The sequence below is a fragment of the Labrus bergylta genome, chromosome 5, assembly GCF_963930695.1.
Source record: "Labrus bergylta chromosome 5, fLabBer1.1, whole genome shotgun sequence".
Lineage (NCBI taxonomy): Eukaryota > Metazoa > Chordata > Actinopteri > Labriformes > Labridae > Labrus > Labrus bergylta.
Genome location: NC_089199.1, coordinates 33,001,052 through 33,063,697, shown reverse-complemented (window position 1 = coordinate 33,063,697; position 62,646 = coordinate 33,001,052). Strand labels below are relative to the sequence as shown.

At 41.0% G+C, this 62,646-nt stretch overlaps 4 protein-coding genes across 4 annotated transcripts; all 4 read right to left on the bottom strand.

Annotated features, from left to right (window-relative positions):
* Positions 1-3,363: 3,363 nt before the first annotated feature.
* Positions 3,364-6,390, bottom strand: LOC136179287 (odorant receptor 131-2-like). Its single transcript, XM_065955378.1, has 2 exons — positions 6,241-6,390; positions 3,364-4,155 (listed from the first exon to the last, which is right to left on the bottom strand). Exons 1-2 carry the CDS (start codon positions 6,388-6,390, stop codon positions 3,364-3,366), a joined length of 942 nt encoding a protein of 313 aa, XP_065811450.1.
* Positions 6,391-11,013: 4,623 nt separating this feature from the next.
* LOC110002355 (odorant receptor 131-2-like) lies at positions 11,014-12,410 on the bottom strand. Its single transcript, XM_020657958.2, has 2 exons — positions 12,261-12,410; positions 11,014-11,781 (listed from the first exon to the last, which is right to left on the bottom strand). The coding sequence occupies exons 1-2, from the start codon at positions 12,408-12,410 to the stop codon at positions 11,014-11,016; spliced, it is 918 nt and encodes a 305-aa protein (XP_020513614.1).
* Positions 12,411-16,008: 3,598 nt separating this feature from the next.
* LOC136179286 (odorant receptor 131-2-like) lies at positions 16,009-18,180 on the bottom strand. The gene is made up of 2 exons (XM_065955377.1): positions 18,028-18,180; positions 16,009-16,776 (listed from the first exon to the last, which is right to left on the bottom strand). Exons 1-2 carry the CDS (start codon positions 18,178-18,180, stop codon positions 16,009-16,011), a joined length of 921 nt encoding a protein of 306 aa, XP_065811449.1.
* A 17,132-nt stretch (positions 18,181-35,312) lies between these two features.
* On the bottom strand, positions 35,313-36,242 carry LOC136179362 (odorant receptor 131-2-like). The gene has a single exon (XM_065955536.1). The coding sequence runs from the start codon at positions 36,231-36,233 to the stop codon at positions 35,430-35,432; it is 804 nt and encodes a 267-aa protein (XP_065811608.1). The 5' UTR covers positions 36,234-36,242; the 3' UTR covers positions 35,313-35,429.
* Positions 36,243-62,646: the final 26,404 nt, after the last annotated feature.

Sequence of the window (62,646 nt, the reverse complement as noted above, 5' to 3'; positions counted from 1 at the left end):
GTCCTGGGAACAGCATTCCTATGATGTCCAAGCTGTCCTGGACAAACTCCGGAACGCGGGCCTCTCTGTGAACATGAAGAAAAGCAAACTGTTCAGAACCTCTTTGAAATTCCTGGGTCATCTTGTCTCTGCTACAGGAGTCCATGTTGACCCAGACAAGGTTGAGGATGTTCAGAACTTCCCTGCACCCACCAACCTGAAAGCCCTACAAAGGTTCTTGGGCATGGCTAGGTGGTATCACAGATTCGTCCCCAACTTTTCTCAGATTGCTGAACCACTCAATGCCTTAAAGAAAAAAGGAGCAAAATTCAGCTGGTCACCTGCATGTCAAACAGCGTTTAATACCCTGAAACATCACCTGGTAAAACCACCTGTCCTTGGCCATCCAAACTTCAGTGCTCCCTTTATGGTGTACACCGATGCCAGTGAGATTGGACTTGGGGCTGTGCTTGTTCAGAAATCCAACTATGGAACCGAGGAAGTCCTTGCCTTTGCCAGCCGCAGTCTAAACCCTGCAGAGAAAAAACTATGCTGCCACCGAGCTGGAATGTTTGGCAGTGGTGTGGGCAGTTGAGAAGTGGAGAACTTACCTTGAAGGCAGACTGTTTACCGTTGTGACTGATCATGCCTCTCTTCTGTGGGTGTTCAAAACCACCAAAACCAGCACACGACTCATCAGGTGGGCACTCCGGCTTCAAAAATTCGCTTTCACTGTAGAATACAGAAAAGGAAGATACAACACTGTACCAGATGCCCTCTCCCGAGCCCCTTCAGAATCCATCCATACTTCCCTACCTGGAGGCACTGTGGCTGTTTTTCATTGGAGCGTGAGATGAATGTGGGTGGATGACGGAGGAAGCAATGAATGGAGGTGTGTAGAAAGAGGATTCTGACTCTGCAGGCGCTACACTCCTCCCCCCTTAGCAGAAGCCGACCAAAGGTAAGGCGCAGTAGTTGTCCTACACAGAATCACAGTCCAGGTGGTTGATTAATGTGAGTTTGAATTGTGACCGTAGTCATTGTCAGAGTCATAAGTATTGTCAGAATTGTAATTTTTCTACAGGTCTTTTCCTCCATCCTTTATTAGAAGTTGGACAGGAGGTGTCCGCGAACCCAAGGAAGTCCTCTTCATCCGACTCCTCATTCAAGATTTCAAGAATGCGTTTTTTCTCCTGCTCCTCTAGACCCTGAGCAGTCGGATAACAAGGTTTAAGACGGGCAATGTGGACAACTTTTAAGTCCTTGCCTGTCTCTTCGAGAACAACTTTATAATTCACAGGCCCAACTTGTTCCACTACCCGATATGGTCCTTGCCATTTTGGGGCTAATTTGGCGGAAACGATTTCTCTGCCTTGGAGAGAGGATGGGCTCTCAACCAGACTCTGTCCTTTTCCTGAAACTCAAGGTCACGTCTGTGTTTGTTGTAGTTTCTTTTCTGCCGTTGACGAGCAGAGTCCAGATTTTTAGAAACAAACGAACAAAGATCTTTTAGCCGTGTAATTTTTGTGTAGCAAGGGGTGTCTGGAGCAGTTTCATGAGGTTCAAACATTGCATCCAGAGGTCCTCTAAGGGAGCAACCAAGATTAAGCTCTGCAGGAGTAACGCCTGTTGACTCCTGGACTGCAGAGTTAATCGCAAACCGAAACTCAGACAGATGCTTGTCCCAGTGTTTGTGATTGTCCCCTACATAGGATGCTATCATTGATTTAAGAACACGGTTCAGTCTCTCTATAAGGTTGGTTTGGGGGTGGTAGGCTGAGGTTAACACATTCCAGGTTCTGCATACAGTTTGGAAAACTGATGAAACAAACTGTGTTCCAAGGTCAGACAGGATGTAGTCAGGAATGCCCCACCTGGTCAAGATGTCTTTGACCATGACTTGAGAGATGGTTTCAGCCGTGGCATTTATGATTGGGAACAGTTCAACCCCACGGGAGAAATAATCAACGAAAACCAGGAGATAAACATTTTATTGAGAGCTTTTGGGGAAGGGACCCATTAAATCCATTCCAAGCATTTCCTGTGGGCGGTGAGTTTGAGTTTGTTGGAGTTTTCCTGCAAGTTTTCTGTTTTCTGGTTTGTAGAGTTGACACGTTTGACCATTTTTTACATGTTCTCTGGCATCCAAGCTCAGCTTTGGCCAATAGACAAGATGTTGAAGTCTTCGGTAGGTTTTGTGCCTGCCAAGATGTCCAGAGAGAGGATCTTGGTGGAAGTAGTCCAGTAACTGTGTACGGAAGCTAGGAGGTATGTAGAGTTGGTAGATGGTTTTGTATGGGAGGGTGACGAGACGGTAGAGGAGATCATCCATGATAGTGTATGAAGGGTTTGAATTATTGACTTGTCCAGTTTCTACCACTTTTTGATAAAGAACCTGACATTCTGGGTCTTCCTGTTGTGCCTTCCACAAGGGTCTCAATTGAGATGGGAAGCACTTTTGATGGTTTTGGAGAGGCAGATGTGATGGTTGCACACACAGGAAGGGCATTTGTATAGGTGCAAGTCACCGGTGATCGAGGCAGAGAGTCATTGAAAGAAAGTCAGTGAAGGAGAAGTGTTACCTCGGCATAGAGCGTGTTTGAAAGTCCGTGTTATATCCATTTTGTGTGACATCTTCGTCGCTGGAGGTCCGTTGCTGTCAGGCCGATTACCTGTTGGATTTGTTTATTTCCCTGTTTCTGGCGGATCAGCTGTTCCCTGGAGTCAGGAGATGCCGGTCGCAATGGATCAAAGCCAACTGACTTAACCTACTGACTGACTTAAAAAACTTTGGTACCGTGAGTACCTGGTGTGTCTTTTGTTTCTTTGTGTTTTGATTGTCGCACCGCAAAGAGAGACGCTGGTTTTCTTTTGAGTTTGTTTCCTTATTTGTTTTCGAGGCCCGTGGTAAACCCGGAGCAGAGTTTTTGTTTTGTAATTGAACATTGAACTGAAATGGACTGAACTGTGGGTTGTGGGTATACCGGAGCGGACTTTTTTCGGAACGGGAGTGAACTTTGCTTTACAAACACAGACTGTGAAACACGCACACACAGTGCACACATCATTTTGTTTGCAGTGTGGATGATGTCCTATTTTGTGCAGGTTGACTATTTCTTGTTTGCATTTAATTTTTATTTGTCAAACTTGACTCTGACTGGCACCCCAAAATTAAAACCTTGTCAAACCCGCTACAGGGTTTTTTCTCTAGGCGGCCGGCTGCTGCAAACACTCTCTCCTCATGGAAAACAATTTAAAAAAGACTATGGTGCTCAGAAAAACACACTATGTGGACACGGGGCTTTAGTTCACCTCTGTATTTGAAAGTGTGTCGACCTTTAATATGAATAGCTGTCATTGTAAGAATGTTTTTGTGACCCCGCTCTAATGGAGGTTACGGATGGTTGAGGACCGCACTGTGACTTTACAACACAGATACCTTTTCAGGTACCTCCTGAAGGTGTTGTCTCGTACGCCATAGATGAACGGAATAATGGATCTGGGCAGGATTTGTATAGTGATAAAATAAGCGAACAGATGGTCTGTGTAGTCTCGAGGCAACCATTGCTTTATGATGGTTAATAATGGAGGGCCGACATACGTGGACATACACAGCAGCAGCTGGAACCCGTGCAGCAGGATGGTGTTTCTGGCTTTCTTAGCATCTTTGCTCGCTGCTTTAGCCGTGAACAGGATCTTAAAGTAAGTGAAGAAGATAGTGATCCAGATTACGACTAAAAACACTGAATACAGGGCGTTCCTCCTTTTTGTGTTAACTGGATTTGGAAAGACCGTTTGTCTGAGGCAGAAGACCCGGGAGCCGAAGAAGTCCAGCGGCTCGGTGGCCAAGGTCACAAAGAGATCAGGAAGAACCGACAACATGCTCGTAATCCAGATCAAACCGATCAGAATCAACGTTCTCCTGACGGTGCAGATCTGCACGTGGCGCAGCGGCATGCAGATAGCAATGTAGCACTCCACTGCCATGCAGGCCAGATTGAGAGGCGTGTTCTCGGTGGCAAAGAGAGCCGTTAGCATCAAGAAAGAACAGACGGAGACGTTTATTCTGTGGATGGTGTAGCTGATGATGAACATGATAATAGTCAGCGTCACCTGGATCATGTCGTTGACCACCAGGTGAATGAAGAGGATGTACCGAGGGTTTCTGTAGAAGATCTGAGGGAGGGAAGCAAAATATATCTGTGAAGGTTTTCAGTCATTTAGGCCCTGACACACCAAGCCGACGGCAAAGAACTAGTGGTAAATGAAGGCTGCCTGTTGCGTTGCTTCACGTCGTATTATAGGTAGCCTACTAATCCAGAATAATGTCTGATAAAAAGTTGAAAATGGCGCTGGCGTTGTCAGCCCTTGGTCTTTGAGTGGAAAATTAAAAGAAGAGGCGGAGGCGACAAATAAGGAGAAACCGCACTAATGGGTGAAAGCATGGATACTACAGCGGCATGCTCAAGGGGCTTTCCTGAATGGTAAATGGACCTTAGCTTATATAGCGCTTTTCTAGTCTTCTGACTACTCATAGCACTTTTTTTCACTCCTGCTGCTTCTGTGGTGGTGTATGAATGTATTAGTTACTTCTGATGGATGATACTACTACCATAAGTGTGTGAATGGGTGTGACATGGAGCAACTGGGGGTTAAGTGTCTTGCCCAAGGACACAGCCGGCATGTTGCCCAGCTGGGGATCGAACCCTTAACCTTCCAGTTGAGAGGTGATGACTCTACCAACTGAGCCACAGCTGCCCCTGAACCTGTGTTGAGAGCTGGAGAGAAATGAAACCTTCAAAACAGCAAATCAGAGAGATTCCTTTCACCGACCGTTGACGCCGATTCAACATTTCGAAATTGGCCAAAAAAAGGCAGACGGGTAGAGTTGGACACACCGCAAAAACTAGGGCGAGAACCGCTCACCAACTGTCCAAAGAGGGAAAATTCCTCTCATTTGAAACAGGCAATGGACACAGACGACTGTCGTTGTCTTTAGAAATGACTGTTTTGAGGAGACGGATAACCCCTGGAGTTGTTGTGGTACAAATCTAAACAGATCTGACATTAAAGGAAAATGAACACTGTGTCCAGAAGTGACCAGCCTGCTGTACAATGGCTGGACATTTTAGTTACAGTAAAAATCAAACAGATATTTCTCTAAATGGAGGTTCTTCATCTGTTGTTCATTAGAGGTGGGAAAGAAATCGATTCAGCATGGTATCGCAATATGTTGTGTGGCAATATTATATCGTCTCATGGCCAAGTATCGATATTTTTTTATCTTAATAGGAAATATGCTTTTTTTAAATTTTATTTGCTGAAGGGGTTGCACAATTCAATTGTAACGAGTTGCATTGTTAAGAGTTCATCTTAAAATTCCATGAGACTGAAGTACCAACAGTTCAGATTATGAGGTCCATGCAGCCTCACAGGGTTTAACTTTGATCATGTTGGTCAGTCTGAGGGCTCGACTCCCTCTGTGTAGAAATAAAAAGACTGAAGTGAACGGACTGAGAATTGTTTCTTATTTGACAAAACAGTTCAAAACAATACATTATAATATGCAGTTAAAAAAGCTTACTTGCAATATATAGAATTGTGACTCAAGTATGGAGATAATATCGTTTCACACCACTATTGTTCATGTTCAGCTCCAAAACCACATTTTGTTCCGTTTATTTCTTCATGTGCCGTCGTCTGTTTGGTAGATTTCTCTCTTCCTGCCTGAAGTTGAAGCACTATTCTCTTTTTTTCTCCACACTAAACAGACTGACATCCAGTGAACTGGGCTTCTTTCTGCAGGTCAATATGATAACAGATATTCCTCTGGAGTCTGTGAATACAGTCGCCTCCATTAATGAGATTCTTTTTTCAAATGATACCTGCTCAGTTTTCACAATGAAAACGTTTCATCTGACTGGATGAATGAATGGAATCGCCCAAATATAATGAGTAAAAATACATCAAGAGACAGCTGCCTGGATGATGATGATGATATTGATTTCATGTTACAAATCTAAAGTCAGAATCAGAATCAGAATTGGGGTTTATTGCCAAGTACAAACACAAACAAGGAATTTGACTTGGTGTATTGGTGCTAAACAATTAACAAGGAAATGAAGCAGAACTAGCAACAACTTAAATAATACAGTATAAGAAGATATTAAAATATATAAAATAGAATATAAAAATGTAAAATATAAAAAAATCAAAAAACACAAAAGACTTGTTCCTGCTATCATGACATGAAGGTCATACCTGGTGTTTGCTGAAGGTGTGGACAAGGCTGGCATTGATGTAGTTGATGGAGATCACCAGAAACACGACGATCACGTTCTTGGTGACGGCTTTAGAGAGGGAGTCTGGAAACCGAACGACCACGGTCATGTTGGCAGACGACACATTCATCTCTGAAGACAAAGAAATGTCCAAAAGAGAAACACAACAAATCAATCAATGATTATAGGAAACAAGAAAGTGGAGCACGATGTTCAAGTATTAGGAGCACTGACACTTTTTAAGAGAAAAAAAATGAATTCTGATATTTTATAATGTTTGTTCAGGAGAACAGAGGGACGTAGATTTATTATAGTATCCCACTAAAACGGGCCTACGAGCATTTGACCTCAAAGACCAACTTCCTGCCTGGTGTGTAAACCCTGATGAGAGAGACTGTATTTATAGAGCACATTTAAAAACAACAGAGTTGACCAAAGTGCTTTACAACAAAATAGATAAAAGCATAAAAGAGAAAAAAGGAACCAGACAAGCTCTTATACTGGGTCTAAGAACGCCAAAGCATTCAGATAAACTGTTAGAGGTGATTTAAACACGGGCAACGTGGGTGCCAGCCTAACCTGGGGGAGCAACTGGTTCCACAACTGCAAAGGCCCGGTCTCCCCTTTGTTTCAGCCGAGCGTCATGTGCAACCAGAAGTGACCTTCTGTGATGACACCTTTGAGGCTTTCTTCTGAAGATAACACATTTTACTTTATTCTAAGCTGCTTGTTTGATTTGTGGCTGATGCACATCTCGACTTTCATCAGTGTGAAACATGTTGACGGACGTTTGTCCAACGCTCCTCAGTAACGATGAATGTTAGGTTCAAAGACCTCATCAGGTTTGTTTCTCTGTTGCCTGCTGATCCATATTAAAGCGCTCAGTGTTTAAGAGTTCCTGTTGATCTTTAATGTCTTCATACCGGGCTGAGGTCGGCTGTGTTACAAGTAAATATGCTCATTTATAATAAATATGTAGAACAACATCTCTCCTCTTTCCATTCATCTCTCCTACCAGCTCGTCTGTTTAGAGTTTCACGTTTATAACATTTTAAAGGACAAGTTTAAGTCATTAATGTAAGACTGTATCTGAATGTTCATGAGTTATAAAACTTACAAACGTACACAGTTCAGAGTGATGTGAAACTTCCACATGTTGGAGGTAATCTAGCTTTAAATAAGAGTGGATAACTGTTTCATTAAGTAGAGTATAATGAGCCCTGAAGCACGTTGCCTCATTATTAACAGCTTTAAGAACATTCACTCAAACGCTCCTGTGAGTGAAAATACAGGCAGCTGTTAGACTATAATCCCAGAAGAAGAGAGAGACTCACCTCAGAGGAACATCAGAGCATCAAGATTGAATAAAAAAATATACAAATGTAAATTTAGATATCGATGCAGGCAGACTCGAGGAATATTTAAACATCACAGAATGAAACAGTTTCTAATTCAGCAGTCTCAATGATTCCTCAGAAACGTCAGAAAGCAAACCATTAAAAACACTAAACATGCATCACATGTTCCTGTCTTTGTAGTCTAATGCAAACGGCCAGTCTGAAAGTTTAAAGCCACATTAAATGAACCGCTCTGATTTCATAGATGAGATATGAGTGCAGTGAAAAGATGTCGCTGCTCACCTCAGACGACCTGTGGAGACTAGCTCATCGTCAGGAAGGCCTCTGTTAATCTCCCACTTTATATGTGTGTTGTGTCACGCACACATTCAAGGGATCCCTTATTTTTTCTTTGCACGCTAATGTGTTGCCTGCGTCCAAGTGAGGGACGTCAGTGATACTTGATTCTGGAGGGACAAAAATGTTGTTTGACTTCTGGGTCAAAGTCCAGGGTGGGGTTTTGTGGAGCATGCTCAGAACACCTTGGGCCAATTTGGGTCTGATTGAAATGAATACAGGAAATCAACCCCTAACAACATCATCCAGGTTAGAGTAGAAAGCATCATTCAGAGTTGGTGTACACTGAGCCTGTGTAGCGAGCAGTTGTTGGTATCTGTCATGTGTAGACAGAGACGTCGGCCATGATGCAGCAGAATTTTACCTTGTTTTTGCAAAGCTCCGTAGTGTTTCTAAAAATCCAAAATGTTCCCATAATCTTTGGTTTCAGTTTTGCTGGCGTTGGATCGAGTTTCTCATTGAAGGACGTGCCTTTGGACCATGGAGTTTGGCTTCTACTGCCGCCTGTTGGCTTTATTGTGAACTGCACCTTCGGCATTGTGTCTTTCTAAGCTGCCATCACGGCTCTGCGTCTGTATCGATTCTGTCAAATCTGCATTGATGCAATTATTGCCATGTCGTCTTTTTGAGACAAGGTCTAGTAACCGTATCATAGCAGTTTAGAAAATGTTTGAAAAGCTCTCAGCCTGCCATTAGGTTGACTGAAAGTTAGACTGAGACAGCATTTCCAGCATGGAGACCACCATCGATGGGACTCCAGCGCCCCCTGCAGGAACAGACGAGTGACCTCACTCAGGCCTCGTATATTAATGTTTACAGTCGATCAGTCAGGGCTGATTTGACCCTCTTTACGAACAAATCTAAACGTTTAAATCTCATCAAGACGTGTTTCATAAATCAGCGAAGCACCTGGCACAGTTTTTTCCTTCTCCTCATATACGCTGACATTTCTGTTTTCCAGTCATCATCTTTTAACTTTAGTATTCACATGTTGAATGGAGGTTAGTGTGTCACAGTCATTGTACAATTGTACAATTTTGATGCAGTAAAGTGGAGTTCACGCTCGTTATCAGCTAATTCAGTGGTAAAAAAACCATATTGTGTTTGTTTTAGATTCAGGAGAAACTTGTTGCAAATAGCTGTAAGTAAAAACCAAAGTTTTCTTGATAATAGTTTATTCATAACTTTTCATACATCCAACAATTTTATTGCACATCACATTTTTTTTTCATATTATGCAGCCTTAAGAGTAACAGACGTATAGTTCAATAAAGTTATGATTTATATTGAAGCCCATAAAACTCATTACATTTATAATACATTTATTATGCATTTATTATTTGGTATAACTTCCTGTTTTGTTTTTTATCCCAGACAGAAAAGATATCACACTGCCAGTTTTTTCAATCAGTCAGCCTTTAGATGGCGCCACCCTTGAAGATTTTTGCCCATTTGCTCGTTCACCACGGTCAGGGGGGCGCGTCTTGATTTAAGGCCTGCCGTATCTGATAACTGCTCCCGAACAAGTCGGAGCCTCCCTGCTCTGGAATCATAAATATCAAACATGTCTGATATTTATGATTCCTGGTCTGTCGAAAACCTAAAGCAGCCAATGAGGAGAGCTGGGAATCTTTGGGTGTCTCACGATTCTGGATTCATTGATTTGTGGATTCGAAGTCTATTTATGAATGAGTACATACTTCAGGATCTACTCCAGTCATCTGTGAGACTGGCTGAACTTCTTGATTCTCCATTTGGCGTTCTACTGAGTTAAAGAGCTAGCATTAGCATTAGCACTGAGCAGGGAGTGACTGATTAGCCCAAATGAAATTAAAAAATAAAATAGATTTTTGGACGTTTTGGATCGATTTTAAATCTCAGAAAAGAAGAATCTCGATTTTTACATAAATCGATTTTCTTTCCCACCTCTAATGAGAGCAAGCAGACTTGGAACCGTCACCAACCGGGTTTTGTGTACTCTGACAACTCATTCTCAACTTGCAAATTAAATAAAGCTGCTCATAATCTATCTTCCCAGCCAAGATCACATCCGTATAGTTTTTCAGTTTTCCCCTGTGAATGCGGCAGGAGAGCCAGCGAACGATGTCAATCCTCATGTTTGTTTAAAATCAGTCGTTTCTACAAACAGCAGGTGTGGTCTCCTGTTCTTGCCAAGTCGTCTCGTGTGTGCGTTCAGAAGACTCTAATATTAAAAATAATCTGAAGCTGTCCTCATGTTTTTGGTCTCCAACATTTTTAAAATCGGTTTATTTTTGAGAATCGTCTTGTGTGTGGCCAGCTTTAACCAAAACTCTTCAGACCCAAATGTTGTTGTTTTTTGTACCAGGCTGTGAATCTGATTATTTCTGCTGTCAGAATGGGCATTTCACCATGAGTGTGTGTGTGTGTGTGACTTCTGCTGACAGCCCCAAGTGGAAACTTGAGGAACTGCGGCGTATTTCACTTCCGTATTGCCTAACTTTCAGTCAACCTAACGATAGAAATATAAATGTAAAACATTTTTTTTTAACCTTTGAGTGCAACGACAAAAAACAGGTGACACTGAGGAGTATTGGCCCTTAGGACGCTGATTTTTAAAAATGAAGAACTCAGGTTCAGGTTCAGGTTACTTTGTTTGTACCCGCAGGTAAATTTGGTTGCAGGGAGAGTCACTTAGTACAACACAGACAAAACATAAAACATACAAAGTGTCTGAACTAATATATGAGCTGTATTGGTTTGAAAAGACGCTGCCAGCACTTAAAAAACCCTGTTGGTGGACCCAGGCCCTTATGAGCCACTTCGACCTTATGACCTTTCGACCTCATGTTTGTCCATGAAGATTTCTAGTCTACGTACTTTTAAAACTGTTCACATGAAGTTTCTAGATATCAGTTTGGGGTTCCACAGGGCAAACTTTTGTTTTAAACCTCATGCGTGTTACTTGGAGGACTTTGAATAATTGAAGAGATGGAGTGAGAGCCAGGAGTTTTGCTAAGCTTAAGCTTTACTTTATTTTTGGGACATACCTTCTTTTTGTTGATGTAGGTTCTGAATGGTTACTGGATGGTGACTTTACAAAACAGATACCTTTTCAGGTACCTCCTGAAGGTGTTGTCTCGTATGCCGTAAATAATCGGACTAATGGACCTGGGCAGGATTTGTACAATAATATAACAAGCAAAGAGACTGTCTGTATAATTCCGAGGAAACCTTTTGCCTAGAAAAGATAATAATGGAGGGCCGATGTATTTTGCCATTCCCAGCAGCAGCTGGAACCCGTGCAGCAGGATGGTATTTCTGGCCTTGTTAGCGCCTTTGCTCGCTGCTTTAGCCGTGAACAGGATCTTAAAGTAAGTGAAGAAGATAGTGATCCAAACAGTAACGAGAAGCACTGAATGGATGACGTCTCTCTTCTTGATTATGAGCGGATTTGGAAAGGCTGTTTCTCTGAGGCAGAACACCTGGGAGCCGAAGAAGTCCAGCGGCTCGGTGGCCAATGTGATGAAGAGATCAGGAAGTACGGACAACACGCTTGTAAACCAGATCAAACCGATCAGCACCAACGTTCTCCTGACGGTGCAGATCTGCACGTGGCGCAGCGGCATGCAGATGGCGATGTAGCACTCCACCGCCATGCAGGCCAGGTTGAGAGGCGTGTTCTCGGTGGCAAAGAGAGCCAGCAGGATTATGACCCAACAGACGGGGACATGCACACTGTGGATGGTGTAGCTGATGATGAACAGGGTTATAGTCAGCGTCACCTGGATCATGTCGTTGACCACCAGGTGAATGAAGAGGATGTACCGAGAGTTTCTGTAGAAGATCTGAGGGAGGGAAGCAAAACACATCTGTGAAGGTTTTCAGTCTTCATGGTAGATCATAGTTACATCCAAAAGGCAACAGGACCTGGTTGAGAGACTTGGTTCAAGATTCAACCAGGTCCAGTTACCTTTTGGATTTAGCTTTGAATAACTAAACATGAGTTATAGAACAGTTATAAAAGAAACAGCTGTACCACCTAGCGTTTTTGTCCAGAGCACCAGCGTCTTTGTTCAATTTTTTTCAATGAGTAGAGAGTGTTCAGAGCAGCAGATGGCCGACAGGAGTTTCTGTACGGCTGCTCCAAAGGCTATAGTTGAAAATCTTTAAACTTTTCAGAAAGACAGCGTTGACATCACCGGTGCTCTGTTCCAAATGTGTCTGATCGGGAAATAAACAATTTAAAATAAAAAAGCATGAAGTAAAAAGTAACGAAGCAGTGTCGGCCATACAGCGGCCGTTGTCAACAGACTGTCATGGAGACCTGGTGTTTGCTGAAGGTGTGGAAGAGGCAGGCATTGATGTAGTTGATGGAGATCCCGAGACACACGACGATCACATTCTTGGTCACAGCTGTAGAGAGGGAGTCTTGATACCAAACGACCACGGTTGTGTTGGCCACTAAGCTGTTCATCTCTAATATGAAAAAGTAATTTCTTCAAAGGAGAAAGCATCATATTAGTTAAATGATATTTGTCATCAAAATGATAACAGAATACAGTAAATAATCTGATCTAAAGGAAAACAAGTTAAAGGAGCTATAACTCTGACACGTAGTGTTTAAAATGGACAAAGTGGACACTGAAGCTTCAGTGTTTATCCAGCTCTGCATGGGTCTGTAAACCTTTCTGTGTTCTAACCTCTCTCCATTTTTCAAAAGCATCTCCAATATTGATCCTAGTTTGAGCACGTTTCTGCTCGTGGAGCTTATTAGAAACATGCAGAGGCTTTTTAGGTCGGGTACAATCACTTCTATCTGAACCACTTCTCTTGACCGCTTCCATCACTGCAACACCTGTTGACCTGATAACTGCTCTCATATCTGACAAACCGAGGGGGTGCCTTAAAACCACCTATCTTCTCTGGTCCAAACAAATCCAGAGCATTCAGGAGCAGAATCTAAAGTTAGAAGGAGGACATACTGGCTGCTGCATTGTTGTCAGAGAAGTCAGCACTTCAACATAGCATGTTTCCTTAATGTCTGATCATATAGTAAGCTCACTTTATCATTTCACTCTCTACACATCTTACTGATTGGACCTTAAATGTTAATAATAGGACAATTTAACAGCACCTATTTCAGGAAATGTGCTTTTAAGGAAACATTGAAAACTTTCAGAATACCAGAACTATAACAACAGAACTTAACTATTATCTAAAAGTATAGTAATCTACAAATAACAAACCTACTATTTTCATTTCAACATAAAGAACTCTGAGTAATGGACATTCACCAGATGTTTGGTTTTCTAACAGAACATCTCAGAGAAGATGTCCTCCACTCAGAGAAACCTACGAGCAGGTCTTTATTTCTGTCACAAGCAGACGTGTGAACGAGGACACAATCCCCTCTTCACTTAGTCCTCGTCTTATTAACATCAAAAAAACATCAACAGAGAAGTGTGCACGTCCGTGTTTCATGACAGTAAAGAGGTCCACGTGCCTCTATGAAACATGTTAGCAGGACTTAAATGTGAGGTTTTATCTTGATGGTGTTTGTTAAACATACTGGTGAACAACCTGTGCTGAATGTAAAGAGCTTAAAGCCTGACTCAACAAATATAATGTGTGAATGTTTACATACAGCAGCTCAATGTTCTCATGAAGGCTGGTTTACTATTTCATATCAGACAGCAAGGTCTACTCATGCATATAAAATGACCTTTTTCTACATGGTAGCATCAAAATCTTTGAATAAAGCTCAGAATCTGCTATTGAAAGAAAAAACATCAGTGCACATTTCCCCTCCTCAGGCCAGCTGTCAATCACAACCTGATGGTGAGATGAAGTTTATACAGATTCATTCTGCAAAGAGAAACTCGCCTCAGAGCATCGAGCTGTAATAAAGACACACAGATCATACACGTAGCTACAAGAAGAGATACCAACGCATCGGGAATCATTGATTAAAAAAAAAGGTGACAGAAAAATGTAAATCACTCAGTCAGACAATCAAGTTGTTAAAGTCTTTCATCAACAGCAAACACGTTCGTTTAAACCAATTCTTCAGTTTGAAGAAAAGGATGTTGGAGCAATTGGATAAACTGTTTAGATAAAATATGAATCACATTTGACAGAAAGAAGATTCATGAAAAATCTGCAAAATGTTTAAGTCAGACTATGAGAAGTTTGAAAGATGAACAACATGAGAGCAGAGAAGAGAAGTTGGTTCTTACCTAGTTCATACAATAAGACGAGTACGTCAAGAGTATGGCTTCAGTAAGTGTCTGACTTTATATATGGTGTCTTACCATCCACTGTGAATATTACTGGATGAAGCCTGAGTGAGGTCACCCGTCTGTTCCTGCAGCGGGCGCTGGAGTCCCATCGATGGCGGCCTCCATGTTGGAAATGCTGTCTCAGTCTAACTTTCAGTCAACCCAACGACCACTGTTACACCGCGCCCACCTGTCAATCAGGTTAGCTACACACCTAACTATGGATAACACACATCATTCGTTTAATCAAAACTACATTGGCTGGGAAGTGCAAAACAAAATTACAAAGTGTAAAACACTTAAACAAAGTTTGAGACAAATTGACATTTTATAAAACAAAATTACAAAATCAAAACAGTTTTACAGAGGACAAAAAAATTTACAAGATGTGAAACACTTTTACAATATGTGAGACAAATTTACACTTTTACTTGTCCCCAAACAAATTTACAAATGACAAAATCTTGACGGAAAGGGAATGTACCAAATGCCAGAAGTGCATATCTCGTCCTTCCGTCTCATAGGTGTCCTTCAAAAGTTCGAGAGACTGTCCAAATGAAAAGCAAAACTGACTAATCTGGCTCAAATGAGTTCCACAAAACAGGCAAAACACCTTTCCGTCATCGCAAACTCCGTTATCACTCCAGATCACTGCTGGTTGAGTTTTTCCGCCAAAACAAACAAAATGACCCCTCGCTCGAACGCTACCGCTATGGAGAAAGTCAACGGGATTTTTACTTCCGGATCCACAATATTGAGCTCTACTTGGAGTTCATTTTCTAACACTTGCTCTGTTTGTAACCTGTTTGTAACCTGTAACAAGGCCCACCGCAGACTCGTGTGATGAACGTGACTTGCTGAATAAAGAAGGCAGGGCCGAGCCAACGGTAGACAGCAAGGGTCAATCGAAGTAGCATTAAACAATGATTGACAGTCGCACGCAGCAACGTGCAGTCTAAACATAACATGGTCATCACAATATGTTTATTACTGATCAGGCCAACCGCCAGAGCCACCCTGCCTTTACTCGCAAAACGATAGTTTGACAAGCGTCAGGCGAGTGGCGGGTGCTAGTGTTCGACCCCGATGCAGCGATCCATCTTTTTAAAGGGATACTTCACCCATTTGCATTAAGCTTTGTATCATTAGAAACCTGGTAGTATTTTTGAATGTTCGTGCATCCTGCCCTCATTTTCCCCTGAGATGGGCGAGACGGTTGCTGCCGACTTGTGTTTCGGCTGCTGCGTCCTCTGGTCGCCGCTGGCCACCAGGGCTGTTGCGACAGAAGAACGGCCTGTCGGCAGCAACCGTCTCTGGGCTATATTGCAGACGAGGAGCCCGGGCCGGCTCTAGCTGGGGCGGCCAAAAGACACTTTCTGCCTTTCCTCGGCCAAGAAGGCACCAACTTCAAGATTTATTTCTACTACATATATGACCCAATGTCAATACAGATTCATGTTTCAACGGGTGAAGTATCCCTTTAAGTTCTGATACTAATCGGACACCTTGGTTTCCGGTTTGGGTAACATCACAGAGTGACCATCAGATATCAGTGATAAATGTGTGAACCGCTTCATTGAGTCTGCCGGCCATCTTTGTTTGGTGGAACTCATCGGTCCACCTCCAGAAAATACACGACTAAGCGCTCTGCGGGAGTGAAGTTCTGACTGATCTAAAAAACAGAGCAGGAGTGTTTTTATTGAGTGAAGAGAATATAAAAACAAGAACATGAAGAAGAAGTCAAGAACACTTTGTGATTCTTTTTTTAGGTTTTATGATCATTTGCCCCAACGCTTACTGTGTGCTCACTTTACACAACAGATACGTCTTCAGATACTTTCTGAAGGCCTTGTCTCGTACGCCATAAATTATGGGACTAATGGCGCGTGGAAGGATGTGTATGATGATGTAACAAGCGAACAGGGAGTCTAAAAAGGTCTTGGGGAACCATTGCAACAGAGCGGTCATTAACAGAGGCTCTGCATACGTGGCCATACACAGCAGCAGCTGGAAGCCGTGGAGGACAATGGTGTTTCTGGCCTTCTTGGCGTCTTTGCTCGCCGCTTTAGCCGTAAACAGGATTCTGAAGTACGTGTAGAAAATGACGAGCCAAACGATGACCAGATACATGACATAAGTGACGTCTCTCTTCTTGATGATGTGCGGATTTGGAAAGGCTGTTTCTCTGAGGCAGAACACCCGGGAGCTGAAGAAGTCCAGCGGCTCGGTGGCCAACGTGATGAAGAGATCAGGAAGGACCGACAACATGCTCGTAATCCAGATCAAACCGATCAGCACCAACGTTCTCCTGACGGTGCAGATCTGCACGTGGCGAAGCGGCATGCAAATGGCGATGTAGCACTCCACCGCCATGCAGGCCAGGTTGAGAGGCGTGTTCTCGGTGGCAAAGAGAGCCAGCAGGATCAAGACGCTACACACGGAGACATTTATCTTGTAGAGGGTGTAGCTGATGATGAACAGGAGGACGGTCAATGTCATCTGGATCATGTCGTTGACCACCAGGTGAAAGAACAGGATGTACCGAGGATTCATGTAGAAAATCTAAAGAGGAACACACGGAGGGGAAACATGGAGGGGGATGATGTCAGAGTTTAAAGAAAACTCCAACAGTCATTTATTGGACCAACAGGTGTTATAAACTGAGTTTGTTGATTTTAATCTCAATGTTTAAACATCTCAGTGGTGGATTTAATGATTTGGAGGCCCCCAGATAAGGACTACTATGAGACTTCCTCCTCCTCCTCCTGTAACTATCGAGTTGATGATATTTTGTATCTTTTTAAGTTGATCAGAATGTAAATGAAGTTCTGTGTCAGTGTTTTTGTTCCCCATTTTCAGTAAACAAATCCAAAGAACACAACCGAGTTTTAATCTTTTGGTTACGGTAAATATTATGTTAGTAAACAATTTATTAAGCTATGTGGATTAGTTTATCAGAGATCGTCTGAAGCATAACGGTAGTGACGTCACAATCATCCGACCGTGGTGTAGTTAGCTTTAGCATAACGTTAGCTTTTTACTTCTGTCGGCCGCATTAACGCTTCAAACATCATAAAAATGGCGTTCATCTGTGAAGATTATCCTGCTGAACAAAACGCCTACGCTTCAGAAACGTGTGTTTACCACAGAGATTATTTTCTGTAATGATCCAAAATCTGATGAAAAAATCCCATAGGAGAATTTTCGTTAGACCCCATGGTGATGCTACTTCAGGGTTGGCCTACAAAAATACGTCATATGGTTTGTTCTCTATTGGGAACAATTTGATTATAGACTCTGATGCAAAGAAAAAAAATACCAGGTGGTCACGGGGCCTAAATAATCACAGCCAGCAGTACTCAATATCTCAGGGGAAGTCGACAATCTGGCAGTAGATTCACAATCATATTCTAAATCTAAATGTTTGTGGCTCTCGCCAACAGAGGTCGGTGTCCCGGGCGATCGTTCATGACCAATGACCTGAGGCTATTTTGGGCACGAGGCCCCAGCCAGGAATTTTCCAACCTTTGCCTCTTTGTAAAACCGCCTTTGTTCCTTCTGTTGTAAATATTGGCGGTGTTCCTACTTCCTAATACTTTGCTCCCCTTGTGAATGTTAATTGAGGGGACAAAACATTCGGGACAACTTCCAGTTTAAAGCTCTCCAGTCCAACACCAAATTGGACATCAAATTGCCCCTCGGGGATAATAAAGATACCTTGAACCTTGAACACCACCATCGCCCACTACGACAGAATGATTTCTTTGGTTAAAGTGTTAATCGTGTTATAGTACAATGTGAAGAACGTCGTACCTGGTGTTTGCGGAAGGTGTGTATGAGTCCTACATGGATGTAGTTGAGCGAGATGCTGAGGACGACCACGATCACATTCTTGGCCACGGCTTTGGTGAGGGAGTCTCGGTACTCGATAACCACGGTCACATTAGTCACAGACGACACGTTCATCTCTCAGGTCTGATAAAACAGGACACATCAGAGTTAACCTTGATGATGAAGTATCCAGTCACGTTTATGACGTCTCGTTCTCCAACACGTGGAGTCCTCAAATGAAACATGTCTGACACCAGAATCTTTAACTTTACTACAAAACTACCATACCTGTTTGGATGCCATGGCAACAAAAAGACAGCTGATATTCTGTAATTTCTTGTTTCTTCAATTTGTGCTCTCTCTCGTGAAAATCTGATGTTGTGTAAAAGCTGATACTCTCCCATCCATCCATCAACAAAACCACATTTACCAGTACAGGGTCGCGGGGGTCAGGAGTCGATCCCAGCGGTCACTGGACGAGAGGCGGGGTTACACCGTGGACTGTTCACCAGCCAATCACAGGGCTGACATAAAGAGACAGACAACCAGCCACACTCATTCACACCTACGGACAATTTAGAGTCAGCAGTTAACCTAACGAGCATGTCTTTGGACTGTGGGAGGAAGCCGGAGTACCCGGAGAGAACGGGGAGAACATGCAGACTCCACTCCCTGGGATTGAACCAGGAACCTCCTCAGGGCTAGACCCTGCACCAGCATCAATCAATCAATCAAACTTTATTTGTATAGCACTTTTCATACAACAAATGTATCCCAAAGTGCTTTACATCAAACATCTCCCATCTCATTTTTATCCCATCTCTCCCCATCACTTTTCCAAGCCCGGTGCAGTCTAGACCTGTGAAGGCTGTTTCGTCATGAGCCGGGGATCCAGCCCAAGATTTCTGCCTTTTAATAAGGCAGTTTTTTCTTACCACTGTAACTTTTGCTGCTTTGCTAAAGTGCTCATGATGGATATAGCTATAAACTTTGTAATATAGCAATAAGTAAGGTACCTGCTCTTTTGTAATGTTAACAGACAAAGAGTAAGGTATTTTACCTGCTTTTTGTAAAGTGTCTTGAGATAACACTTATGAGTTGACGCTATACAAATAAAAATTGATTGATCAACATAAATCAAACAGCGACAACATGACTCCCTTCCCCCACCCCTAACATAACATATCATTTATTATAAATGACGAAACACAGGAGGTTCAAAATGTAATAAAACTAGATAAAATGAGATTCAGTTAAAAGCTCTACTAAAAAGGTAGGTCTTGAGTTTGCTTTTCAAGCATGCAGCACGATTCTATTGTTCATTAAAATTCAACTCAAACCTTTATTTATTCTTGATAGAACATAGAGGTTTCCCTCGTTTCAATGCTGTCGATATTACAAGCAGATTAAAGTTAGAAAGAAAACAACAAACACTTCAAATCAATCAGAAAACAACTGAGATCAGAGCGCTGATAGACTAGTGGTTATGTTGCACGCCCCATGAACCGAGGCTATAGTTGGTTCATATCCGACTTTCGCTCTTTTCTGCACTTCATCCTCCACTCTCTCTCTTCCCAACATTTCCTCTCTCTTCAGCTGTCCTCTCCAATAAATGTAAAAAGGCTCGAAAAACAACTTAAAAAAAAAAAAACACATGGTGCATCGTAGTCTCACATTTTAATAAACAATCATTAAAGATATTCTCATCAGAAGTTTCACTATTAAAACCGTCATCACAAAACATTCAGAGGTTTGTTCCCGACCAGCGGCTCGTTTTCAAACACACACGAGCACCTGAACGCTTCAAACATCATGAGCTCGCCATCCAGTCACAGATACTCACACTGATGTTCAAACCATCCACATGAATAAGTGAAGAATGATGTAGATGTGAACATGCAGCATGCTGTTAAAAAAAGCAGTAGCTGAGATCAACATAAGATGTGTTGATCTGAAGTTTAGATATTCAGTTGATCTCCTTCAGTAACTTTAACCATTTGTTGTCTGAACTGTGATTTAAACATCAGCACATTTATGAATATGAAGTCAAATATAATCAGCAGTGTTTATAAGAAGTTCATCATCATAAGAAGTTCACATTTAATAAAAAATATGAATCATGTTAGCCACTCTGAAGCAGCACGAGTGTTTATTTTGGACCATCAACCCTCATGTCCTGTTTGTGTTTTATGTTAGACTTTAAAACCAGACAATAAAATAGTTTGTGCACACCCAAGCCAAACACAGCTGCAGGACAAAAATCGTTTAAACCGCAGACTAAAGAGAACGTCCCTCACTCTGTTCATCTCTCAATGAGCGACTTCATGAGGGTCAACGTGTGGATCCAAAGACCCCTGAAGAAGATCTTTACAGCCAAACGTTGCTTCCTCTTTGGGAGCTGAATAGAGTGCAGACCTTTCTGCAGATTTTAGACTTGAACAGACAAAAGTTAAAAGTGTCCTGCCACAGATGAAAGAAGAATCACCTGAAACATTTAGAAGATAAAAACAGAAGTTACACACTCACACACTGTTTGATGTTTCCTTTGTTAATAACACACCGAGCAAGCAGAAGATACACACATCAGACCTTTACACACTATGTGACTGTGGAGGTCTTACCTGAGTCGATGCATTCAGAGCGGAGAGCGCAGCCAAGCTTTATGAGTGTGTGTGTGTGTGTGTGTGTGTGTGTGTGTGTGTGTGTGCGCGTGTGTGCATGTGCGCGTGCGTGGGTGCTTGCGCTTTACACCATTCTTTAATAAGAAGTATCAAAGTCAGTAGAGCTCAATAGTGTGGTTCCAAAAGTAAAAGTCCTGGATGTTCTCCTTAGTGGATTTGATTATGAGACATGATGTCATAACCATCAGGTAGACTGACCATGAGCTACCTGAGTGTGAAACGATAGTTTATGCTCCTGTAGGAGACACAAGTTCATCTAATATCTACCCATCTATCTCGTTTCAAGAGAAACATTGTTTATTCACAATATCAGGAATAGAACTACATTACCCACAATCCTTGATACTGGAGTGTCACAGTGACGTCACTGATTGGTGGAAACCTGTTGCTGGTACCAAAGACCCCCTACGATCTTCTGCTGTCGGTTCATCTCTCTCTCTTGTGGTGTGTGTGTGCTCCCCGCCTGCTCTACTCCATATCACGCAGCGCTCACCGCGTCCTAACAGGAACGCTCTTCAGCTCTGCTTCACGCTAACATGCTAACAGTTAAACTAGATTACCATGAGAAAACTCAAAGGCCCACTTTTATGTTCCGACCAGAGACTGTAAATATAAATGTTTGAAGCCTGAGTGACGTCCCCGTCTGTTCCTGCAGGGGGCGCTGGAGTCCCATGCTGGAAATGCTGTCTCAGTCTAACTTTCAGTCAACCTAACGACAGGCTGAGAGCTGGAGCTGAGGCGGGTTTTAAACCTCCTGACAAACCGTTACACCGCGCCCACCTGTCAATCAGGTCAGCTACACGCCTTATTGTGAATAACTCTTATCCTTCATCAAATCCTCTTTTACTCTCAACGGGCGCTGAGAGTCGGCAGCCTGTTGCAGCAGCTCCGACTCTTTTTTCTTTATTTCGTCTATTTTCTTGCTTTTATTAAGTATTTTTGCACTGTTTCTGTGTTTATTGTTGGACACTGCTGCAGCGTTTTAGTTGTGGTATTACTCGTGGAATTACGTGTTTCTTTCGGGACTTTTTTTCTACTGTTAGAATGATCACGTACACTCGTGAGGAACTACTGAGCTTCAGGCATGGAGCCGGTGTTCCTCCTACATGCATCCCTGAGGAGTTATGGAGAGGTGTCCGCCGGGGGAAGACAGCCTGCGCTAAAGTCAGGGAGCGGATCGAGAGAGACAGGGAATTTAAACCATTTCTACCATCGGTCATCATGGGGAACGTCAGGTCACTCGCCAACAAAGCGGACGAACTTACAGCTTTAGTAAACAGCCAGAGTGTCTACAGGGAGTGCAGTTTACTTTGCTTCACGGAGACATGGCTACATGGGAATATACCGGACAGTCACATCGATCTGGCCGGCTTCACGCTGGTACGAGCGGACAGGGGGAGACAGAGCGGTAAGAAGAGAGGAGGAGGTCTTGCTGTCTTTATTAACTCTAAATGGTGTAATCCCGGACGTGTAACTGTGAAGGACTGTGTCTGTACCCCAGACGTTGAAATGCTGGCGATGGGATTACACCCGTACTATCTGCCACAGGAGTTCTCACATGCTATTGCTGTTGCTGTTTACGTCATTTTTATTTAAATGATGTAAATATGTTTGATCTGTTTTTAACTTCTATTTTTATTTTTAATAATTATATTCCCGTCCCCTGTTTTCTGGAGCTGCTGTAATGCACAAATTTCCCCCACGGGGGATCAATAAAGTTTATCTTTATCTTTATCTTTACCATCAGCTGTAGCCGCTAGCGCGAGTGACGTCATCCACACTATGATCGCGGGACTACAAACCCAGCATCCCAGCGCCCTCATACTGATCAGCGGGGACTTTAATCATGTCTCTCTCTCCCCTGTCCTGACGAACTTTAAACAGTATGTGCACTGTGCTACAAGAGGGAATAAAACCTAAAACCTAAAAAATAAAATCCTGTATGCCAACGTGAAGGGAGCATACAGCTCTTCTTCTCTCCCCCCTCTTGGGGAATCAGACCACAACCTTATCCACCTTGAGACCACCTACAGGCCCCTGGTGAAGCAGCAGGGGGCCAACACAAGGACTTTGAAGGTTTGGTCTAAGGATACAGAGGAGGCCCTGCAGGAGTGCTTCAATGTCACAGACTGGGAACTGTTTAAGGAGGAATATGGTGATGACATTGAAGGTCTCTCTCATTGTATTACAGACTACATCCGTTTCTGTGAGGACACCATAGTCCCTACCAAAAAGGTCCGCTGCTTCTCAAACAACAAACCATGGATCAATAAAGACATTAAAGCTCTCCTCAACAGAAAGAAGAGGGCCTTCATGACTAGGGATCGTGAGGAGCTCAAGGCTGTCCAAAAGGAGTTAAAGAAGAAGCTGAGAGAGGCCAAGAACAACTCAAAGGAGGTGTGGAATGGCATGAAGCAGATGACATCCCCTGACCCAGTGAGCTCAAATAGTGGGTCTAGGTCTCCCCCCACCACCTCAGCCCCCATTCACACCTCTGCTGGAGACTCTGCTCTTCCTCCCATCAAGGTCCTGACGACCTCCCCCCCCCTCTCTCAGCTCCTCACCAGCAGCTTCAAAGGACAGCCCCCCCTCACCCCCCAGCTCCCTCCCTTCAGGTACCTGCATGACAATACTACCAGCCAGGTACAAAGAGAACTTTCCAGACTCCACATCAGAAAAGCCAGTGGACCAGACAACATCAGTCCCAGGATCCTCAAGGTGTGTGCTGGGCAGCTTGCAGGAGTCTTTCAGATGAAGGTGCCTGACCTGTGGAAGACCTCCTGCATCGTCCCAATTCCAAAGAAAGGTCGTCCCAGCGCTCTCAATGACTACAGACCTGTGACACTCACGTCACATGTCATGAAGACATTTGAGAGACTGGTTCTCCAGCACCTGAGGACCCTGCTCACTGCTTTCCATGATCCGTTGCAGTTTGCATATCAGAGGCACATTGGTGTGGAGGATGCTATCATCTTCCTGACCCACAAAGCCCTGTCACACCTGGAGATGAAGGGAAGCACTGTGAGAGTCATGTTGTTTGACTTCTCCAGTGCTTTCAATACCATCCAGCCCTGCCTCCTAAGGGACAAACTGCTGGATCTGCAGCTGCACCCTGACACCACAGCTTGGATTTTTAACTCCCTCACGGGCTGGCCACAGTATGTAGTGATGGGCAACACAGGAGTACCTCAAGGAACTGTTCTGGCGCCTTTTCTCTTCACTCTCTTCACATCAGACTTCAGGTTTAACTCTGGTTCCTGCCACCTCCAAAAGTTTTCCGACGACTCCTCCATTGTTGGGTGCATCACTGATGACGATGAGAAGGAGTACAGAGGACTGTTAGAGAGCTTTGTCACATGGTGTGAAAGCAACCACCTGAAGCTCAACATCAGCAAAACAAAGGAGGTGGTAGTGGACTACCGGAAGAAGAAGAGGCCCCCCGCCCCAGTCATCATCCAGGGGGAGGAAGTGGAGAGGGTGGACTCATACAAGTACCTTGGGGTCCACATCAACAATAAACTGGACTGGTCTCACAACTCTGACGCCCTCTTCAGGAAGGGACAGAGCAGGATGTTCTTCTGAGGAGACTCAGATCATTCAGTGTCTTGCAACAGACTCCTGAAGACCTTCTACCAGTCTGTGGTGGCCAGCGCCCTCTTCTTTGCTGTGGCGTGCTGGTGGAGTGGCATCAAGACTGGTGAGGCAAACAGGCTGAACAAGCTGGTGAGGAAGGCTCGCTCTGTAGTGGGTCTGGATCTGGACACTTTGGAGACAGTGGGTGAGAGGAGGATGAAGGACAAAATCTTATCCATCCTGGATAACTCCTCTCACCCTCTACATGGTGAGCTGTGGCAGATGGGCAGCTCCTTCAGCCAATGCCTCATCCCCCCCAGGTGCAAAACAGAGCGCTTCAGGCACTCCTTTGTGCCCACTGCCATCAGACTGTACAACAGCAGCCTATGACAACAATAACAGTCCGTCCTGACACTAAACTTCACCCCCATAAAACATTACCCTCATGACCTGCTTCATTATTATCATTACTAACATTGTTTTATTATTATTATTATTATAATTATTTAGCATCAATATCTATATATATATATATATATATATATATATACATATATACTGTACATTCTATATATTTTTATTATATTAGTCTATATTATATAACATTTCATTATATTACACTATATTGTTCATATTGCACTAATATATTATACTACATTATATTATATAACTGCACTCTGCATTACTGTGGTACAACACTGCCTCTCTTCTCTGCTGTTTACATTACTTGCTGCTATTTATCATACCAAGTCACTTTAATCACTTGTCACTTTATCTTGTCATTCTCTGCAAATACTGTCTCAATTCCCTGCATAGTTAACTTCATCATTCATTTTGTACTTGTATATACCCCCTATTTTTTATTTATTTTTTTATTTATCTTATCTATTCTGTTTAATGTGTATTTTTGAGCTTTCTTGTCTGTGCTGCTGTAACGCCCGAAATTCCCTTCTGGGGATCAATAAAGTATTATCCTATCCAAATCAAAACTGATGAGTCATCAAAACATTCACCCCCCCGTACAGTGTGTGTCCATCCAGACATGAGCTAATCACACCTATTTGGTTTTTTGAACCAGGCTGTAAACATGTTCATCTCTGCTGTAAAAACAGGCTTTTTAGAATGGGTGTGTATGTGACTTCCTGTGCTTCTGCAGCCAGCCTCTAGTGGACACTCCAGGAACTGCAGGATGTTACACTTCAGGATTGGCTTCACTTTTCAACACCTAACTGAAAAGCCCTTCAGCTCTGCTTCATGTGAAGATATGGAACGTAACCATCCTAACAGTTAAACTAAGATCACCATGATAAAACTCAAAGGCCCACTTTTGGGTCCTGACCCACCAGTTGAGAACCCATGGTTGAAGTTGAAGTTCAAGCCTACGTTGGAACTATCTCTTTAATGTAGAGCGTGAACTTCCTCCTTTATTTGACATCAGGTACAAGCTAGGCTACGTCTGAACTTCCACAGAGCTGCTGACACCGGATCATTCATACATCGTGTCCACTGAGTGCTTTTTATCTGAGCGTCTTTTTTCAGTTGTTTTAAATGAGTAGAGAGCGTTCTCAGCTGGAGAAAAGTCACAGCGCCCAGCGTCTTTTTTCAGTTGTTTTAAATGAGTAGAGAGCGTTCTCAGCTGGAGAAAAGTCACAGCGCCCAGCGTCTTTTTTCCGAGCACCTTTTTTGTGCAACTGCTCCGAGCGCTCAAGTTGTAATTTTAACTTTTCAGAAAGGCGCTGTTGACATAACCGGAGCTCTTTTCCAAAAGTTTGATATTCCCTCTTACCAATTGTGTCTTGTACCCTCGTCCTCCTCGCTCCGTGTCTGATCGGGAAATAAACAATCTCAAATATAGAACATGCTGTAAAAAGTAACGGAGCAGTGTCGCTCATACAGCGGCCGTCGTCACCAGACTGTTGTCATGGAGACGGGACGGACGTGCAGCGCTTTTCTATTTATGCAACACTTGATGCTAGAACTCCTGAACGCACAGTCAGCACTTTTCTGCCTGGAACAAACGCCAGGTGGACACAGGGCCTGATGTCTTTTCTAACTTTGTGGGTTTTCAGGCTCTGAAAGGATGAAGGACAAGATTCAGGCTCTTACTGCTGAATTAGTTTGATTAGAGTCCGTCTTCTTCTTCTTCATTCTTGAACTTTTTTACTCTTGTAAACAACAATAGAAACATCCTCTGTGTCTCAGCCTGACTCTTGAAACAAAACCTCCTCAGACTTTCTTCAGAGCAGTCGCTCATGGTGGACTTTAGGGACCTGCTGACATTTTCACGAGTCCTCGGTGTGTTCAGGAAGTGAACGATGCTGCAGGACAAACGAGCATCTCTCCCATCAGCCCTCATTAGAGTCTGTTAGTAAAGGTCACACACACAGCATCAGAGGGAGTTATTACCCTCGTCTCTCTTCTTTGTCATTAAGATAACCTTTAATAATGATCTGTGAGGACTCAGATCATTACGAGCTGCAGCGTCCTCACAGAGAACAGCTGATCAGAGGTTATAAAACTAAACGCTCTCTGGAGACGTGATCATGATCTAATGACGGTCCCAGAAGAGGACAGCTTCGTTCCTCATGTTTTTACTCTTTTATAAACTTTAACATGAATCAGTGAACTTCACTGACCTCTGAGGAGATGAAAGTTTGATCCTAATGATGACAGACTTTAACGTCAAGTTGAGTTTAGAAACCTTAAAGCTGTGAAGAACATCTTTATTACGAGCTTTATTTCTGGGCTTTGAATACATTTAAGTTTTACAGACAGGACAGTGGATAGAGTCAGAAACCAGGGAGAGAGAGAGAGAGAGAGAGAGAGAGAGGGGGACGACATGCAGGAGAGGAGCCACAGGTCGGATTCAAACCCGTGCCACCCTCTCTTGAGGACTTAAGCCTCTGTACATGGAGCACATGCACTAACCGCTAGTCCACTGGCGCCCCTTAGCTTTAATTTTTAACCAAATAAGCAATTAAGACTTTTCTTTTAGATATCTTTAAATAATTAATTCCTTCATTAATGTGCCATCAGATCGTAATCATGTGGCTCCTTTCCTGCATGCACCCTCGCTCCCCGGTTTCTCACTCGATCCACTCTCCTATCTCTAAAATAACGGTATAAAACGATATGTTTATAAAACACCATGATTGACAGCTCTGTTGACCAATGAGACTCCTCAGAGTAGAGGAGGAGCAGTGAGAGAAAAGGTAAAGAACACAACCTGCTGCAGACTGAACCCACCTGAATGACCTTTGACCTTTTACCAGAATGATAAATGTTTGTTTTTGTGAGAGGAATGCTTTTCTCTCCAAGGAAAAAGGCGGGAAATCCCTGCACTAGACTGCCTGACTACGAGACCACACGCCTGCTGTTAGTAACGATGTTACAGACATGAGATCTCACAGAATCTCACGTGATCAAATGTGACTTCAGATTAGAAACAAACATGGAGGACGATGGGCGTGGTCAGGTTATACAGGTTACTCATGTTGTTGCCATAGTTACACAGGCTGCTCTTCTTCTTCTTCACTGTTCCTCTACGCTGGGGGCTCAGCTGTGTTTGTGAGCGGTAAAAGTGACGTAACATCCGGTTAGCGACACTCACTTCCCGCTCTGCTCGCCTAAGATGGCGCCGTGTTTATCCAGCTCAGAGTCAAAAACAAAGATGAACAAACTGGCGTTGCATCAGCGTCCACAGAGAGGCGTTCAGAAGGTCAGTGTCAGTAATGAGTCTCTGGGTTTGATCCCTGTGGAGCTGATCTTTAATCAGAATCCTCCAGGAGTTTCTCCTATCAGAGGCTTCACTCACCGCCACGTCTCTTTAACCTTTAAAGAAGAACGCCGTCTGTTCCCCCTCCAAGAGGAAAACACACTTCAGTCATCAGGGGACTCATCGGAGCATTCAGAGTTTAGTTTGTAACATGATGACCTCACAAAGAGAAAGTTTACCCACTACAGAAGAAGCATTAGGGCCCCGACAGGGAGAAAACCACATTTCGAGATTAAAGTCGTAATAGTACGAGAATAAAGTTGTCATTTTTTTATGACTAATTTTTGTGGCGTTTTCTTTTTTTTTAAGATGTATTTTTGGGCGTTTTTGTGCCTTTAATGGATAGAGAGTGGATAGAGTCAGAAATGAGAGAGAGAGAGAGTAGGGAATGACATGCAGGAAAGGAGCCACTGGAATTGAACCTGGGCCGCCCACTTTGAGGACTACAACCTCCACACATAGGGCGCACGCACTAACCACTGATCCACCAGCGCCCCTTTTGGGGCTTTTTCTGCCTTTTTTAGAGACAGGAGAGTGGAGGCCTCCAGCACCCCCTAAAGTCGTAAAGATTCAGATTAGGCTATATGGTTAAAAGTAAACTGTCCCTGACTAAGGATTTATCCTAAAATCTGCCGTATCAGACGCACTTTTAATATAAAGTTTCCATTAGGAAATGCGTTGAAATGCTAGAATAAAAAAAAGAAATGTATTAAGGCATTTGCAATCATGAAAAGACAAGAAAAAATACATTTTGACCGAAAAGGTGTAGGCTGAAGCTTTAGCTTATTACACCTACCCTTGTTACAAATCTTATTATTTAAGACACTACTAGTTTGGTTACAAAAAAAAATGAAACAAACAAAAACAAAACAGAAGTTACACAAAAAAATAATCAAACCGACCTTTTATATTTGTTAAACACCATTGCTTTAAACAAAGATTTAAATCTGGAAAGTGATCTATACATTCTTAATTCCATGGCGTAAATATTCCACAAGTTAACCCCTTTTTGTAAGTTAACCCCTAATTGTAATTCCGGGATGAAAAAGACACATTTTCCCATACTCTTTTCCAATTAATGGGCTCCTGCAAGTGCTTTAAATCAAAATTCCAAACCTTGGTCACACCACACCCATTGACGGACCTGAAGTTCCTAATATTGATATGTCGCTAGTTAAAAACATTATTGAATGTATTGTTAAGCCACTGACACATATCTGCAATCAATCCCTCCAAACAGGTACAGTATATTTCCCAACAAAATGAAAACAGCAAAAGTCATCCCTATTTAGAAAAATGGAGATAGACATACAATTATAGACCAATCTCTCTGCTTTCCCAGTTCTCAAAAATTTTGGAAAAACTATGGCCCCAAACTATTTATACTGTACATAAATGATATCTGTTGAGTGTCTAAATTGTTAAAATTTGTTTTGTTTGCTGATGACACTAATTTGTATTGCTCCGGGAATAGCTTGGACCAGTATCAATATCAGAGCAATCAGTGGACTTTTTGTTCTAAATTTGTTTGTGATGTCAAGTATTTCCTTTTCATCAACACCACTAATAAAGATGGTGTCAGAGTTTTTATAAACAATATCTTCATCTACTCCCTCTTTATTTGTCGGCTCTACAATAGCATTTGCTAAATTGTATAAAACATTAACAAAATAATGATTCAATTCGTTGGTGATTTTTTTTGTTGTATTTATCATTGTGTTGTTATCGTTTACAAAGTAAATAGGGCTATCTGCTTATTCAGTTTTTAATGATACTGTTTAGCACTCTCCATGTTCCTTGTATGTTCTTATTCTGCTCCAATAACTTATAATAATGCTCTTTCTTGCTAGATCTCATGATGCTAATTAATTTATTTTTATATGTCTTATATTTGTTTTCTAAGTCTTTTGTTCTTTCTTTAAATATCTCTTATATAATATTTTTTTCTTTTTGCATGCGTTTTCTATCCCCTTAGTAATCCATGGCTTGTCAGCATAGTTTTGTTTGTTTGTATGTTTTCTTAACAGACAGTTTTTTCCATATAGTGCATTTAGTATGGTCATGAACATCTCATAAGCTTTCTTGGGGTCATCCTTAGCACAAATCTCATTCCAACTTTGTTTCCCTAGGTCCATCTTGAGGGCAGCAATGTAGTCTGGTGTTTTAAGTCTAACAAGTTTGCATGTGATCGACTTGATTTCATTCTGTAGTCAAATTTTTTTGGAAAAACAGCAAAAACAGGAAGGTGGTCACTTATATCATTTATGAGAAGTCCACTTAGTATTGTGCATTCCATTTTATTTGTGAATGTTGTCTATAAATGTTGCAGTTGTAAACATAGTGTTTGGCCACTAGATGACACTCTTTGATCATGCAATGCAATGGACATGTTGAGCTGTACAGGAAGAGAGGACTGCAAAAAATCTGTTTTTAATCTCAGGACCGATCCCCTCATTCCATCGAGGTGTAGGCCGCTTCAGCAGGTTGATTAGCCTGAACACCTGGCTACAATCAGTGTGCTCCTCAAACAACCTTGTTTTTATTGATGACTTCAATATGTTCTGGGAGTGTGCATCCTTTTTTAATAGAGATGGCATCCACCCAAATCCTCAAGGCAATCACGCGCTAGCCTCAAACATTTTCTATGCTATCACCTCCGCAAGATGCAAATGACAAATTAACCCTTCTGCACACCTGGACACTAGCGACCGGAACTCTCTCTCCTTACCACTCTCATCGTCCAGATGGCTCCCTAGCTCCATCTACTGGTGCATGAAGCCACTTCTTTCCACTAAAATTAGACAGGATCTAGATTCTCGGTTTTGTAACCAGGATAACTTAGTTCTAATTAAACCAAAACCATTGCTATCTGCTAGTGGGCCCTCCTGTGACTCTGAGCAAGTTTTATTTAACCCACAGACTTTTAAGTCAAGAAATGGCTTAGGTTTTATGCATTTAAATATTAGATGTCTTTGTGCTCAGTTTAAATTAGACCATCTGAAAACTCTTGTATCACAAACTGACCCAGATATCCTTGTACTGACAGAAACTTGGCTTAAAAAGAGTATCCATGATTCGGAAGTTGCAATAAATAATTACAATTTGTACAGAAAAGACAGAGAGGGACGAGGAGGTGGCGTGGCTATATATGTAAATGACTTTATATCTGTTACTGTTTTAAATGCCGTCTCTATACCTCACTCATTTGAATGTATTGCTCTACAAATTCAAATCTCTTGTAACAGATCATTGACTGTGCTAGGTGTATATAGACAAATTCAACAACTACCGGCCAATCTCCAAACTGTCCAGCCTCTCTAAAATCCTGGAGACATTAGTCAACAATGTCATTCCTTTCAAGAAATTCTATATTAAGTCCTCACCAGTCTGGGTTCAGAAAAAAACACAGCACCACATCAGCAATTACCTTTGTCATAAATAATATTGTATCTGCTGTTGATCAAGGGAAATACTGTGCTGCCCTCTTTGTTGATTTAACTAAAGCGTTTGACACTGTTGATCACACCATACTCCTGCAGAGGCTACATGATGTTGGTTTTGACAACTCCTCATTTAAATGGTTCCAGAATTATCTGTCTAATAGATTGCAATGTGTGACTGTACGATCTGATCGCTCTGAATACTTACCACTATCAAAAGGGGTTCCACAAGGTTCTGTATTGGGTCCTGTGCTGTTCACGATCTATATGTTAATAATATTGCTTCTGTATTTACAAATTGTAAGGCCCATCTCTACGCTGACGACACAGTTTTGTATTGTTTTGCTGAGACTGTACACTTAGCAATGGAAACTTTACAAGAAGCACTTCACAAATTACAAAATGCACTCCTTGACTTAAAATGATTACTGAATGCAGACAAAACTAAATACATGCTCTTTACATGAGCCAGAAATACCACAGACAATGAGTTGCATATAACAACTCTGGAAGGTCACAATATTGAAAGAGTACCTCATTATAAATATCTTGGCATCTGGTTGGATCAATCCCTTTCATTTAAATTTCACATTGATACATTAACCACTAAACTACGACAGAAAATTGGATACTTGTACAGAAACAAAATGAACTTCCCTTTAGTGAGTATAAAGTGAATAATTGAAGCCATCTTCCTATCTGTTCTGGACTACGGGGATGTCATTTATAGACATGCTTCTGCCTCCACCCTAAAATCATTAGACACAGTTTATCACTCCACCCTCAGATCACTGGTGACAAATATTCCACTCATCATTGCATCCTGTACGATAAAGTTGGTTGGCCTTCACTAACAGTTAGACGTGAACGGCATTGGCTGCTATTTATTTATAAATCACTTGCGGATAATCTACCAGCATACATCACTTCTTTATTAATCTGGGCTGATAATCAGTATCAGACTCGATCAAGTGACTGGCTAATGTTAACGGTTCCACATGTAAAAACGAACTTTGGGAAAACATCCTTCACCTATTGTGCTGCACACACCTGGAACACAATACAAAACACATTCAAACTCAATACAATGGTTACCATGGGTCAATTTTAAAACTTGATCACAGTTCACTGTACTCATGAAGTGTAAATGTTATTAACTGTAGTTACCTGCTTACTGCTTATTCTTCTTTGTCTTTGTTGTTTTTTGTCTTTTTGTCTCTTATTCGTTTTAATTGTACTCTCGACGTCATAGTAAGTGAGGGTTGCCCTCAATGATTTCTCGAGAATAAATAAAGGTAAAATGAAAATGAAAATGAAAACCCGCCTCAGCTCCAGCTCTCAGCCTGTCGTTAGGTTGACTGAAAGTTAGACTGAGACAGCATTTCCAACATGGAGACCGCCATCGATGGGACTCCAGCGCCCCCCTGCAGGAACAGACAGGGGACTGTTATATCTACAGTCTCTGGTTCAGGACTGATTTGACCCTCTTTACAACCAAATTTCATCGTTGAAATCTCATCAAGACGTGTTGGAGAGGTTGCATGAATCAGTGCAGCGCCTGGCAGTTTTTTCCTTCTCCTCACATACGCTGACATTTCTGTTTTCCATTCATCATCTTTAAACTTTACTATTCACATGTTGAATGGAGGTTAGTGTGTAACAGCCAGGCTCTTAAATCATTTTGATGCAGTAAGATGGAGTTCATGCTCGTTATCAGACAAATTAGTGTAAAAAAAAACCATGTCGTGTTTGTTTTAGATTCAGGAGAAATTTGTTGCAAATAGCTGTAAGTAAATACCAAAGTTTCCTTGATAATAGTTTATTTATCACTTTTCATACATCCAACAATATTATTACACATCACATTTTTTTTTCATATTATGCAGCCTTAAGAGTAACAGACGTAAAGTTCAATGAAGTTGATTTAGCTCATATTGAAGCCCATGAAACTCATTACATTTAATATACATTTATTTATTACATTTATTATTTGGTAGAACTTCCTGTTTTGTTTTTTATCCCAGTCAGAAAAGATATCACACTGCCAGTTTTTTCAATCAGTCAGCCTTTAGATGGTGGCCCCCTTGAAGATTTTGGGCCCATTTGCCTGTTCACCACGGTCAGGGCGGCGCGTTCTGATTTAAGGCCTGCCATATCCGATCTTTTGAGTGTGTTGTCACTATGATTATATTACTGCTCCCGAACAAGTCGGAGCCTCCCCCCTCTGGAATCATAAATGTCAAACATGTCTGATATTTATGATTCCTGGTCGGATTGCCTCAGACGGAAAACCTGAAGCAGCCAATGAGTAGAGCTGGGAATCTTTGGGTGTCTTACGGTTTGATTTCGATTTTTGATTCAAAACGATTCTGGATTCAAAGTCTATTTATGAATGAGTACATACTAGGGGTGTGAACGGTTACACAACGTCATTTTTTTCGTGTACACGGTTAACCGTTTTTTTTTTTTTTTATTAAGAAAAAAAGAAAAAAGAGAAAAGTGGACCGCAGTCGTGCTATACAACCAATGGAGGGTGCAGCCGCTTTTCAGAAAGATTCCTCCGCATCACTGCTGCCACTCAAAGTTGTCAGACAGATACAATTGTGCTTTATGAAGTAGGCTATATAAGTAACACAGAAAACTTGCCATAGAATTTGTAAAAACAAATACCTGTATGTATTTATTTTAGGCCTATAACAAGGCTATGATAAAACAACTACCATGATGAGTATGAAATCTCTATTTTTTAAAAGGACAAGAGACAAAGGATTTCTGCGTTAGTTTCTTTTCCTCCGCTTAGTAATATGGTCGTAGTCGAATGGGCCTGACCCTGCGCAATCCCCCCTACCCGGATGAAGCGGAATAGGTGCATTTGTGAGTGCAGTAACGTTGTCAAAGTGGAACAGTTGTAGCTTTATTCATCTCTAAATAAATAGTATTTGTTATTTTTGATCAGAGATGATTGAATGTGTGTCTCTAAAACATTTTAAAATAATAAAAAATAATAATAATTAAAAAAAATAATAACAAACGGTTTTCGTTGAATGATTTTTCCTAAACGGTTATGATTTACTCACCGGTTACACGTGTACACGTGCACACCCCTAGTACATACTTCAGGATCTACTCCAGTCATCTGTGAGACTGGCTGAACTTCTTGATTCTCCATTTGGCGTTCTACTGAGTTAAAGAGCTAGCATTAGCATTAGCACTGAGCAGGGAGTGACTGATAAAATAAAATAGATTTTTGGACGTTTTGGATCGATTTTAAATCTCAGAAAAGAAGAATCTCGATTTTTACATGAATCGATTTTCTTTCCCACCTCTAATGAGAGCGAGCAGACTTGGAACCGTCACCAAACGGGTTTTGCGTACTATGACAACAAACCCTCAACTTGCAAATTAAATAAAGCTGCTCATAATCTATCTTCCCAGCCAGGATCACATCCGTATAGTTTTTCAGTTTTCCCCTGTGAATGCTGCAGGAGAGCCAGCTAGCAATGTGGATCGTCCTCCATGTTTGATCATGTAAAATCAGAAGTTTGGTCCCTCGAGTTTCTGTGAAGTCGTTTCTACAAACAGCAGGTGTGGTCTCCTGTTCTTGCCAAGTCGTCTCGTGTGTGCGTTCAGAAGACTCTAATATTAAAAATAATCTGAAGCTGTCCTCATGTTTTTGGTCTCCAACATTTTTAAAATCGGTTTATATTTGAGAATCGTCTTGTGTGTGGCCAGCTTTAACCAAAACTCTTCAGACCCAAATGTTGTTGTTTTTTGTACCAGGCTGTGAATCTGATTATTTCTGCTGTCAGAATGGGCATTTCACCATGAGTGTGTGTGTGTGTGACTTCTGCTGACAGCCCCAAGTGGAAACTTGAGGAACTGCAGCGTTTTTTACTTCCGTATTGATTTCATTTCTTAACTCTGGATGCTGCCGCTTGGTTTAGCTGCAGTCCAGGGTTTGATGCTTGTTCTCACTGTGCAGAGCAGATACTTAGTTAAATGCTTTCTGAACATCTTGTCTCGTAGGCCGTACACGATGGGACTGATGAACCGGGGAAGGATCTGGATGATGATGTAGAAAACGAAGCCTACATGTACAAAATGTTTAGGAAACCAGTAGATCAGAGACATCTTCATCAGATTGTAAACATATGTGAGAATAGCCAACAGCAGCTGGAAACCATGGAGCAGGATTGTATTCCTGGCCTTCTTTGCATCTCCGTCTGCTCCTTTAGCCGCTGTGAAGATCATCACGTAGGTGTACAAGAGTGTGAGCCAAACACCAATCAGGTAGATCGTGTAGCACACATTCTTCTTTTGCTCATGTACCGGGTGTCTGAACACGTTATTAATCTCACAGAAAATGGCAGAATGAAACACCTGCACAGGTTCAGTTGCCAGAAAGATGAAGACGTCGGGCAGTGTAGTGACAGCACTCAGGGCCCAAATCCCACCAATCAGAGCATATGTTCTTCTGATAGTACACAACTCAGCGTGTCTCAGAGGTAAACAAACAGCGATGTAGCACTCCATCGCCATGACGGCTAAATTTAGTGGAGTGTTGACAGTGGTGAAGACAGCCATCGTTACGATGAGGCAGCAGAGTGAAGCATTAATTCTGTAGAAGATATAACTTAAGACAAACAGGCTTATTGTTGTAGTGAGCTGGATCATATCGTTCACCACCAGGTGGATGAAGAGGATGTAACGGGGATTCATGTAGAATACCTAAAGGAGAGAAGAAGACAAAAGTTATCCAGGCCATCCTGCACGCTCAGTGACCAAAGAGCCCCGCCCCCTCCTCGTGTCAGAGTGGGTGTCGGTGTTTACAATCATGGGCTTTGTGCTGAAATGCTTTAGCTCGGTGTCACTTGAGCCCAGGGCAGCGCGGTTAGCATCTCCATTTCAGCAGTTCTACCTGCTGAAGGTGTTTCACCTGATGTCTCGTTGTCTTCAGTCCAAGATGATTTAAAGTAACGTGCTGTGGCGGTGACTTGTTGTCAAAGGAGCAGCTGTAAATGCTGTTGCTCCCGACAGAGTAATAGAAAATCAACAAATTCTTTCCATGAAAGACCCTATTTACTATCTTTGAAATGCTTTTATTTTGAAGCAGCCGGACCAGGAAATAGGATGTTTTCAGCAGGAGCTACTTAAAAAACTCAGAAAGTACAAACACAGGAGAGAAACAAAACTCCTATAGGCGCCATAATGCGTATTTTTACCTCAGTTGATTATTTGTTATGTTATGCTCCTTTATATGGGTTTGATAGGATTTCCGGTAATTAGAAGTGGGCGTGGCTTACCTTATTTTTACCTGTGCATTAGGGGTGAGGGGAGACTAGACAAAAAGAGTGAGTGGGTCTGAAATATTTCCTGTTGACTGTCATCATCATCATCTTTTGGACTTTTCGTTTAGAAATAGTTTTTCCCTGTTTTCTTTAATGAAGCTACAAACATATCTGAATGTCTTCACCTTAGTCTCTGTGTGACATTATCCAATCTAAGCTGCCACAGTAACTCCAAACCCCACAGCTTCAGTAAGAAGCTAACACACAGAGACATGTTTCTCTGGTCTAACTACCTGAACACATAATAAACTCTTTCTGTTTACGAGCCAGACAAACAGCATGTCAGTATATAGCTCAAACATTTCACTTCATAAAACAGCCTCATTCTTGAATACTATAGGCTTGATTATGAAATAATATGTTCTTACACAATACTGCTGAACATAAAGTGGCTGATTTAAATAAAAAAAAGAGTAGCTGGTAGATTTCTGAATCCACCAGTCACGGTGGCAGGTAGATAGAAAAGGTCATTTCCAACCCCGATGTTGAAGCAGAGGTGGACTGATCAGAGAGAGCGGGACATGTTTCCCCTGCACCTTAAGGGCTCACAGGACAATAAAGACAGCAGTGATGACAAATGAAAATGTCTAGGTCTGCAACATGGTGCATTCAGTGTTCTCTGTCTCTTTGCATGAAAGACCTCAGTTAAAAGCCAGAACAATACAGATAACCTTCAGAGTAGAGATGGGACCGATCCGATCTTATATCGGTATCTGGTCCAATATTGAAGTCATTTATGTATCAGATATGGGACTGACTGCACCGATCAACATCACTGATCAAGAAATATGGTCGGGCTCTTCAGACATTCTCAGCTCACTGAGTCTCACTTTGAAGATATTCAGACTGAACTGAGAGAAGTGTCCACAAACCGTCTCCATGACGACGATCAGATGAGATGGAACCGCTCCTTCTTTATGTTAAGTACACATTTTACACTTCAGTTAAAAAGATTTAATTTGAAAAACTTGACAGCTGTTGCTACTTCCTGTTTGTATGTCAAGCCAGCACAATGCAACGAACTGCTGGGTTTACTCCAGCTTTGTGTAGCCTCACACATAATACCAAAAACAACTGTTGGAGCCATGGATTGGTGTAATTGTCTTATAGTAATAGTAATGATATAAGATATCAGAATCAGAATCAGATTGGAACTGAAAACATGTGGATCTCTATTTCAGACAACTAGCATAAATCTTCAGCTGAATTTTCACACCCAAAAAGATTGATTCCTCAAATCTCTATACGAGTCAAAAACCATCCTCAGTTTACACTAAAATCACAAACAACAACAACAATCTCAGTGAGGAGTGCTTTCCATCTTTTAATCTCTGAGGCCTCCTTTAGGTCTCGACTAAGACAGTCTGTTTTATCTTTAAATAGACCTGCTTGCTGTAGATTTATTCTTATGCACTTGAAAAAGGCCACTCCAGAAATAAGTTAAAAAAAATTAATACAAGATATTTTTTGCTTGTAATAAGCAAAAAAATCTGCCAGTGGAACAAGTGAAAATTCACTTGATAAGATATCTTGAAATAAGACATTAGATTTAAGCTTTACAAGATAGGAGAGATCTTGAAAATAGCTGGGAAAACTCATTCTTAGCCATGTTTTTCAAGTATTATGACGTTTTGTGTCTCATAATAAGCTTAGAATGCTCAAAATTTGTATTTTTCCTCTCAAAAGTAGCATGTTGTCCTCTTCGTTTGAAGTCTATTAAACTCATTTTTAGTTCTATAATAGTGACACTGTTCTAGATTTAAGTCCACAACCGACTTGACATAAGATTAGAAATTGGCATTTTGAGACAAAATGTCTTGAAGTTAGCATTGCTTACTAGTATTAGGCATTGCTTTTTTTGCCATAATTTTCCAACCCGTAATCATTTCAAGTGTATCTACCTTATTGTAAGCTCTACAATAGTAATACTGTTCTAGATTCAAGACATTCAAATACTTCTTACAAAACAGAAAAAATGAAAACTAGTTTTGCATTAATCCAACACATTTATTTTGTGTTTATACAGCAAAAAGTCCCATAAACTGAGGACTACATAAAGAAAGACATTTTCTTTTTATAAACATTTTGGCTCATTGTGTGTATGGAACTGCAATATGTAAACATAGCAGAACAGTCCAAATATGTGAGCGAGTAGTTACGGTCGGATCCAAACATCTGACCCATGAGCCCCTCAAGACAAACTACTAGGCACACAAACTGCTCAGCCTCTGACATCCATTCTTAATACTAAGTGCTTATTATTGTAACATTCAAACTAAAAGGTTTCAATTACCATGAACATGTGACCAACTTGTCCCCGATACGCCAATGACCATTGTATTATTATTACTATTAAGCATGCACGATAATGGATTTTTTCCAATATCAGCTATGCTAACATTTTACAACTCAACTGGCCAATAACAGATACCGCTATGTTCAATTTTATCCCAACCTAAGTCAGTTAACACTTTCACATTAGAAAAGCCTAAATTAGCAACATCTGTTGAACAGACTGTTGCTAAATCTCAACATTAACTTAAAACTTGAAATGAACTTAAAGATAGGCACGACTGGACTGCATTGTTCAAACTAAACAAGATATGCAGTTTCAGTCTGTAAAGATATAACATTAACCTTGTGCATTTAATCACAGAATAAACAACACTATATTTTTATCAGTTCGATATAACGGTGGATATCGGCATGTTGGTTGACATTGTCCTGTGCCCCTTATTAACACGGGGATAAATTCCAACCAAGAATCAAAAGCAATGAATGTGGACTGTAGTAGCCTTGTAGGGAGAGAGGAAGCACTTCTGACCACATCCACATCTGACCACTGGTTTTATTGGCCAATAAAAGCTCTCCACTCAGCCATGCTCTTCTTGTAAGATGATGTGAGATCTCTCTCATGACTTTTGTCCAAGAGGACCTCCATCTGTATGACTGAAAGCAGAGTGGCTACACACTTTGGGTACGTAAGGTGTAGTGTATAATAGTACGCCAAGAGGTATAAAGCACCCTCAGTAACTTTGTCTTTTGGAAACGTAGTTATTGGCACATCTCCTACCGCTAGGAGGCAGTTGGACGGACTCACAATCAGGACCGGACAGGAGAGAGGGCGCTTCTTCAAGTAGACATTAGGGTCTTCTTTTTCCTTTAACACACAACACAGACATCATTCTATAAGGATAATGCACTTCTGTTTCAAGGATCATTTTGGTATTTTGTAACCAGTACCCTCTGTAGTGTTTACAGCCTGAAGTGAAAACCAAGGCTAGGCTAGTCTTGCTTTTATTAGGGTGATAAAATCTGCTACCATGTGATGCATCCATTTTTGTACATATTGTGACATTGAGAGTCACAGACATGTAACCAGTGAAAATCATCTTTCCAAAAACAAGGCTTAGAACATACCGTATAGGAACAGAATCGTCAAAGGCATCACTTTCAGTTCTAATTTTTTTAATACTGCAACATTTTACACCGCTCACCTCAAGGACATGCGCCAGAGCCTCACTTGCATCCCGTACTCTCTTTGGAGGAGCAGACATGGAGGGGAACAGTGATGGCAGCACACGTAGGATCTCAAGAGCCTGTTTAGCTGTAAAGAAAAACATTCATTACTTGACAAAGTGCACATTGTCAAATCTGATTAAAGATATATAATAGATACAGTGCTTTAAAAAACAAACATTCAGCAAGTGACGGGATAGCCATCATAGATGAAAAAGGATGACAAGACACTAGTACATCTACTTGACAATTAACATACCTGAAGGTCCACCCTAAATACTGATCACTACACCAAACACCAAAACACCATTTCTTACCTTGGTCCATTCCCATTGAGGGTTTCAGCATCTTTTTCCATACACCGAAAAACTGCACCTTCTGGCAGAAGTCACACCCTTCCCTTCAGTTCATCGATGAAGCTGCCATTATCCCTATCCAAAATGCGTTGAAGCTCCTCCATCACCTATTAAATATACCAATACAGACGTTTGAATGTATCACTTAGGAGGAGGAAATTGGTATATTAAACATTATGGTTGTCATCATCATGCAGTCATTTCTGACTTACATGTCCAATGTCCTTGAAACAAGGATATGCTTCTAGAACTTTATCGTGTCTGTCCTCCTCGCGAATGGTATTTGAATCAATGAATGCTCTTCTAGCTACAAATTCCAAATCCAGGAGATGAGAGACATCTTGGTGGTTTGGATTTTTTCTTTTATACAATGTTTGTAGGGTCTTGTAGTGCTTGGCCAGGGTTGCTGGACTGGAAGTGTCTGGACTGTCAATATCTGCAGGCTTGTTTGCTGGAAGATACAAAAATACCTAATCAATGTGCCTCACTTTAAAAAACTTCATCTCATGTTGTTAAATGACAAAAGATGTGTCAAAAATCTGCCATAAAAAAATCATACATTTATAGAATACACTTTTAGGGAGTTTATTTTAAGAAACTTCAGTCCTGATCCTTACTACCAAATACTAATTCATTATTCTCATTTTTAACCATTTGAATGCGAGTTCATTTCAATAATGCAAAAAGCAAAAATTTAATTATTTTCTGTTTACTAAATGCATTACAACAACTTGCTATAAACACATATGGTCATGCAGTCAAATACAATTGCAATTAGCCACAAAAGTACACCCCTAAAAAAATTCACACACGCCCACCACACACAGCTAGGAGGCAGTTGGACAAACTCACTATCAGGACTGGACAGGGGAGAGGGTGCTTCTTCACTAAGGCTTCGGGGTCTTCTTTTTCCTTAAACACATAACAGACATCGTTCTGTCAGGATAATGTACTCTAAGGATCGTTACGGATGTGACATCTCACTACCACAGCCAAACAGTGAGGACAATTGATTTTGATTTAGAAGTTTAGACTGTCAGAATAAAAATTTCAGTTGCTTATTATCAGAAGCCCTCAAATAATTTTAACAGTTCATTTCAGTTAATAGTGTAAGGAATCCAGCTAGCAGTCATTTAATTCAAGAAATCCCCTCGGTAAATTACATAATAGGTCCCTCATAGTTTTAGTTGACTTCTCAAGACAACACAAAACTGATGGTATAATGCCAGATTTCTGTTGAGTTAATTTCTAAAATAATATTAATGAATTGATAATAAAACAGCACCAATATAGTGTAAATGGCTATCCTCAGATGTCCATTTTAAAGCCTTTTACTTGGGTCATGTCAGGACTGTCATCTTGACTCAATAATGTTTTTTTTTTAGTTTATCTGAAACATAAATACCTCACAGGGGAAATGTGTAAATGCAATGTTAAAACTCACCTTCTAGCTCATTTTGTTTACCGTTCCAGTCTGGGCTGCTACTCCCTTCTGTGGACCGATCCAGAATGATGGTTGAGTCACTTGACTCAATTTCATCTGTGTCTCTTGGCAGCTCAAGACGACGCCTCTTTGTAGAGCTGCAAAGATAAGTTAGTTCATCAATTAGTTGTCAACTATTAAATTAATCCATCGACTTTATTTGTATAGAACTTTTCATACAAACAAAATGTAACACAAAGTGCTTCGTACAATAAAAACCAAAATCGAAAGCAATCACTTTGTAGTCCTATAAAACACTAAAACAGGAGCACTCATTAAATACTGGAACTGAACAACACTATCGCAAGTAAGGAATCACTAGAGGCAGAACACTCAGTCACCTAGTACTTTGACATAGTTGATCATTTTGAGTCATTCCTTTCTTTTTTGTGTAAATTACTGTCCAATTATATTTCATCTTCTGAAATGTGAATATTTTCTAGTTTGTTTAGTCCTCTATGACCGTGAAATGAATATCTATAGGTTGTGGACAAAACAAGACATTTGAGGACGTAACCTTGAGCTTTCACAACTTTCTTACATTTTATTGATAAAACAACTGATCAATTAATCTTGAAAAATTATTAACAGATTTATCTTCAATGAAAATAATTAGTTGCAGCCTTACCTCTTTGACTGTCTCCCAGTAGTGTTTTTTGGGGGGGAGCTCACATTTTACAAACTTTTATATAGCTGTGCATACACAGTAACATGCACAAGACATTTAATAAATTTTTCAAATCGCTAATAAAAATGTCTTGACATGAAGCACTTTGGTCATCAACTGGATGCACTTCACTTACCCATGTATTCTTGATGCCTTCATCCTGCAGCATGGGGTGCTATTCTCTTTGCCATTGCTGTAATTTCTGGTTTTGATGGATATCTGTGTGATTCTCCATCGCTCTTCACCTTTCTTCGACAACTCAAAGTATTGCTGTCTGACTTGCTCAAGTTCGGTGTCGGTGTGCAATACATATTCTGGAAAGGATACCTTCACAACCTTTTCAGGGGTTGCGTACTTTGCAGGAGTTGCACTCACAGGACTGGATGTCTGTCGCATGGGTGATTCATTAATGGAGGAACTGCCGGTAATTTGGAGTCTTCTTGGCCAGTTTCCTGTAAAATAAAAGATAAAGAACTACTGCAAAAGGCAACTTTTCTTTTTCCCCCTGTGATAACACAAATTGCAATGTAGCAGTGTCAGCTCTGCACAAGTATAACTAAACGATCTGTTCCATTTCAGAGGTTGAATATCTCAACCAACTGAACTGAAATCAACTATATGAACACCTATCAATTCATCTATAAACCAGTATTTATTTATTAAGGAGAAATTATTGTTCATTAGTTATAAAAATGTGAAACACTCTTGCAAACAGATGTATATGCGTTATGACGCCATGAATGTGCTTAGGTCAGACATGGAGGACTAGTCCTTGATAACATGCTCACTCCATTATTCCCTTTTTTTGACACAATGTGCTTTTAGCTCAATGTGCTGCTGATGACTTAAATACCACATCAAACGCATCCTACAACTCCTCACCCTCCAAATCGAACTTGTGACCTAATGTCACTTGACATTAGGTCACAGCTCCGCAATGAATGAAGCGCATAACCTACATTTGATTTCAAACACACAGTATGAGGCTCAGATTAACTCACCTTGGTTGAAAAGTGGATGAGAGATGCAGCAGGAGGTAGAGACACAAAACTGCAGTCCGGTCAGACAGTCTTTTACTCATCCATCCGCTGTTGTAAATGCATCCAAACTTAGTGAACAGTTATCCAATATTGAAATAGGTGTTGATTGTTGAAATCAGCAGGGTAAAAGCTAGTTAGCTAACTGGAGGAGTGATTAGCATTACTAATGATGCGTTCAAAGTGGGCTCAGTAAAATGACTATTAGGCAAAGGTATATAAAGTGTCATCATGATGTGTTCAAATGTAACTTCAAGAAAAATAAATTTAGGTACACTAAAATTAAATAGCTGTCATAACTTTTTTAGAGATGACTGTAACAGTTTTACATGTATAGTTTATTGTATATCGATTAGATGTATTTAAAGAAGATAAAATAATATACAGATGATTATAAAACAGGCTCAGGATAATAACTAGCTAGTGTATAAAAGGGTAGGATTAAATAAGTGTATCCTTTTTCCTACTCCCTTTCCTGCATTAAATAAAAAATGTCTATGTCCTTTCTTCCTTTCGCTTTATTTTTTCCCCTTTTTTCTTTTCTTGTTCATCTGTTTTCAAGTACTGTTTTATTTTATTTGCCATTTTAGTTGTGATTTTACATGTTTGAAATAATGACATGAGTCAGTAAAAATACACCCATCTTGTACCTTTATAGGGAGAAATCTATCTTACCCAGGTAGTTACTGTCAGATTGTCTGGTGTAGCTACCAACCAATGCCAATATTTTCATTTAATAAATATGTTTGTTGTTAATGTGTTTCAGAGTGGATTTCAAGAAGATGGTGAGGGTCACATGAATGTTGACCTTTCTAAACATGCAACTGCATTTCTTCTTCAAGCCAGAGAAACCCATCGACTGACACAGGTAATTTAAGCCATTCAAATTATTTAATTTAATTTAAGCAATTTAAGCCAATTCCAATGAATTGTTAGTAGCAAGCTTAAAAGCGATGCACTTTAACTGTAGAATGACTTAGGCACTGTTTAGACCTGGCATCTTGGCTGATCCAATCACAAGTGGACAGCTTAAGGTATGTCAGTTAAACACCTGACTTAAGAATGTGTCTTCAGCCAATTTCTAATGAATTTACATATTTTAATGTAAACATTGTCATCAAATTTTACATATTGTACGTTAAAAGCTGCAGAAGGAAATATTATTTAATTATAGTTTTGGTGGACGTAACTTAGTTTGATCATTGCATGTCACTAACAATATTGAATGGAAGGTTTTTTTTGTGTCCTTCCCAGAGAGCTGTTAACCAAATGGTGAGTGGAGTCCAGCAATATCAGGCTGCATTATTGGAGCACCTAAAACAGCAAATGAGTAATATGATTGAGAGACATTCTGGGGACCTGGATCAACTAAAGAGTGAGGCCATTGGAGTATTTGACCAGTTTGTGGACCCTTTCAGTCAAATTGCTTCTACCATTTGCAGGATAAGACCATCAAAGAACTGTTACAACCAGTTGAACCCGAGATTGTTGTCGCAAAACAAACAGTATGTTATATGAAACGTGGAGACTTCAGAGTTCTAACCATTAAGGACCATTGTTTTCATTATATACCATTGGTGAAAAGTTTGGAGCAGCTGCTATTACATCCAAGAATTCTTGCAATGATTGACGAGAGGCCACAGCCATGCAAGGATGGATTTTTTCAAGATTTTTAAGTCGCATCCACTGTTTTTGAAAGTTCCCACAGCATTGCAGTTGATTTTATATACAGATGAAATTGAGCTATGCAATCCTTTTGGATCTCGGGCGAACAAAAAACAGGTTGTTACTGATTTATTACACCTTAGGTAATATCAACCCTAAATACAGATCAAGACTTGCTGCCATCCGATTGCTTGCCATGGTAAAATCAAAAGATCTTTCCCGTTGTGGTATTGATGAGATATTTGAGAGGATTAACTGTGACTTAACTGAGCTGTCTGATGTTGTCCAGGATGTCACTGCAAAAGGTGAGAGGACAATTTATGGGGCACTTATGTCTGTGTGCGGAGACACTCTAGCTCAACACGAAGTGGCTGGATTTAAGGAAGGAGTAGGGTTTGCCTACAGTAAATGCAGGCACTGCGAATGCAACTTTGAAGACATGCAGAAACAATTTAATGAAGATATGTTTGTTAAAAGGACAATGGCAAGTCATAACATGCAATGTAATGACATTGAAAAGGCAACTACTGACTTTCTGAAAGACTGTCTAAAAACAACATATGGTATAAAAAGGAGAAGCAAATTAACAGAATTTCCTCAATTTAATATAATCAATCAAACCCCACAGGACATCATGCATGTTATTCTTGAAGGTGTTGCACCATATGAAATCAAATGTGTTTTTAAGCATCTTGTGCTTTCAGGGGATATGGACTTAGACACATTCAACAGTGCAATTATTTGTTTCCCTTATTCTCCTGTGGATGCGAGGGACAAGCCTTGCCCCATATCTGTCAATACACTGTCATCAAATGACAATAGATTGAAACAGTCAGCTGGGCAGATGCTGGTTTTGTTAAAGATCCTGCCATTTCTCATTGACAAAATTGGAGACAATGATTACACACAAATGCTACTTAAGTTGTTAGAGATAGTCAAAATTCTGTTTTCACCTATTATTGCTTTCTCAACTCTTTCAAGGCTGAAGCTTTTAATAGAACAACACTTAAAACATTTCAGACAACTGTTTCTGGATGCAAATATCATTCCTAAACAGCATTACTTGCTGCATCTTCCTTCTCAGATTAAGGCACTTGGTCCTGCAGTGAGGCATATGTGTATGCGCTTTGAGTCAAAGCATTGTTTTTTTTAAGCAGTGGGCTTTGAAAAGTAGTTTTAAGAATATTTGTAAATCTCTTCTGAAGCACAACCAACTTTATGAATGTAGTCAGAATGTGCATGAGAAACATCCTATTTTTTCAAGTGAAGTTGACATGGGCCCAGCCTCTGAGGTGAAAAATGTTCACTATGTTGAAGGAAAGATTCAAGACTTTTTAGGAATAGAGCAAATTGAACATTTAGTTTCAGTAAAGTGGATTATGCAACATGGAAATAAGCATACATGTGAAAAATCTTTGGTTATTTCTAATGTCATCACTGATACACCAGAGTTTGCACTTGTGAAAAACATCTATATTGTAAATGCGTCAGTGTATTGTTTTGAATGCCAACCTTTCTCTACAGCTGGGTGGAATGATCATTATTCAGCTTACGAGGTAGAAGTTCCTTACCTAGCTCAAGCCAATATTTTTGTGGATGCTAAAAGTCTTGTTGATTATACACCATACTACTATGTAAACTTCAATAATAACAAGTACATTCCAGTGAAGTATGATCTCACAGACATCATCAAACATCATTCTTGAGTCTGTAGAGAGTGTGGGTGTTTTTAAGCATTTTTGAATAATCTGGTGTAGTTTGTTCAGAGTGCAACAGAACAGAAAAGGAAACGTAATTCCAGCTTTTGCCTCTGTCTTTTTTTCCATATCACATGGACATGGTTTGATGGAAATGGCCACACTGTACTTAGGATAAGTCATCATGCAATGTGTGAGTTGTTGACCTGCAGACTTAAATAAAGCAATTTGTTTCTTAATCTTAATTCAAGCAAAGTCGGTTTCTTGAAACAAAGATGATTTATCTTAAACAAATAACTCAGCAGCTTAAAAACCTTATGACATGTCAATAAAAGCTTGTTTCATCTGAGATCTGACTCAAATCAAGATGTTTTCAAGATGATCCGTCTAGAAACAAGTTCAAATATCTTACTGAAATGTTACCGTTTAGGTAATTGTGTCTTATATTAAGTGTGATGAGATATTTTGACTAGAAATTAGAAGAATATACTTGGTAAGATTTTGAGTTTTTGCAGTGAAAGATTGAATGAAATAAAAATCATCTCTGCAATAACATCAGCAATAATAACTTTAAAAAATAAAGAATCGTTCTCACCTGGTGTTTTCTGAAGGTGTGAATCAGGGTCCCATTGATGTAGCTGATTGTCAGACCAACAGCCAGAAGAATCACATTTTTGACCACAGCAGTTTGGAACGAGTCTCGATATCTCTGGTCGCTCGACATGTTGAAGCCAGAAGAGTTCATGGAGTTAATGTGAGAATTGTGCACGTCTGTGTTACAGGAAGAACATGAACATGTGTAGGTCAGAGTCACTGAAAATCCACAGTTAGAATATACGACTAATCAGCTGATCAGAACCGTCCAATGATGGCTGTGATAGTTTTACATTGTTAACATGCTTTAACACACAGAAAAGTTCAAAGCCTAAATGGTTAACAGTTAAATAACCACACAGTAGACACAAATCTAAGAATGTCAAATCACATGAAATCCTTTAAATCCAATGAAAACATGAAGTGTTTACTGTCTGATTGTTTCAGTGACATGTTGAATTTAAAAGAGACTAAACTTTGGTAAATAAAGTTCAGTGTTGGGCATCACATGCAGATGTCCTTCACTGTGTTTTAAAAAAGCACAGACTTCACAATAAGACGTTGCATTAATGTGAGTATGGAATAGTTCCTCACCTGGATGTTTCACTTCAGCCTCCTCGCTCACCGACTGAGTGTGAAACAGTTCGATGGCTTTTTATTAGACAGGATGTCAGAGCTGATGTCACCCAGATGTTGTGGTCGTGTTTGTTTCAGGATGCATACGTGGTCATGGTAATTAATATTAAAAGTTGGATACAGATATCTGCATGGAAGTCAACATGTCGCTCAGCCAATAGATGGCTTTTATTGGAGCGTTTGTCCTTGACGCTCATAGTTAATGTGGAATGTTCAACAAAAAAAAAACTCAAAACATTGTATTTTTAAACCTGTTGAAACATGAAGCCAAAGTGCAAACTGTAGTACCTCAGGTGTCCACTCGGAGCTGGCTCCAAAAGGCCCAAAGTGCCATACACACCCATCAACGTGCCCGTTTTCACAGCAGAAGAAATGATATGGTAGGGTGAAGACGTTCTGTGTCTGGTCAACTAACTAGGGCTGAGTAAAAACATCAATGCATTGCAATATATTTATTCTGATTCAATATTGATCCAGAAAAATCTTCAATAATCAATAATTTCCGTTTTAATGAAGCCCCACTTCTGCGTCATTACAACAACAAAAAAATAGATGTCAGGATTTCCCTGAATCAAATTTGAATTGGAGAAATAATAACTGCAATGCATTTATGAATACATTTTTTAAACCCGCCCTACTAGCCACCACTTTATTATTATTATTACTTATACTTATTTCCTCTCTCTTCCCCGTTATACTCACATCATATTCACCATCGAGGACTTCTTTTATTTTCATGCTCAATTTAGCTCCCTTTACTATTATTATTATTTCTTATCTTTTTTTTAATAACTACCACATCCAGATGATTGTCTGTTCTTTGTTTGCCTTTTTGCTTTTATTTATTATTTATTCATTATTTCTCTCTTACTGTTGCTGCCATCCCGTGTCACCCAAAGTATTCTCCTCTGTCCTGTTAGCTAGCCTCTTATGTCTCTTATCATTAAATATTAAAAAAATAAAAAGTCGACAGAGAGAGCGGCACTTGCGTGCGATGGTTGGAACTCCAGAGTGACCGACCCCTATTTAACCATCATAAGTGGTAATCAGTGTCAAATGTTGTACAGACCGGAGTTATGCAGACGTCACACAGGAAGCAATATGGCGGACTTGTTAACAGAAGCAATGAATGAATGTTGAACGAGAAGAACCTTCAATGGTCACTGACAATGCTGCCAACATGCTACGTGCTATAAGACTGTTGGAGCGTGTGAGATGTCGGCTGCTCTGCTGTCGCACAGCTTCTTTGACCGAAGCACCTTAGCCAGTCGTGATAGAATAGGATAATACTTTATTGATACCCAGAGGGGAAATTCGGGCTTTGCAACAGCACAGACAATTAAGGTCAAAATACAAAATACACATTAAACAGAATAGATTAGTTAAGATAAATAAAAATAGGGGCTACAAGTACAAAATGAATGATGAAGTTAACTATGCAAGGACAGTATGTGCAGAAAATGGCAAGATAAAGTGACAGATCTGTGGTTCCTTCAAGAATTTAATGGTCTGGACACAAGATTTTTTTATTTGACTTTATTTTACCAGGAAAATATTCTCTTTGAGATACAAGATCTTTTTTTAAAGAGAGCCGGGCCGAGTCTGCACCCTCAAAGTTTCAGAATGAAGACAATAAAGAAATATTACATCAATCAATTGTAGCGTATTTAAATTATTAATGTTTAGAAGGATCTGAAAGGAACAAGGTCATGGCACAAATAGAAGGAGTCCCCTGCTTGGATAAAGTTGGGGTCTGAGAAAGTGACAGCAGGATCTGCTGCAGGTGCGCCTGAAGTAGAGTCTGGAGGCTCTGTCTTGGAGCATGGCCATGCAATGCATTTGTGTACAGTCAGTGAAATCGACTCGACAAACCACTTCTTGGGTTAGAGTCGCAGCAGGGAAGAGTGTTATAATCTCTGATGGTGCTGTATGTACCACATGTACATTTTCATTGCCTGAAAGCACCTGTAGAGGAATATCCCCTATCACTGGAATTCTTAACTGTAAGTCATGGAATTCTGTACTGATCAACCAGCCCAGTGGGGTGGATTTAGGGATCAGGATGTCCTGCCGGGTTTTGTTTTGTACCAGCAGGTGTGTGGATCTGGAGCGGAGATCCATCAAGGGAGTGGCTTGAATGAAAAATAGAAGCGATGGTTGAAAGATCAACTGTGAGTGTGGGCGGCGTTGCCCTGGTTGGATGTTCAATCTTATGTACATCTCTGCCGTGTTGGCAGGTATGACCACACTAAGTTCGTTGACCACCTGACATGCCTCAGGAATGGATTGTCCTGATTTTGGGTTGTCAGTGTCTGGAGCCGCGTCATTACCGACAGTCTTGAGGGACCACAGCATCTTGTTAATGCTGTCGACTTGTACATTCATCCTGATGAGTAGGTCACTGCCTATGTAAGCTGGATGCGGAAGGTTGGGGATAACGAGGAAGCAATGGGTTAGCTCCTGGTGATTCCACCACACCTTTAAGGCACGTACGCCCTCAGAAGTCATGTTTACCTGTGAATGGGGCAATAGAGGAAAGTGTGTGGTACCTGGATAAAACATGATGTCAGGGTTAGCTTCCATCAAAGAGTTGAATAACTCTCTGCTAATGGCTGTCTGATTAGCCCACAGGGCTAAGGCCACTTCTTTAACAGGTGTGCCGTCAAGATTGATTCCTTGTTTCACTAATGGACAGTGTTCATTTGTCTCAGTGGGGTTAGTAAATGCACACAGAAAGTTCTCTTGCTGAGAGAGTGATTCGCTCGGGGACAGTTCGACTACAGGAGGTGTGTTTTTGATCACCCCATCGTCGACGTCCATTTCGGCAGTTGCCGCGAGTTGATCTTTGATCGATTCCAACTCGTCTCGTTTCTCTTGAAGGGCCTTTCCTAGCTCCTCCCTATCTTCCTTCTCTTCTTTTTCAGAAGGATTACTAGCATTTTGAAGCTCTGCGATGAGCCTTTCTGCCTTGCTTAGGGACTGGTCTGTCTCTCTAAGTTGCAGCTGGAGTGCGTTATTCTCCTGCTGAAGTTGTGCCACTATCTGTTGATGGCTTTCTTGTTGTTCTGTTACTCGTTCTAACAGCTTACACGTGAACTTTTCTTGGCGGGCCTGTCTATGGCCATTCGCCCTAGTACATCAGTTAAATCTTTGTCTTTCAGAGTTTGGGTTAAAACCGCTACAATAAGACTCGGCATCATGTCCACCAAAACAGATTTCAACTGTTCTACTGGGTCAGCTACACCAACCTGCGCTGAGTGGGCAGAGGTCTCCATCTCTGGCTTCTGTTAACTGATCAAACAAAACCAAAAGAAGAGAAAAAAAAAAAATTTGAAACCAAAATTAAAATTTAAGATTAAAATCGAAATTGAAATTAAAGTTAAGATTTAAGATTAAAATCAAAATTTAAAATTTGAAATTCAAAATTCAAAATCTGAAATTAAAATTGATAATAAAACTAATGAGTTGATTTGGTTAATGAGATTGAGCTCAAATTCTAATCTGAGAAGGGAAGTACTAGTTAAAACTAGCAGAAGTTCTTGAGAGCAGGATAAAATTTAGTGAAAATAATTTAGCTGCAAATTAATAAGTTATCACCTAAATTGTAGCAGACTAAATGTTGAAATCAAGTTTATTGAAAGGATTTTGGAGTGAACTAAAACTTGAATTAAAATCGAAGTTGGATTTGAATCTCTGTAGAAATTCAAATAAAATCTGTGATAGAAAAATAAATTTGAGTTAAGATCACAATTGAGTGTTACCAATGTGAATCACGTTTCGGTTGCTGTAATGTTTGAATTAAATCTGGAATTAATTGCAAACACACAGCAGACAATTTGGATTGTTATTCAAAATAAAAGCTATGAAAAATAACAATAATGATAATTTTCAAGTCAGTATTACACTGTTAAATGTAATACAGGATCGAAATTGAGACCTAAAAATCCTTTATGTTCAATAAAGGGTGTGATAAGGCAAATGAGGTTTAATGTAAATTTAGGTTCAATCCATAAAATAAATCAATTCCTATTCTAGAAGGAAGACTGGTCAATTTACTTAGTAAATTCTTCTGTTTTAATTTTAAATCTTTAGGTGATGAGAAAGCTGTGTCAGTATTTCAGGGAATTTAATAGGGGAGACGATTTAATATATTTTAAAACTAACCAAAACAATCATGAGATTGGAGACAGTGTCCAAATGTATTCACTCTAGTCTAGACAACAACTAAGTTCCAAACCTAATGTCAAAGCAACAGCCTAAAACAGCCAGCATATGGTGCTTAAGTACAAGCTACTAGCTGGTCTCACAGGGGGTGTGGTCAGGTTACCACACACAGGTACCACCAGGGGGTGATAAATCTCAAACGTAGACTGTAAATGTACTCAAAGTAGCCTCTAATGCTACACGAAGAAGAACACCTGAAGTGTCCTCGGACCTTTAGCTTTGTTGCTAAAAATATGCTATCTTAGCTTTTCTTGCTAAGTTAAATACTATCGTCTCTCTCCTTCGACAGAGGAGGAGGTATAAATAAACAGCTGTTTCAACAGCAGCGATTCTGCTCTTTATAGCAGAATGTGAAAATCCCCCGCAACAAGTTGCGTTTAAAAGTTTACAAGTAGCTAATTCGTTCACTAATAATGGGGTCCCGTGGGTTCGAAAAGATACTAGAATCTCGTAGATATCTCCCGTCCTGCATGACTAAACTGACTTTAATTCGGAATCTCGCGAAAGAAAGTGGTTTAGATTAGGCCTTTACTTGATCAATTGGCGCACGGCGGCGCTTAAAAATGTCAGTTGGAGACGGATTCAAACTGTTACCTGAGCGCATCAGCAGTGCTTACAGAAACTCACACACTCGCTCTGACAGCGAGCAATTCAGCTTAAGTGTTGTTTACACAGCTCAGCTGATCGGCGTACAGTGACGCAAGACAGTGTGACAGCTGACAGGCTGTGACACACACAATGTTTAGAAATAAACGTACACGCACGCACATGAAACATCAGTGAAAGCGATAAAATATTGATTAAGAACGGAGGCTCAGGGGTTTATAAATGAACGTTTGCTGTTATTCTATAGGGCATGATGTAATTTGTCTGTGTCATTTAATTATTTAAGCGATTTCTGCATCGCACCGGCACCATTATGTAGCGTATTTAAATGATTAAGATGTTATATCTTTATTTACCTCAGATTTAAGAAGGGGCACCACTTCCTGTTAAAGGAAGAAAATAACTTTAATGGTATAAGTTAATTAATTAATCAGTCAGTTTCATATCTTGAAAGACGTAAGTTCTGGAAATGTTAAACAAGAAAACACACAGACAAAGTCCTGAATTTTATGTGTAAAATTTAATATAAAAAGGGGTAAACAATAAGGAATAGATGAAACAGATAAAGAATATGATTATTATGATCAGGATAATGCAATTATAATGTATGGTGACATTATATATTTAGTAATGAGATAAGACTCGGTATTGTTTGAATGACTTAATCAGAAAATGGACAAAAAGAGAAAGTTGATAAAGGAATTTTGGGATTCTATTTGGATTTAAAGGAGGGCTCTGAATAGACACGACTCAAGACTCAATCTTCCAACACTCCTTGCCACCAGCAGTCTTACTCTGAGATGTGTTCAATTGAACTCCGCCGGCTGGTCCTGCGTTTCAGTCTCTGGCAAGCGGTTCTTTTCAGGCCCAGAGAGGTCCACGGGCCAGATTAGATGCCTTGACACCTTGGTCGGAGTGTGCAGCTGGGATAGAGATTGTACGTCGGTTCAGCCTTCATCTCAGAAGCTCCAAGAGGATCCAACAGGAAAGAAATTATTAAAGAGTCTTTTGATACGCCGATTTCCAATTCAGAGTAACCGGATGGCCATCTAGATGAATCCAAATTAAGGAATTGGCATTCAAAATTGAAGAGCAAAGACTTTGGAGAAGAAAGTTCAAAAACCTTGCTTCAGCCAGAAAGAATTGATGTTCTAAAAATTGTGCGTGAAAAAGAAAGTTCGGCAGAGAGTCGTCTCTACGGCACAAACTTAAAAGAAGTGATTTGGACCGAAGTCCGAAGAGAAGCGAGCAAGAGCTGAAGCTCTAAACTTCAAGAAACCAAAACTAAAAAGAACCCAAGATCTGAGCTGAGTGTGAACTCTTATCACCTGGATGGGAGGAGGGGGGTCTGCAGGCAAAGAGGGGTGCCGCCCACGGGTGACTCCCATTCTGACCGGAGGACAATTGTTTAAACTAAACCGAGTTTACTCAATAAGATTAAGAATAAGAATCTAAACATATATACGTCACCATACATTCATTTCGATATTATTTCTATCAGATCCACGTTGATGTAGGTTCACGTCATATATTTAGACAAACATTTCTATCAGATTCATGTTGAGATGGAAATCACACCATCTGGGAACATCCTCAGTTAATCCCAGCCTGTAGGTGAACAAAAACATGTTATACAGTCAGCATTCTTAATAAGACATATTAATAAAGTAGTAAAGTTGCTGTCTTTAAATAACACCTTCTATAGCTAATATCAAAGAGTATGCTTTATAACACGTCTAAATGTATAATTATGAAGATTACGTATTCATGGATATTCTAACACTAGATGGCAATAGCGCTCCACGTCAAATTCCTATTAAAACTATACTATAACTCTTATTACTGTTCTGAAGATCAGATTTTGAGTTTAAAAAGATGATTATAATACATTCAATGTGACAATTACAAATATCTAGATGAAGAAAGACATAAATGTTCATTTGATGCAGAATTGAACGCTGTGGTTTAATTCAGCTCTTCAGCAGTCCTTCAACAGATGGTCAATTTTACGACTTTGCAGAGACTGGTTTCGGTCACAGTTCATGTCTTTGGGGTTAATTCGTAGATAGCAGAGTGTTCTGTTTCCGCTTGGTTGTTTATTCCAGGTGTTGTAAAAGTTCAAAACATCCTGTCTGAGAGGGATACTTAAATCATTGATCAGTTCCTTTGTTCCTTGGTAAAAGTAATCAACATGTTAATCCACAGTCCTGAGTCCTGCAGGAAGAGAGTTGTAAACGTGGCTGCCGATAACGGCTACACAATAAATCAACAAATCATAAGTGTTAAGCAGAGAGATGTACACACACAGTCATCAATGATCCTTTATCCTGGTTTTAAATCTTCAGTGCAAACTAAAAGCTTGATTTGTTATTCTAATGTTAGTCAATACATTTGAAGAGTGTATGTCTGCAGCCCTGGATGCTCTCGCCTGGTGGCCTGAAGCCGTGCCCGCTGAGCTTCTAATTTTCAAAATAAAGCTCTGGAAATCATGCAATTGAATTGTCACGTGATACAAACATACTAGGTGCTTATGCATATACATTCAAGAGTAAATAAAAAATAAGCAATTTCCAATTCTTTTGTGCTGTATATGCACTCTAATTGTTGTGTTTCTGGGGTTAGCGTATATTATTATTATAGACGATATTAGCATTTGTAACTGCGTTAGCATTTAATGTGTTTTTCAACAAATTTAAGCTAGCTAGCGAGTTTTATGGTTTACCCACTTTCGTACATTCAAGACTAAATACATTTTTTTTGCCATTCTTGTGTTCTGTATATGCACTCACACATGCCCTTGTCTTCTTTTGGTGCGGTGGTAATGTTTGAATTAATGCACGAGTTTGGAAACTGCTTCTTGACCCAACGCACTTGCCGTTGTATATTTCGGGAGGAGCGGGTGCCACATCACATGAGACAAGAAAGCGCCAGGTCTGCAGCCATACCCGTCTCGGCGACGTTAAGGACAAACTCTCCTTAGCCTCAGCTTTGGACCCCCTCTTCAAGGCCCTCCCCTTTTCTGTCTGATGAAGGTCATGAGGATACGATTACTCGACTAATCACTGAGGCATCGAGAACTAATGAAAACTAGGCAAGCCCATATACATAAAATTAAATGAAGATATTGACTCTCTGTGCACACAAATAGGATATGTTAGTTGTGTTTTTCTTACAGTACGGTTCCACTGGTTCTGACAACGGATAGCTTCTCAACGCTTTCTATTCATTTCCTTTGGAGAGCCGGAGAGGCAGTCCAGAGCTCTATTCCCTCCATATGAGTCCAGGGACCGCCCAGACTAGCCGCACGTTTATCCAATCAGGTGCATTCATTGAGGCTATGTCACCTATTGCGTAACCTACAGAGAAAAACTTGGCTATCAAGAAGAGGTCCAGGAGAACATCGGAACAAGCCAACCCTGAAGCATTGGTTGTCAACAGTCTACGGCTCCGTTACTTTTTACTGCATGTTTTCTATTTGAGATCGTTTATTTCCAGATCAGACACGAAGTGAGAAGGATGTGGGTACAAGACACGATCTGTAGGTGGCAAATACTACGGGGAATATCAAACATTTGGAACTGACAACTTGGGTACATGGAGCTGCGGTAGAAAAAAGGCGGAACGCTTGGAAAAAGGGTTGTAGTGCCTGAAGAGTCAGAATCCTCTTTCTACACACCTCCATTCATTGCTTCCTCCGTCATCCACCCACATTCATCTCACACGCCAATGAAAAACAGCCACAGTGCCGCAAAGTCTGAATCCGTCCTCCAGGAAGGGCATTTGTACAGGTGCAAGTCACCAGTGATCGAGGCAGAGAGTCATTTAAAGAAAGTCAGTGAAGGAGAAGTGTTACCTCGGCATAGAGCGTGTTTGAAAGTCCATGTTATATCCATTTTGTGTGACATCTTCGTCGCTGGAGGTCCGTTGCTGTCAGGCCGATTACCTGTTGGATTTGTTTATTTCCCTGTTCCTGGCGGATCAGCTGTTCCCTGGAGTCAGGAGATGCTGGTCGCAATGGATCAAAGCCAACTGACTTAACCTACTGACTGACTTAAAAAACTTGTGGCTTTTGTTTTTTTGTGTTTTGATTTTCGCACCACGAAGAGAGACGCTGGTTTTCTTTTGAGTTTGTTTCCTTATTTGTTTTCGAGGCCCGTGGTAAAGTCCAGAGCAGAGTTTTTGTTTTGTACTTGAACATTGAACTGACATGGACTGAACTGTGGGTTGTGGGTGTACCGGAGTGAACTTTTTCGGCACAGGAGTGAACATGCACACACAGTACGCACATTCATTTTGTTTGCAGTGTGGTTGATACCTGTGAAAATATATATTATTGAAATCACATTGCTGTTTTGTTTGATTGTTTTGTGGCTCTTGCTTATGTCCTATTTTGTGCAGGTTGACTATTTTTTGTTAGCATTTAATTTTTATTTGTCAGACTTGACTCTGACAGGCACCCCAAAATTAAAACTTTGTCAAACCCGCTACAAAAAGTGGCACCCCAGATATCTGGATTCACTAAACCCTGGATTTGTGGAAAAAAAATTGCCACACTCTTCTAATTAACCTTCTCAGGAATGGATTTCTTTTCCCCAACACCTGTTGAAATGGCCTCATCAAAGCAAGGCTGCAGTCAAACTCAGCCATTTGCAGAAAAAAAGGACCACACAGTCCTTATTAGATATGGATAAATGTGTGACATTGAACCCTGATCTATCTCAGCCTCTCATTCCATTGGCAGTTCCATCTCAGGAGGAAGTTGGGAATCAGGCTGGTTGTTCATCTTTATGGAAGACTGAATTAATGGAGGAACCAGTTGACACTGATGAAACAATTAAAGCAACTTTGAGGAGCTTGAAAAAACAGTTACAACTTTATTTAGAAATGTCACAACAACATATGAACAACACTTTCAGCACTTACATGAAACTCTAGACAAACAATCAACCATTCTAATTAATCAGTTTGCAGCACATCTTAACTGGCGCTTAGCACACCACCATATAGAGATTTTAAAGGACATCAAAGAGTTCATGAGCCCAGTCGCACAATCAATTGATCACCTGCAGGATGATGTGTGGAAATTGTCGCAAAGCATGGATTCCATGTCCCAGGAATTGGGTACAATGAAGCAAACACTGAATGTATCTACACTTGCAAAAGTCCCTGTTCAAGCAGCACCCAAAAATGTTCAGTTGGAGGAGGCTCAGAGTCAGCGCCTCCAGCCTACTGTACTAACTGATAAGGAAGGTGTGCTTCAGTCTCCTCATGATTCTTCCGTTCTGCCTGAGGTCAGGACAGTTAACCGGAAAATGTCCTGTAAAACTGCAGTTTTGTGCAGAGTCCTCTCTTTCTGGGGAGGGGGAGACTGGCAACTCCATTGCCTTCTTTTCTGCAGAAGCTCCATCAGCCACTGCACTGTTCCACAGTGGTACACAGACCACTTTGGAAGACTCGGACTTGATGCTGAGGGCAGTTCAGGAGTCTCACTTGGAGGAGCATATTAAACCCCAGTTACATAACCTGTTACTTAACAATGTTGATGTGTGTACAACCAAAGTGGGATGCACTGAGATATTGAAACATCAAATCTTTCTCACCAATCCTGTACCCATTCGACAGAAACCCTGTCGAGTCTCCCCTCCTAAACACAAGGTGATGAAGGAACTCATCGAGGACATGCTAAAAGAGGACGTAATTGAACCTTCTTGTTCTGCTTGGGCCTCGCCTGTGGTTCTGATTCCCAAAAAGATAGGGAACCCAAGGTTTTGTGTCGATTACCGAAAAGTGAACGATAACACAGTCACTGATGCTTATCCCATTCCCACAATCCAGGAGATATCGGATAGTCTCTCAGGTGCTGTTGTATTCTTATCACTAGATCTTACTAGTGGCTACTGGCAAGTGGAGATGGATCCAGAGGTGAGGGAAATCACTGCCTTCATATGCCCTCATGGACTGTTCCAATTTAAAGTTATGCCATTTGGTCTTAAGAATGCCCCTGCCACCTTCGAGAGGCTCATGGAGAGAGCATTGGGAGAGCTGAAGGGACTCATTTGTTTTGTCTACTTGAATGATATTATCATCTTCTCTTCGTCCTGGGAACAGCATTCCTATGATGTCCAAGCTGTCCTGGACAAACTCCGGAACGCGGGCCTCTCTGTGAACATGAAGAAAAGCAAACTGTTCAGAACCTCTTTGAAATTCCTGGGTCATCTTGTCTCTGCTACAGGAGTCCATGTTGACCCAGACAAGGTTGAGGATGTTCAGAACTTCCCTGCACCCACCAACCTGAAAGCCCTACAAAGGTTCTTGGGCATGGCTAGGTGGTATCACAGATTCGTCCCCAACTTTTCTCAGATTGCTGAACCACTCAATGCCTTAAAGAAAAAATGAGCAAAATTCAGCTGGTCACCTGCATGTCAAACAGCGTTTAATACCCTGAAACATCACCTGGTAAAACCACCTGTCCTTGACCATCCAAACTTCAATGCTCCCTTTATGGTGTACACCGATGCCAGTGAGATTGGACTTGGGGCTGTGCTTGTTCAGAAATCCAACTATGGAACCGAGGAAGTCCTTGCCTTTGCCTTGCCTAAACCCTGCAGAGAAAAAACTATGCTGCCACCGAGCTGGAATGTTTGGCAGTGGTGTGGGCAGTTGAGAAGTGGAGAACTTACCTTGAAGGCAGACTGTTTACCGTTGTGACTGATCATGCCCCTCTTCTGTGGGTGTTCAAAACCACCAAAACCAGCACACGACTCATCAGGTGGGCACTCCGGCTTCAAGAATTCACTTTCACTGTAGAATACAGAAAAGGAAGATACAACACTGTACCGGATGCCCTCTCCCGAGCCCCTTCAGAATCCATCCATACTTCCCTACCTGGAGGCACTGTGGCTGTTTTTCATTGGAGTGTGAGATGAATGTGGGTGGATGACGGAGGAAGCAATGAATGGAGGTGTGTAGAAAGAGGATTCTGACTCTGCAGGCGCTACACTCCTCCCCCCTTAGCAGAAGCCGACCAAAGGTAAGGCGCAGTAGTTGTCCTACACAGAAACACAGTCCAGGTGGTTGATTAATGTGAGTTTGAATTGTGACCGTAGTCATTGTCAGAGTCATAAGTATTGTCAGAATTTTAATTTTTCTTTTCCTCCATCCTTTATTAGAAGTTGGACAGGAGGTGTCCGCGAACCCAAGGAAGTCCTCTTCATCCGACTCCTCATTCAAGATTTCAAGAATGCGTTTTTTCTCCTGCTCCTCTAGACCCTGAGCAGTCGGATAACAAGGTTTAAGACGGGCAACGTGGACAACTTTTAAGTACTTGCCTGTCTCTTCGAGAACAACTTTATAATTCACAGGCCCAACTTGTTCCACTACCCGATATGGTCCTTGCCATTTTGGGGCTAATTTGGCGGAAACGATTTCTCTGCCTTGGAGAGAGGATGGGCTCTCAACCAGACTCTGTCCTTTTCCCGAAACTCAAGGTCACGTCTGTGTTTGTTGTAGTTTCTTTTCTGCCGTTGACGAGCAGAGTCCAGATTTTTAGAAACAAACGAACAAAGATCTTTTAGCCGTGTAATTTTTGTGTAGCAAGGGGTGTCTGGAGCAGTTTCATGAGGTTCAAACATTGCATCCAGAGGTCCTCTAAGGGAGCAACCAAGATTAAGCTCTGCAGGAGTAACGCCTGTTGACTCCTGGACTGCAGAGTTAATCGCAAACCGAAACTCAGACAGTGATTGTCCCCTACATAGGATGCTATCATTGATTTAAGAACACGGTTCAGTCTCTCTATAAGGTTGGTTTGGGGGTGGTAGGCTGAGGTTAACACATTCCAGGTTCTGCATACAGTTTGGAAAACTGATGAAACAAACTGTGTTCCACGGTCAGACAGGATGTAGTCAGGAATGCCCCACCTGGTCAAGATGTCTTTGACCATGACTTGAGAGATGGTTTCAGCCGTGGCATTTATGATTGGGAACAGTTCAACCCCACGGGAGAAATAATCAACGAAAACCAGGAGATAAACATTTTATTGAGAGCTTTTGGGGAAGGGACCCATTAAATCCATTCCAAGCATTTCCTATGGGCGGTGAGTTTTAGTTTGTTGGAGTTTTCCTGCAAGTTTTCTGTTTTCTGGTTTGTAGAGTTGACACGTTTGACAATTTTTTACATGTTCTCTGGCATCCAAGCTCAGCTTTGGCCAATAGACAAGATGTTGAAGTCTTCGGTAGGTTTTGTGCCTGCCAAGATGTCCAGAGAGAGGATCTTGGTGGAAGTAGTCCAGTAACTGTGTACGGAAGCTAGGAGGTATGTAGAGTTGGTAGATGGTTTTGTATGGGAGGGTGACGAGACGGTAGAGGAGATCATCCATGATGGTGTATGAAGGGTTTGAATTATTGACTTGTCCAGTTTCTACCACTTTTTGATAAAGAACCTGACATTCTGGGTCTTCCTGTTGTGCCTTCCACAAGGGCCTCAATTGAGATGGGAAGCACTTTTGATGGTTTTGGAGAGGCAGATGTGATGGTTGCACACACAGGAAGGGCATTTGTATAGGTGCAAGTCACCGGTGATCGAGGCAGAGAGTCATTGAAAGAAAGTCAGTGAAGGAGAAGTGTTACCTCGGCATAGAGCGTGTTTGAAAGTCTGTGTTATATCCATTTTGTGTGACATCTTCGTCGCTGGAGGTCCGTTGCTGTCAGGCCGATTACCTGTTGGATTTGTTTATTTCCCTGTTCCTGGCGGATCAGCTGTTCCCTGGAGTCAGGAGATGCCGGTCGCAATGGATCAAAGCCAACTGACTTAACCTACTGACTGACTTAAAAAACTTTGGTACCGTGAGTACCTGGTGTGTCTTTTGTTTCTTTGTGTTTTGATTGTCGCACCGCAAAGAGAGACGCTGGTTTTCTTTTGAGTTTGTTTCCTTATTTGTTTTCGAGGCCCGTGGTAAACCCGGAGCAGAGTTTTTGTTTTGTAATTGAACATTGAACTGAAATGGACTGAACTGTGGGTGTGTGAACTTTGCTTTACAAACACAGACTGTGAAACACGCACACACAGTGCACACATCATTTTGTTTGCAGTGTGGATGATGTCCTATTTTGTGCAGGTTGACTATTTTTTGTTTGCATTTAATTTTTATTTGTCAAACTTGACTCTGACTGGCACCCCAAAATTAAAACCTTGTCAAACCCGCTACAGGGTTTTTTCTCTAGGCGGCCGGCTGCTGCAAACACTCTCTCCTCATGGAAAACAATTTAAAAAAGACTATGGTGCTCAGAAAAACACACTATGTGG

Coding starts and splice junctions, on each gene's coding strand:
- LOC136179287 (XM_065955378.1), bottom strand. CDS start 6,390: ATGAATGTGTCGTCTGCCAACATGACCGTGGTCGTTCGGTTTCCAGAC. Junction 4,156..6,240: donor ACACCTTCAGCAAACACCAG/GTATGACCTTCA, acceptor TCCCTCCCTCAG/ATCTTCTACAGAAACCCTCG.
- LOC110002355 (XM_020657958.2), bottom strand. CDS start 12,410: ATGAACAGCTTAGTGGCCAACACAACCGTGGTCGTTTGGTATCAAGAC. Junction 11,782..12,260: donor ACACCTTCAGCAAACACCAG/GTCTCCATGACA, acceptor TCCCTCCCTCAG/ATCTTCTACAGAAACTCTCG.
- LOC136179286 (XM_065955377.1), bottom strand. CDS start 18,180: ATGAACGTGTCGTCTGTGACTAATGTGACCGTGGTTATCGAGTACCGA. Junction 16,777..18,027: donor ACACCTTCCGCAAACACCAG/GTACGACGTTCT, acceptor GTTCCTCTTTAG/ATTTTCTACATGAATCCTCG.
- LOC136179362 (XM_065955536.1), bottom strand. CDS start 36,233: ATGAATCCCCGTTACATCCTCTTCATCCACCTGGTGGTGAACGATATG.